Source organism: Chinchilla lanigera, unplaced genomic scaffold (genome assembly GCF_000276665.1).
Source record: "Chinchilla lanigera isolate Chin_1 unplaced genomic scaffold, ChiLan1.0 scaffold00004, whole genome shotgun sequence".
NCBI lineage: Eukaryota > Metazoa > Chordata > Mammalia > Rodentia > Chinchillidae > Chinchilla > Chinchilla lanigera.
The window spans coordinates 29,290,143-29,362,231 of record NW_004955405.1 but is presented as its reverse complement, the minus strand read 5'-3'; the positions used below and the strand labels follow the sequence as shown (position 1 = coordinate 29,362,231).

Below are 72,089 nucleotides of genomic sequence, written 5' to 3'. Positions count from 1 at the left end.
CAAAACTTCCATTTTAACAGTCATCTGCAACGTACTACATTGAAGACCAACTATAGCAAGTATGAAAAGTATACATGAAAAGCATACAGAATTCAGAGGTAAATAAGTTAAACAACAAAAGAAAGAACAGCCCTTTGTTTCTGAGCAATGTATTGAGACTTAACTCCTAAATTATAGCCCACTATTTGCTCGGTGGCTGCCTAATTAGCCTTGCATAATCAATACTGTGTGTGTGTATGTTTTGAGGGGGTGGGGCTTGTTTTTTTTGCCAAAGTTTTCAGCATTGCTTTTGGTGCTCCCTGTCCTTTTTCAACCAAAATTTGGATTAAAAAAAGGGTTGATGGTTCTTGGTAAAAGCCTTGGAGAAGGAAGGCTAAGAGTGTTGGACGTGTATAGCGCTGTTTGGTATTTTTGTGTTACGCCGGGAGGTCATTAAGGAAGTATGTATGCCAAGCCACACCACCAATTTCGAGATATTGGCTATAACAGAGATGTCAACATTCTAGTCACATCAGCAGGGTTTAACCTCGACTAACGTCTACTGACACATGGTTGCCTGCATTGTAAGCCATTTATATCTTTGCTTTAGGCAAAATTTATTCTGTCTCTATTGATATATAATTGTCAAGTGTTGGAATCTAAGCTTTGAAAAAAGAAAGAAAAAGAGAGAGGGGGAGAGAAACAGAAAGAGGAAGAGAGAGAATTGATTTTCACCGGACATATGTCTGCCTTTGAAGCTTTGTATTTCAGAAGCTGAAATAAGAGTCTCCAGTGGTTTTGATTATAATTGTTGCTATGCGGCCCTCACGTTCTTCAGGGCACTACACACATAACCACGTGTGCGCCTAGCTGAATGGCGCTGATTAGTGAATGACTATGACACAGAAAGGCCTAGCAGTCTTTCTGCCCCGCCACTTTCCAGGAGTGTAGGAACATCCCTGAACCAGACACACTCAGCCTTTGGATGAGCTAATATGAAATACTTTCACCACTCCACTTTCCACTCATGTGGATTTTTCCTGGCTCCAACTCAGTGACCTAATTCTCTAATTTTCCCCCTCCGAGAACATACTTTTTTCTTAAGTTCCCTTTTTTTTTTTTTTCCTGAAACCCACACCATTCGCTACCCTTTTCCTTCTGATTTTTTTATGCAGCCTGAATGGACCCCACCATTTGTAATTAGGCTGAATCCTTGTGGGAGGGAGAAGGGCTCTTCTCAGGAAGTAGCTAGAATAAAGCAAGATCTCTTCTTTTCAGAATAAGGAAGAGAAACCAGGCCTGCATAAGCTGATTAAATCTCTCTTTGCTTTTTCATCTATTGTAAAGGACCAAATTCTGATGAGGCCCTAGTCTCTGTGTCATTTTAGAGCCTTAATCGACCCATACCACACACGCACAGCTTGTTAGGCTGGCTACACTCTGTGATGTACTCTCTTGGGCCAAATGAAGAGCAGAAATATACATCACTTAAATGTTAAATTCGCAGCTGTCTATGTTTTTCCTATCTCTTTTCTGAGTGCCTGTACAAAACTGAAGTTTGCCTTGTGTTAGGTGACAAAAGATCTGTTTCATTCCTGTTAATGTCATCTTGAGCTAATTTTGCCATGTGTGAGTGGGTCCATTAGGTCCTCATAAATATTATTGCTATGAAAGAATTTTAATGTTTCCTGTGTTTTTTAATAGTCATTTTTTCCCCAATAATGGTAGCAATGACTCATGCTGCACTCCGTTCAGAATTCTCATTATGTTATCCCAATTAGTCTCCACAGTAACCTGAGAAGTAATTGTTGACATCTTCATTTTACAGATAAAACCTTGAAGCTTGGAGTTAAGTACTGTAACTCGTCCAAGGGAGCACAGCTAGTGTCAGAGCTCAGATCAAAACTCAGGACTTTTCAACTCCAAGCTTCTATTTTAACCACTGTACTAAACTGTTTATTAAAAATGCGCTATTTGTTTTTTTTTTTTTTTTTTTTTTGGTTTTTCTCTGGTACCGGGAACCGAACTCACGATCTTGCGCTTGCCAGGCAGGCGCTTTTGCCGCTGAGCTAAATCCCCAGCCCCTATTTGTTTTAAATCTGTTGAAGAAAGAAAAAGGAGAAAGATGAAATAAAAAGGGAAAGGAATGAGGCCATGTCCTACTCATGCATAGTAAGTGGATAATTTTGAGAAGAAAAGATGATGGCTGTTCGAAATTATTTAAACCTAGAGTAGAGCAGGGCAGAGAAAGACTTGATGTATAGTCACTTCAGTGTAGAAAGTGTGTTATCTGATTGCTCTGTGTACCCAGCAATAGGCACAGGTGACGCCTCGTTAGCCTATCTCTGACTTCTGATCCCCTTTATCCAGTGGTAGTGACTTGTGCTTTGAAGAAGATAATGACTCCTCCCATTTAGCACAAAAGCCATTTTTAGTCCTCTAACAAATTTTCTCTGTCCCTTTAATAAGTATAAAAAAAAGTTACATAAAAACAGAACAAAGCTTATTTCATTCATATTTTCACACCCTACCTCGGGGCACTAAGACCTTGGAATTTTATTCCCTTTCGTGTATTTTGGTGCATTTTTCAAATTTTAAGTGAAAATCTATACAATTATTATTAATGACTTATTTTAAAATCTTCACTGATTTTATTAGTTGATCAAAATTGATAGTAGCCATAAGTATTTTTTATTTGATTGTTTTTTTGACAGACACTCAGTTTAGACCACAGAACTGTAATTAAACAGTCTATTATTATCTCAACATAAAGGACACCAAGAAGAAATTGTTCTCCGACTTGCACCAGGTGATGATTTAAGTGCCTGAAGGAGAATTTCTTAGGTACTTCTTGCTTTATCATTGATAAAGCTCCTAATGTTGAAAGAGTTGAATTTCTGAAGGTACTATGGTTGGCTTGAACATAATTTCTAAGGGAAGCGTAGGTGAAATCATAGGTGACCATGGCCTCTGGTCAATGGACCCTCAGGTATCTATGGGAAATGTAATTTCACTTACCTTTGAAGTCTGTGTTGAGAAGTCTGCTCACTTTTGTGACCATGGCATTGAGATATTTTTGTAATTTCCCATAGCTTAAGGGCTTTTCATGGTGCATTAAGTATCTACCATGTTTAAATAGTATTATAGCCTATTAAACCTGTGACCCACAAAATAAGAAGCTCAATAGACACAAAAGACTGATTTTTAGGAGTATTTTTCTGTCAGGTTATTTCTTTGCAAAATAGAAAAAAAAATACGCCCTGTATGAAAATAACAGATATTCTGGTTCTTGGGATCCTTGACAAAAGGAATGTAAGAATACTCAACTGTCCCTACCTAATGTCCTCTGTTGTGTTTTTGTTTTTTGTAGCCAGTGTGTCTAGATATGTCTATGGCATAACTTAGTCAACACATTAAGAGTCATTGCCTTAGAATTCATGACTTCTTTCTTTCCATGACAAAGTTTGACAGTGCCTGTGTGTCAAATATCCAAAAGAAACCTCCTCACTGTAAGAAAAATATTGTTAACTGGAGGACTCTAATATTGCTCAGTTTTGGTCTTATGAAATGGCTCACCCAACACTTATATAGACTTCTTCTTACATTGGATAAATAAATAAAATAAAATAAAACAGATCATAGTAGTTAACTGCACTCACCAACCATTACTCAGAGATGGAAGGATTGCAGTTTTTATCTTCTGAAGTGAAGGTACTTTTTTTAAGTGGATCTTTGGAAAATTATCATGTAACTTTTAGACATGCATGGTATTTCAGATCTTAATGTTAATTTTTAAGTGCAGTATAACAAAAGTCACTTGAATCATCACATAATAATCTGTGCTTCTGTGCTTTAATACTCATAGTTCTAAGGACCAAATGCTTCAATAATCACTTTAACAAAGAATGAATTTATCAATTTCAACATTATTCAGATCCCAAAGTAATTCACTGTAGTAAATCTCATTTCTAAATACTTGATCTTATAAAGAAGATGGGGAAATAGAACTCTGGGAACTTTTCTTATAAAGATGATGAGTTCATAACCTTGGGACTTTAAAAGCAAGTAGAGATTCAATTTTTATGGAATTGCATACCAAGTATAACCAATCTACAGCAAGAAAGAAAATGCCCTAACTCCTCCCAATCCTCACTGCCCTCTGCAAAACCAGGTTGGCTCTAATGTGTGATCTCACTGTATGCGGTGTAGGAATATTTACGTATAATTTAAAGACAGAGGAGTATTTTCAAGTTACAAACCCAAATATCTGTAGTCTCCCAGGATAGAAGAGCATATAGGACATATTTCCTCCTCTTTTTAAAATTCTGCTCATTAGTATTATTGTTTCTAGTCTTTACAATACATATACTCATTTCTGTTTTGTTTTGTTTTGTTTTAAGACAGCGTCTCACTGTGGAATTCAGGCTGGCCTTGAACTCTCTAGGTAGCCCAGGCTGGCCTTGATCTCCTAGCAATCCTCTTGCCTCAGCCTCTCAAGTGCTGGATACAATACATATACTCATTTTTGCAAAATTTTTTTCTTCCATTACAATTTTATATTCATTTAACAAGCATTCAGGAAACTTATGTGTCTAGTGCTGTGTTGTGTAAAGGAGGATTAGAAATTAGAACATGGCTCAGCATTGGAGTTGCTCACACATTAGTTGAGGACATGAAAATAAAAACCAACATTATAAGGGTGAAGGTGTTCTAGTGTATAAGGTATTTCTGGATCTCAGACAAAGGGAGGCACCTTTTGAGCCCTTCCCATTCATTCTGTTATATACACACTCTATAGAGGCTTTCATCTTTTCCACTCTCCAGACTGTCCTTGGCAGAGTGCACAATAGCTCCCACACTGCCAAATCTGGGTCATGTCTCAGTCCTCTACTTGCTCAGTGTATTTGCAACATTTCACACAGTTGTTTTTCTCCTCCTTCCAGAGAGATTCTCTTCACTTTACTCCCAGGGTGTCTTCCTTACTTCACTTTCTGTCTCACTGGTCATTTTTTTACGTTTTCTTTGTTGGCTTTTCTTTACCTACCTAACCTCAAAATATCAACTCAGTCTCTGATCTCTCCTCTGCTTCCTAAGAGATTCTACCTCATCTCATGCCTTTAGAAATCATCAACGTGGACAATTCCCAAATATCTACCTCTGTCTATGGCACTGGCACTGGATTTCAAAGCATTTAGTCATCTGCCAACTTAACATTTCCACTGAGAGAGGTCTAATGGGCATTTCAAACATAACATGCTATATAAAAAAAAAAATCCTGGTAATTTCCATCCAGTCTGTTCTTCCTATGGTCTTCATTATCTTAGTAAGTGGGAACTCCATTCTTCTTAACTTGTCATTATCCTTGATTTTGTATTTCTTTTACACCCTACTTTGCAGTTGTGTCTTTAAAATATATTCAATATCTGACAGCTCTTAACTTTTCTACTCTATACCATTTGTCACCTGGATGACTGTGATAGTCTCTCTGACTGTGATAGTCTCTCTGCCTTTACTTTTACCTTCCTCTGTACTACATATGACTACCAGACTGAGTCCATGAAAATATAAGGCAGAACATATCCCTCTTACTCTCTACCTTTCAGTGGTTTCCAATCTCATTTAAAGAACATATCCAAAACCTTTCCAGAGCCTACAAAGTCCTAAGAAATCTTGTCCATGGCTATCACATTGGTTTCATACCCTATTCATTTACTACACTCCAAAAATAGGGCCTCTTTTCACTTCCTCCAATATATTAACAGTGCTCTACATGGGGCATTTTGCACTGGGTATTCCTCTGGCTGGGATACTTTCCTCACTTCCAATATCCATTAGTTTGAACTCACGCATTACCTGCATCTCTGCTTCCTTATCATCTCATCAAAGTTGTCTCTCTTGACTACTCGATTTGGAATACCCTCTCAAGCCCCTTTTTTTCTCAGCCTACCTCCACCTGGCATGTATGGTTTTGTCTGCTACATATTTGCTGTCTGTTTGGCTCCTTTAGAACTCACATTCTGTAATAGTAGAAAATGTCTCTTCCTTCAATACTGCATCTTTAGATCTTAGGACAGTATGAGGATCATACGCTTTCAGTCAATAATTTTAACTAATTAACTGGTGTGAACTCAGAAATAAAAGGGCAAAAGCTACCAAGCAGAAGAAACTAGAACCTACAATTAGACAAATTTGATCTATTTAAAACAGGAGTTGGCAAATCATGCAGCCTACAGGTCAAATCCAACCTGCTGACTGCTTTTTGTAAATAAAGTTTTGTTGAAACATAAGCATGCTCATTCACTTGTGTATTACCCATGACAGCTTTCTTCTATAAGAATAGAGTTCAATGACTGTGAAAGAGAACACACAGGCTGCAAGGCTAAAATATTTGTAATTTGATTTTTATATAAAAAATGCCCATCCTTGGTCTAGAGAGTAGAATACATGGTGAGTATGGTGAGAAGACGGAAAAGTAAGTTAAGGCAAACTGGAAGGGATTCATATGGGGTCAAGATTCTGGGAGATAGCTCAGTGGGACAGCACCTGCCTGGCAAGCACAAGGTACTGAGTTCATTCCCAGTACCAAAAAAAAAAATCAATCATATGGGGTCAAATTTGACAAATAGGCCAAGAGAGAATGAGACAACAGATGCTTTTTAAGCAAGGGGGTCCCTGAAAGGAAGGAACTCTGTCTAATATAAGTGTGCCTGAGAGGTTGTTATGATAGATATTTCAGCCAATTATCCTAGTGATGGCTGTTTCCAGGGCTTGGACCTTAATGTCACTACTATGTCCAGGGTTAGGTTTTTAAAACCTACTTTAAGTAAGAATCAAAAATGGTGAAAAGCCATTTGCTTCCTCCACCTAGATGTCAGTTTGGAAATGATTTATCTCTACAGAGAGTCTGGTACAGAGTGTTTCAGATGTCTAGTCTGGGGTGATCTCAACAGTCCCAGAAAGAGGATCTTTGCTTTAGGGTCATCCAGAAACTTGTGTTTCCTCAAATTTGTTGATCTTGCTTTAGGAAACTGCTAACATTTGAAACTCATTTGAATAATTTCTGTACAGGGTGATGAGCAAAATTATAAATTTTCAGTGATTTGACAGCTCATCAGATCTTTCCCAAGTTCTCTCTCTAGCCCACGTGGATCAGTTTTAGACTTCACTACTGGGTAAGGTCAAAAGATTGCTGATCCATCTTGCTTTCACCCAGATTGGATTTCACAATAAAGCTGCCTTTCTCCTGGTGTCTTTGGCTCACAGGACTTTGGTTCCAGCCAGACCATAAATAAGGGCAGGAATAATCTGGTCTGCTCTAGTGCAGCTGTGGCATTTGGGTTTCATTTAATAGATCCCAAAGTGCCTACTTTGGTTTGGGACTAGGCTTTGGCCTGAAGTTTTTGCTATCCTTCAAGTGTGTAGAAGCACAGTGAGCCAGGTTTCCATTTGTATATACTGAATCATTCGGCTAGAAGTTCATTACTCTTGCAACAGCTCATGTTATTTATTGGCTTCTGTCTTTAAAAAATTCAAAGTATGGGTTAACTGAAAAGTGATGTTATCATTTCAAGATGGAAGTGGAAACAGTTGATCCCAGGGCAAAAGAAACAGAACTTTGACTTCTACTGTGGCCTTTAGGGCCCAATCTTTCTCCTGACTTTTCAGCAGATTAGAGGGATTTTTAAATTTTTTTTTTGCTTTAATTTAATACTTCAATTTCTAAGGAGGAGCCAGCCCAAGCTTTTTAGGCATTATCTGCCTGGGACGTGATGAATTAATTGCAGGCTTCATTTTGTAGGAGTTGATATCGATGATGGGGTGCTAGCTCAGCCCTTTTGAAAGTAACAGACAGAAGTGGCTCCAATAATTACATTAAGACATGGATATACACTAGCCTTGGGGATTTGGAGCTGGGCTTAATCAAATCTGGATTTGACATTTCACAGCCCACATCAAGGATTTCTATAAAGGAAGAGCAGAGTGTTGCCAGCTCTTGCTCTACTTAGTGCCTCCTCCTGAGTGACTGAACAGGCCTTGTGCTAATCTTGTTGATGCTTTGGCTGCATTTCTGTCCTGCTGCACAGCACTCATGGCTTCTGTAAGCTATTGTTTCTTTCAGTTTGTGAAGGAGGGTTTATTTAGTACTTATGCGCCGGAGCCCAGGGAATAAGATCTGGGATAGATATGACGATGAACAGGACTGGATGCCAAGCTCCTGCATGCACATAATTTACACAGACCCTAGGCGCCTGCATCCATAACATCACAATAATCTGGGTCTGAAAGAAGTAAATTGTTTGTATTTATTCATTATCTCCCCATGCCAAGTAGAGGTAATATAAAGGAGACTAATAGATGGTTTCTGCCCTTGATGAGTAGAAAGTCAAGTGTAATGGGTTTCCCTCAGTGATCTAAGGAAGAACCATGGAGGCCTATTTAAAATCAGAAAAAAGAATTTGTATTTTTTTCATAGGCAGATATTTCTGAAGCAATTGTTTTTTTGGACCATATTTGGAGAAAATTTGACAAAAGTGGAGGTGATGTAAGCAAACAGTTGCTTCAATAGCAGCATCACTGCACCTGTCATAATGGATGCTTGAAGGTGGAAGAGCCCATTTCGATTTGGAAGGGCAGGCAAGGCAGCTGTGATGAAGATCTAGAACCTGTAGAATAATTAAGGGTTTAATTAGGTTGGAACCATATGTGTAGTGAATGAGGGAAAGAGAAAATTCCAGGCAGAGGGTAAAGCGAGCAAAGGATAGCAAGATGGAGAGAGTGTGGCTGTGTATGTGCCTTGTGAGTATGGAGGGTTAAAAGGGATGTTGGCGACAGTTCGTGGAAGATTTTGAAAAGGACTGTTAAGACTGCATTCAAGCTGGGCACAGTGGCACGTGCCTGTATTCCTAGCATTCTGGTAGGCTGAGGCAGTAGTTTCAAGCCCAACCTGTACAACTTAGTGGCTTAGTAAGACCTGACTAAAAATAAAAGGGGCAGGGGTGGAGATGTCTCAGTGTAAAGGCCCTGGGTTCAATCTCCAGTTCCAAGAAGAGAAATGGCATTTAGTTGGGGAAAAACTACTTTACATCAGGGGAATAATGTGATCAGATTTGCATTTTAGATAGGTTATTCAGGTGGCACTCTGGCACTGGATAGGAGCCAAATAAGATAGGAGGCAGGAAGCAGCTAGGGGTTTTTCAACTGGTATTACATGTGAAAATGATAGATTTGTTGTCAAGATATGTATGCATAAGTGTTCCTTGCATTTACGTTCCTTGTAGTAAAAGGGAGCTGAACCAGTAGCCATAGGAAGAGCAGGAAAGCAGAAGGAGCCAGGCTGCTAGGAAATTTTCTTGGAAATTCCACCCCCAGCAGTCCCTGGACACTGTCTTTGCCCTTGCTTTTCATCCCAGTGTCCATGTACTGGCTTCATCTTTCTGGTATATTTGTCTCATGCCTTCTTCCACCTCAGTATTTCATCTCGCTTAGGACCTCACCATCCTTGCATTCCTTATGGCCACAATTCTAATAACATTGTTTTCATTCTCATGCTATTGCTTCATTCTCTTAGTATTTTCTATTTTAAATTCCCAGGAGAAGTCACTGGCCTTTTCCATTACTTCATGCCTTACTTTATCAAAGGTTACTCATCAATCTATAGATTGGTTATCCATGGGAAAGGAGATATTCTCAGCTCAGTGGGAGAGGCCTACAGTGCATATGCTATGGATGCCCTAGGAATGGTATTTTACCATAGTAGGGAATGCACTTGGCAAGCCTGGGAAAGAGGACCAGTGTGGACATCCAGGTGATTCTGGTCTGAACTGTGGGGTTAATTTCTGGAAGAACTATTTTAATATAATTATGTGTCTTCTAAGATGATGAAACTGTTTCCACTTTGGGCAGCTAAGTAAGTGGAGATGACCTTTACCAGGAAATGATAAACAAGAAGAAAAGTTTATTGTGAAAGTGAGTTCAGTTGAATCTGAACTTCTGAAGTGTCTACAGAAGAAATTTTAAAGTGTTTACAGGCTCTGCAACCCGATATAAGGCAACAATGTTTTTGAACACATATATTTTTTTTTTTTTTTTTTTGGGTTTTCTCCGGTACCAGGAACCGAACTCACGACCTTGCACTTGCCAGGCAAGCGCTTTTGCCGCTGAGCTAAATCCCCAGCCCCTGAACACATATCTGACCTTAAATTCTTGCCCAGCTCTCTTATCCCAATAATTTCGATGAAACCATGTGAAATCTCTTCGACGTGCTCCAATAAACACCGTGTGGGGACCCATCACTGTACTAATCACTTTATAAAGTAACTATCCATTTACATGTTGTTCGCTTCCAAATAAGTAATCAATACACAGTAGAAGCCTAATAACTACTGACCAGTTGTATTCTGGCTGTAACTAGAAGCAGATCAGAGACATTGATTAAGGTGTAAGGAGTTCATTTGGGAGGCAAAGATGATACTACAGTGAGCAGGAAAATGAGCAGGGGAGGGAAGAGAGCCAAGAAAGAGGAGACAGCTGGAGCTGAGTCTTATTGAAGAACCAATATAAACAGTTCAGAGTTAGCCTACCCAATGCATATTGCATTCTAACTCCATCAGTCACTGGTTGGGTGACTTCTAGGGTGTGTGTGGGGGTGCTTCAGCCTGACTCACAGGTCAGTCAGGCAGCATAGGGGCTATAAAAAGACCTCAGATGAATGAGTGTAGGTTCTGACAGAGGTCACAAAGGTATCCACTAGGTGGCAAGGACAAGGGATATGACCAACCATCAACATTATCTCCTATAATCTCAATGAATGAATGAGAATGAAGTGTAATGACAAGGAATATACTTGGTATCAATTGAGAACCAATAATATATAATTATTATGTAATAATAATGATGTAATTATTAGGTAATAATGATGGATAATTAACAGGTCATACTAACAACATCTAAATCCCTCTACACCAGACGAAGAACCTGCTTCTTAAGATACATGAACAGAAAAATACAAAGTACGACATTGAATTCTCATAAAATTACCATATAAGTTTACACAAATTTCTTTAGATTTATATAACCTTAAAGACACAATAAGGAGACCCTAATACAATCTGTTAGGTAATTCATCATCATTTCACCTCTCCTCTATTTCAGTGGCAGTCATCTTTTCCAGTTCTCATCACTTTCTTAAAAACAACCAAACAGATCCATAAAGTACATGTTCCTAAAGCCCTTTCCTTTTTCTTTCATTTATTTATTTATTTTAAAAAGAAAAAAACCCACAAAATTTCAGAACAAGATGATAGAAGGGCAAAAATGCTTAATACACTGCGTATTGTTATCTTCAACTCAGAATACAAGATACAGGAATTTGATTGTCCGAACAATATTGGCACAAACCTCTCTTTTCGATGAACTAAGAGAAATTAGTAGTATAACTATTTAACTATCTTATAGATAGATATATACACATTTTTTTGCTTTTCCCCTTCTTTCTTTTCCCCTTTCCTCCACCCCAGTTATTCTTTCCTTTTGAACAGTTTCTTGTCATTTTACAATAGCTATTGTGCATGTTGAATCTTCTTTACTCCACCAGCTTCTCACACTAGGGAGACACTATGATGCTTATGAATGTGCATCTGGTTTATTTCACTTATGAACATGATCTCTAGTTGCACCCATATATCCATAAAAGTCCCCAGTTTATCCTGCTTTATGGCTGAGTAGTACTCCATTGCATAAAAGACCACATTTTCTTTATCCAGTCTTATGTTAATGAGCATTTGGGTTGTTTCCAAGATATAACTATTACAAATTGTGCTGCTATAAACATGGGTGGACATATATGGCTATGGTATGTTTTTAATTCTTCCAGAAAGATAACCAGAAGGGGAATAGCTGGGTCAAATGGGGCCTCTAATCCTAGTTTTTTAGGACTCTCCACATTGATTTCCACAGAGGTTGCACCAGTCTACACTCCCACCAACAGTGGAGGAGAGTTTCTTTTTCCCCACAACCCCCAAGCATTTGCTATTGGTTGATTTCTTGATACTAGCCATTCTTTCCAGGGTAAGATGGAATTTCAGCATTGTTTTAATTTGCATCTTGCAAATGACCAGTGATATTGAACATTTTTCATATAGTTATTTGATGTTTATATTTCTTCATCTGAGAAATATGGATTCATCTCAGATGCCTATTTTTGGATTGGGTCTTCAAATTTGGGAGGTCTGTTTTTTTTGAGTTCTTTAAATGTTCTCAATAGTAATCCTTTGTCTGAGGAACAGCTGGCAAACATTTTTTCCCACATAGCGGGTTGTCTCTTCACTCTGTTGGTGATTTCTCTTGCTGCACAAAAGCTTTTTAATGAGATCCCAGTAGCTGGTTCTTTATGCAATGAGATTTTGTACAACGAGATTTTCTTTATGCAATGAGATTCCTGTGCAATGAGATTTTATTCATACAGTATTTGCCTACACTGGTGTCTTCAAGAGTATCATGTCATCTGAAAATAATGATAATTTAACTTCTTCCTTTCCTATAGTTATTCCTTTCATTTCTTTCTCTTATCTAATTGCACTGGCTAAAGTTTCCAGGACTATGTTGAATAAGAGTAGAAAGAGTTGACACCCTTGTCTTGCTCCTGATTTTGGAGAGAAAGCTTTTCAGTTTTTTTCCTTTTAGTACGAGGAGATGGCTTTTATCAGATTGAACTAAAGAACATTTATTCCAATTTTCTGTAGGTTTTTTTTTTAAATCATGATAGGTGCTGGACTTTGTCAAAAGCTTTTCCTGCATCTATTGAGATGATATTATTTTTGTCTTTGTCTCTGTTAGTATGGTGTATTACATTTATTGATTTACATATATGGAACCATCCCTGCTTTCCTGGGATGAATGCCACTTGGTCAACTGTATAATCATCTTGATGATTTGCTGCATTCTGTTTGCTAGTACCTTACTGAGGATTTTTGCATCTGTGTTCATTAGGGAGATTGGTCTATAGTCCTCTTTCTTAGTTGGGTCCTTCTCCAGTTTTGGTATCAGGGTAATACTTGCTTCCAGGAATGAATTTGGGAGTATTGCTTCCCTTTCAGTTTCATTAAAGAGTTTGAGAAGTAGTGGTGTTAGGTCTTGTCTAAATTTCTTACAGAAGGTGCGGGGAATGTAGCTCTGTGGCACAGCACTTGCCTAGCAAGTGCGAGTTCATGAGTTTGATTCCCAGTACCAAAAATATAGAAAATAAAAATTTCTTGGAGGATTCAGCAGTGAATCTGTCAGGGCCTGGGCTTTTCTTTACTGGTAGGTTTTTAACTACATTTTGATTTCATTGATTCATATTGATTTATTTGGGACTTTTATATCTTCTTGATACAGCTTTTGTAATTCATATATCTAGGAATCCCTCCATTTCTTCTACATTTTCTATCTTATTAGAATAAAAATTTTAAAAGTAGGTGTAGATAATCTTCTGGATTTGTGCAAGGTCCATTGTGATTTGACCCTTTTCATTCCAAATTGTGTGGATCTGAATCTTCTCTTTCCTTTTCTCTTCAATTCATTGATTCTTTGTATTGTTTCCTTAGTCTTCAATGCATTATTTTCTGCTCTGGTCTTTATAATTTCTTCCCTCTTCTGAGCTTTTGGTTTAGCCTGCTCTTTTCTTGAGGTTCACTATTAAGTTGTTTATTTGCACTTGCTCTATTTTCCTCATATGGGTATTCACTGCTATAAATTTCCCTCTTAGGGTTGTTTCCATTGTGTCCCATAAGTTCCAGTATGTTGTATTTAATTTTAGAAATTGTCTAATTTCTTCTTTAATTTCATCTGTGACCCACTGGTTGTTCAGGAGGTTGCTATTTAATTTCCAGGTATTTATGAAGTTCTTGTGGTTTTTTTGGCCATTGATTTCCAATTTCATTGCACTATGGTCTGCTAATATACATGGATAATTTCAATTCCTTTGCATTTAATTAAGAGTGTTCTATGACATAGTAGGTGGTCTATTTTGGAGAATGTCCCATGTGTAACTGAGAAGAATATGTATTCTAATGTTGTGAGGTGGAACACTCCATAGACATCTACTAAGTCCATTTGTTCAAAAAAGTTTGGTTCATTTCTAATACTTCATTGTTGATTTTTTGTCTAGTTGATCTCTCTTTTCATGACAGTTACATATTGAGAATGGAATTTTTATTTTCCTGGGTACCTGTTTAAATCTGCCTTATGGACTCCATTTCTTTCCTATGCTGAGCATTTATGGCTTCAATAATTTTCTTAAGCACTTCTATTTTTCTGGTCTTTACCTGCTCTAAAGTTGTTAAGTATGGTTTTCATTCTTGACAATATCTCTGCAGTTATCTGACAACTTATTTCTGATTTAATTTTTTCTAGAGCCTCATTCAACTGCTTTGCTGTTACCACTTCAGAATGGCCAGGTGGGTGGCTTTTGGATAGTCCCACTTCATTGCCCCATTGGTTTGCCTTTGGTGAACTGCATGTCTGGGGTTGCATCTTGTTTAAGTGTCTTCTCATTTTCTTTCTTTTTTTTAGTTTAAATTCGGGGGGTGATGCTTGTAAATTGCTTATGGTGGGCTCCTTTATTGCTAGTATTTAGAACACTTAGGAAATGACTAATTCTCTGAGGTAACTTCCATGTGTAATGCATTTTTGAGCTCTGAGTCTGTTGCAAGGTCCTACATCTTCAATTTGTTGGGAGTGAGAAGCTGCTGCTTGTTTGGCCCAGCCCGTTTCTCTAGCACTATGCAACTGTATTTTCTAATACTCCGAGTCAATCTCAGTCTTGGAATACCAGAAAAATAGCTATTTAGAACAATTATAATACTTTTATCTAAAGTGGTTCAATCAACAATAACAGTAGTATCAATCACAGTCTAAAAACTGACAAACTGAGGTAACCATTAATTTGCCATCTTTAGTCATATGAATTAGATTTTTTGGTTATCCAACAAAATCCAGAACAGGCCATAAATTATATACTTATTACTATAAGTATATAAGTCCTTAATATGTCAACTTTACCCTCAGGGGTTAAAATTTTAAAGGGGTTAGGAAAAAAATAAGTAGAAGAGAAAGAGATTAGAAGTAAAGCTGGAGGACAAAGGGAAATATCACTAACTTTGGGAAACTGGTGCAGAAGACTGGAGGGAAAGACAAAAGAAGAGATAAAAAGAAGAACAGAACACAGTAACATCCACAAAGAGGCTAGAAACCACATTCATACTCATATAAAAATAAAAGCAAATAATGAAGTAGAAAAAACCAAAAACTAAACCATAACAACAACAACAACAAAGCAAATGAGAGAGAGAGAGAGAGAGAGAGAGAGAGAGAGAGAGAGAGAAGTCCACTTCTTGGTTTGTCTTTGTTATCACTGGTGGACAAAGTGTGGAGACAGAGTCCAGCTCTGTGCTGATCTATCCCAGCAAGCCAGTTGTAGCTTTTTGGTTGGGTAGTGGATAATCTCACTCAGCCTACAAATGTCAGCACACCTTCCACAGGCCTGAGCCCAGCTGGGAGCTGTTAGATGAAGCCAGCAGCCACTCTGAGTTATGAGCTCAGCCGGCCCCTCTCCATGATGGCTCCCAGCCAGTTGCTTTCTCATACAGCACGACTGAGCCCTCAGCACTCAATGCCAGTGAGCACAGTCCTTCACATCCACTTCTTCCCTCCACAACTGCATCTCTCTGTGGAGGCCTCTGGGGTCACCAGCAGTCACTGTGTGCCCATAAATTTGAACTGCTCCTCTCCTGCAGTGAGTCTCATCTCAGGGAGAAAGCGCCATTGGCTCCCTCCTTCTTCACTGAAGTTTCTCTTTTCACTCTCTCTGTGTGCATCAGTTCACATTTTAAATACTCCCTGGGTCCAGGGGATCCACTCCCCTCCTTCTTTTCTTCCCCATGTTGGATATTCCAGTGCCTAGATGGCAATACTCAGAATGGCTCTTTTTCTGCTGCTTACCATTCTGCCATCTTGGTATCTCCATCTCCTTTTTCAAGAAGTATGGATGATATCAAATCTGGGTAAGGACATGACAAAAAAAAAAAACTGTAGACTACTATCTTTGATGAACATAGATGCAAAAATTCTTAATAAAATATTGACAAATCAAATCCAACAAAACATCAGAAAGATCATATATGATGATTAGATTTATCTCATTCCAGGGGTGCAAGAATGATTTAACATATACCAAACAATAACTATAATATACCACATAAATAGAAGCAAGAATAGAAATCAGATGATCATCTCAACTGATGCAGAGAAAGCCTTCAACAAAATTCAGCATCCCTTCATGATAAAAGTCCTGGAGAAACTAGGTTTGGAAGGGGCACTCCTTAATGTAGTAAACCCTCAGCCAGGATCACTCTGACAGGAAAATGGAAAACATTTCCTCTAAAGTCAGGGAAGAAGCAAGAATTTGAGTTTCAACACTTTCATTCAGTGTAATACTTGAAATCTGAGCTACAACAGTTAGGTGCATGAAAGAAATAAAAGGGGAACAAGGAGACAGAGTAGAAATCAACTTACCCTTATTTGCAGAAAATATGGTCCAATACTTAGAAGACTAGAAGACTTTTGGAGCTGATAAATTCAGCAAACTAACAAGATGAAAAGCCAACATTAACAAATCAATAGCTTTTTTATATAACAATAATGAGCTAATAAAGAAAGAAATCATGAAAAAAAATTCTATTCACAATAGCTTGGAAATAACCTTAAGAATCAGCCTAAACAAGGAGGTGAAAGATCCCCACAATTAAAATTACAAAATACAGAAGAAAGAAGTTGAAGAAGACACTGATAGGTAGAAATATCCCCCATGTCATGGGTTGATAGAATTAATATTATTTAAAAAGACAAGATTATCAAAAGTAATCTACAGATTTAGTGCAATGCCTATCAAAATTTCAATGACATTCTTCATAGATCTAGAAAAATATTCTAAAATTCTTATGGAAAAACAAAAGACCCAGAATATCAAAGCAATCCTAAGCAAAAAGAGAAAGGCTAGAGGCATCACAACACCTGATTTCAAATTACGCTACAATGCCAGCGTAACAGTGAAACAGAAGAGAGGACACAGAAACAATCCCATGCAACTATAGCCATTTGATTCTGGACAAAGGAGCCAAAAGCATATATCATGGAAAAGACAGTCTCTCTAACAAAGGGTGTTAGATATCCACTTGCAGGAGACTGAAGTTAGATTTCCATCTGTCACCCCTGTGCAAAACCAATTTAAAATGGATCAAAGACCTAGATATAAGAATTGAAACTCTGAGACTATTTAGAAGACAACACAGGCAAAATACTTGAAGTCACAGGCACAGGCAGAGACTTCCTGAATAGGGTTCTAATAGCAAGAATCAATAAATGGGACTGCTTCAAATTTAAAAGTTTCTGAATATCAAGGAAACAACTAACAGAGTGAAGAGAGCCTACAGAATGGGAGAAAAATCTTTGCCAGCTACTCTTCCAAAGTAGGATTAGTATCTAAAATATATAAAGAACTCAGTGCCAGAATCTAAGAAAGATGACATGAAAGTACAAGGGTGAATATCGCATGTGTGAAAACACCACACTGAAACTTAATATTTTATAAAAGCAATAGGCAGCATAGACATGTATTTTTTTACAGTGAAGTACAGATACTCCAAGAGACACCTTAACGATGATACTGGTTTTGCAGGAAATCATCATTCTTTGTGGAGAGGAACTGGTGGTCGTGCTGGAAACTTCATCTCAGCTCCTTGGAAGAGGGAATTTTTTTCCAGTTCCTTGGTGGACAGAGTCCTCTAGTAATTATTATTATAATTAGATCTTTGAATGCCTGATTAAATAAATCATTTAGAGTGGAGCATAACTGACATTTAATTTCTTTTACTTTAATCAGTCCTTCCAAATTATGTGGTATGCTACACTACCTGATAGTGCTCTTCTCCTTACAAAATATTAGTGCATCTTTCTTTTCAAATTCATTGCCCTGCAAAATGGAAGATAAAGTCATACTTTCCCTAACACTCTATGTTCAAGATTAAATATCTGTCTTCTTAAGATTGATTGTTTTGGTAACCAAAGTTCATAACGGGCAGAATAAGTGAGGAGTTTTGTGTGTTAGCCCACAAGTTCTTTCCACAGGTCATTAGCCATGTCACCAAGACACTAGATTAGCCTTGAAATCAAGTTCAAAAGCCTTCAGTTCTACAAACATCCAAAAGTCATGAAGAATTCCCATTAGCTCACTGATAGTACTCCTTGTAAACAGTTAACTTACCATCCTTGCCACAACCCTGGGCTGAGAGAATGTAAGGAACTGCCTGCAGCAAATATACACCAGGAGCTCCAGCCACACACACATGTTCCCAGAAAAACAAGCAAAAGTAGGGCTGGCAGAGGCAGCAAACAGAGATGTCTACCAGCTCCCAGGGATTCCTTGGCTCCTTTCTGATTTCTCTGAGGGTAGTACAGATTTGCAATCATTGGAAGGAATTAGCTATGAAGGTTTTTGCCAGTTAGCAGGGAGACCAAGCATGCCCCTCTTGGTAGCTCCACAAGAAACTGGTTGCCCTGTGGTTTGGGATATTTTCCTCTGGGATGGGAGGCCTTGTCTTTCCACAGCTGGAATGGAAGCAGAAGGTACCATATCTGATCATCTGGAAACAGCATGCATTTTTCTCCTGCGCCACCTCCGACAAGCTGACAAGCTGCAAGGGAGGCCCGTTCCCTGTGATATGTTATCAGTTTGGGTGAATAAATACAAGTTCTTCCATCATAGTGTGTCTTTACTTGAATCTCCTAAGACTGAGTCTTTTTTTTTTTTGGTTTTTCTCCGGTACCGGGAACCGAACTCACGACCTTGCGCTTGCCAGGCAGGCGCTTTGCCGCTGAGCTAAATCCCCAGCCCCGACTGAGTCTTGATTATTCTTTTTCATCCTCACAGGGACCTCTTTTCATCCTCTCCATCAATTTAGTAGCCCTTCCATGCCCTTTTCTGCTCTGCTCTGTGTCTTTGGAGAATTAAGGTGAAAGGGCAAATTGCTGTAATGGGTAACCTCAAGATCCCAGGAATTTGCAAGTCCATAAGTCAAGTACAGGCTCTGCCACTGGATTGCTCTGTGACACAATCCATTTCCTCATCAGTGAAATCAGAAGAATAATAGTATAGTTTTATTGGGTTGTTACGTAAGAATTCAGTAAGTTGACATGTGTAGGTATTAGAACACAACTTGGCTCATATAAACAATTGTATGGTAATTGGGAAACAAACATACCTAGATGGATGTTTCTCTTCTTTACATGAATGTTGGAAAAATTATAATTAATGCAATTGGGTAGAAATGTAAATCTAGAATTTTTCTAAGGTGCAACTGTTCCTGTCTTCCAGGCTAACATGATAATCATACCTTAAAGTAGTAGCTGATCTAACAAGGTTGACTTTACATACACCATATAAAAGACCACACTCTGGATCATACTGAAAGCTGAATTCATTGTTTATCTTTTATTCAATGGCTCATCATCCAGGAAGCATGTTAGGCAGTGAGACCTCAAGAACAAACTAAAGTCTTTACCACTGGAAACTTACAGCCTTGTTCACAGTTATGTATAGTTACCTATGATCATTGTCATAGTGCATTTATTAGCATTTATTATGTGCTATGCAAACAGTCCCAAAGTGTCAATGGCAAAACAATAAAAGTTTCTTATTCACATTGCATTAGTTATATTAGCTGGAGCTACAGGATCAATTGAGGCTGGTGAATTCTTTTCCAAGTTTATTCACTGATTACTGGCAGGGCTCCATTCTTTGATGGCTGTTGGAGTGAGGCTTCCATTCCTCAAGTGGACTTCTCCACAGACTGCTTAAGTGACCTCAGATGAGGACAGTTGGTTTTCACTAGAGATAGCAATCTGAGAGATGGATAAGAGGAACTCCTAGACAGAAGCTACCGTCTTTTGTAGCTTAATCTCTGAAGGACCTACTGTCATTTCTGCCATATGCTATCGATTCCATAAACACATGCAGGTACCAGGCAAGAGATAGATACACGAGGTTCTGAATTCTAGAAGACAGGAACCACTGGAGGAACCACACAATGAATATATGTCAGCGTTTGCAGTGAGTTGGAAGAGATGAATAGTGAAGAACTTTGTTCTCTGCTATTTTATTTTAGGACCCAAGTTTATTTCATCTGCAGGCTTTACTAGAGCTCTGGACTTTCCCCACCTGGTCGTCTGTATGTTACCAAAAGGTCAGGAGCAAGGAAGGGCACAAGTATGAGGAATTTCTTAGTAGTTTGAAGGAGTCAGACCTACCAATTATATGTATTACTTTGACCCACATTCCACTGACCAGAAATCACCAAATTGCAGAGGAGGATAGGAAATGTGGAATGTCTGTAGCCCTGCATTAAAGGAAGTGGGATTTGGCCAATGCATAACAAACACTCTGCCACTCCCCTTATTTGAAAATACTGTAAATTCAAACAATTTAATTTATTTTTTTCAAAATGCAGTCTGTTCAATTTTAATACAACAGGAAAAATATGATTGCTTTCCATTATGTGACAAAGCCACTGACTGATTGCATATTTTCACCTTTTCAATGCATTGTAAATGTAGCCCTTGTTAGGGGCCAGTAAGCAGGTGGTGGAGAGCGATTCCTGACCCATTAAGTTTGCTGCTTTTTCAGGAATACTATTAGGATGCTGACAGAAACAAGTCTTGCCTTGTTTTCTAAGTGGGTAAAGAAGAAAGTCTTTGTTCCCAGGCAAGTGAAAATACAAATCACAAGACTGAAATTATGAATGCAAAACAATATATTAAAATGTGGCTTGTGTGTAGTATTTGCATGCATTTTAATATGCATCTGTCATTCTCTTTACTAAATTCACTAGGCTCTGAAAATGTTAAACAATGGAGTACAATTAATGATTAGTGGAATTGTTTGAGAATATATTTTTATCTATGTTCCTATTGCCAAATCTCTTGCCCTTTAAGGGCTTTGCGATACCAAATCAGGTCATTTTATTGGTCAATTTCAAATTACCATGGTCTTAGAACAATTCACAAAGCCATTTTTCATAAGCTGATGTGATAACATGCAAATGACTTTACATGATGAAAACCATTTCTAGGACAGAAAAATCCAATCCAAATTTGAAAGCTGAGAAAGACTTCAGAGATTCTTTGGATAGGTAATCTCATCTCACCTATTCATTCTGAAATCTGGTCATATTTATTTCCAAAGAACCCATGAGAAACATAAGTCCATTTTTTAAAAGCCAATTTACCAAGCTTTCTGCTCCAGTTATCTTTGCAGCTAAAGTTTTTAGGATTGTTTTTGTCCATTTCTGAGTTTGCTTACATTGCTTTCAATTTGAAAAAAAAAAAAAAAAGAAAGAAAGGAAAAGAAAAATAGGAAATCATTTGTAGGGCAGTAGCAACAATGAAGGAGATCTCCATTATACTTAGAACCCTCGCTGTCTAACTACGGAAGTTCCAAAACCAGAGGAGAAGAATATATTTCACGAGCACCCAGCTCCAAGCCATAAACTTGAAATACACCAAACTCTTTGTTGTTAATTGGCACTTACCTCACCTGGAGGCCTTTGCCAAGAAGAGCACAGGGGTTTAATAGGGAAAGAAGAAAGGAAAGAGCCTGCAGCTCTGGAAAAGTCTCCCAGCCACATGTGATTTTTAGCTGGGGGCCTTGCACTCCCATATGCTGCAGCGACAAAGCGGCCTATGTGCTTTGCAGACCTCCGCTGTTTGTTTGAGGGGGAACGCTCAGACTGGGGCCTGAGTGATAACTGCTTGGCGTAATTATGAAGACAGCTTGAAAACTATGCTCCTCTTTGTTTCGACCTCCAGATGATGGCTGTCTGACCGCTGTTTGTGCCAGTTTTATTTCAAAGCGCTTTTCTTCCCATATTTCAAAGGTCAGTGTGTTTACTGGTGGCCAAAAAGAGCCTGTGTGTAAGAGAAAGAAACACATGTGGTTGAGTGGCAGGGGGACCAACAGCAGAGGCGGGGAACTGGATGTGGAATCCTCCACTGGCTTCTAGATATGTCTGAAAACCAATGCAGAGGACTTGACCTCTCCTTGTTCATTACTACTCAAAGCGGAGGAAGTAACTTGTATCAATGGTCTTTTCTTTTCTTTTTATTTTCTGAAAAAAAGTATAATTCTAGAAGTCCAGTTGAGGAAGAAGAAATGTAGGTACGTCCAGTTAAGAAACATTATCAAACCCTCAGCAAGGAAAAAGTCCACTTTACCTCCTTGAAATGGAAATACTTCTGCCCTCCAAGAAAGCAGGTTTGAAAGTCTGGCCATCCTTGGAAACCTTGAGATTGTTTCCGGTCAAGGAATGTCAGTGCTGGGAAATGGTAGCAAATGCAAACTCCTTTTTCGGGCCTCTTACTTGGCTTTCTGGCACCATTACTTAGAAAAACAATGTTGACGAGGCTGTTACCTACCCATATATAAAACATTAGTGCTTCTCCTATGAATATTTGAAAACAGCATCAGATTTCAGTGACACAAACTCAATACCTCTTTCAAGTGCTCGTCATGATTCCTTTTCTCCTAATCTGTGTTTGTCCATCTTCCCTGGGTTTTCTGTAGGGCAGGCTCTTTGGAGAAGGAGGTGAATGAGCTATTGAAAGGATAGATAGCTTGTATTCCAAAACAAAGTTTGCAAGGTTCAAATCTTGGTACTTGTACTTTTAAATGTGTGACCCTGGCCAGCCTACTTAACTAATCTGTGCCTCAGATTTCTTGTCCTGAATACAAATGACTCACATCATGACACTGTGAGGATTAAGTGGATAAACTTGTGTGGAATATGGGGACCAATAGCTGGTACTTTGTGGGCATTCGATTGTTAGCTATTTGTGAAAAACACTTACCATCCTGAAATGAATTCTGCACTGGGGGAAACTCTGCACTACCACAGCTTTTCTTGAATCCACTTATATCTTGCAAATCCCAAGGGAACAGTGCCTGTGTTGTCAAGGTGAGGGTGGAGCAGGGGAAGAGAACGTAAAACAAAGAGAACTGAAATGTCTTCAACTTAGCCTCCCACTTACTGGGAATTTCTAGGTTTCTACAAAATAAAGACATTTTCCGCCTTGAGTTTGTACAAAATAAACATAATACTCATTGACCAGGAGAAGGTATGGCAATTCCTGGTTGGAATTCAAGAAGGAAAGGAAAGAGAACACAGGATAAGAGAACTAATACTTATATACTGGAGATGGAACCCAAGGCTTTCACACTGAGCAATATCCCCAGCTCATTTTTCATTTTTTCTAGGCAAAATCTGCTTAAATCACCAATTTGCCTAGGGCAGGCTTGAATTTGTGATCCTCCTGCCTCAGCCTTCCAGAGTGCTGGGATCACAGGCATGTACCCCATGCCCAGCTGAACTAAGGTATATTGAAGATCATTTTCATTGTATTTAATCTATTAGTTAAATACTATCACCTCCATTTTACAATTAGAACAAAACAAGAAATAGGGAGGTTAAGGGAATCTTCCTTGGTCAGTTCACAGTGTGGCTGGTTTTCAATCCACATCTATTTGGTTTCAGGAACTCTACTTTTACCTCCTTCCTCCATCTCCTTAGAACAACCACAGCAAGACTGGTGTTCTGAAGGGCAACCAAAGACATGGGCTGACCCAGACTCTAGATGATTCATTACTATAGGAGAGTCTCAGCAAAGACTCCAGTATTACTTCTGAGCCATTCCCATGTTCAAGTGAAATATTCCGGGAGGTCTTTCTTTTGGACCCTGTAATTTTAGGCATCTCAGAGTGGGAACTTTCAGAAAAATTATTTCCATCTCCTGCTCAAATGAGAGCAGGTATTTCACTGCCACTTCAAAGGTGTCTTCCAGCTCTACTTTTAAAGTGCTATACATTATCCTAGGCAATGGATGCAGGTTACTTAACTCTTGGTGTCATTTGTTTTTTTCTGTGCTGGGATTGAACCGAGGGATTTCACACTGAGCTACATACTCAGTCCATTGTTATTTTGAGACACGGTCTTGCTAAGTTTTTAAAGTGCTTAGCATGGGCTTGAACTTGTGATCCTCTTGCTTCAGCCTCCCAGAGTGCTGGGATTACAGGTATGAGGCACTGTGCTTGGCTTTGATTCCTCAACATGGGAATAATAACAGTATATCCATATTTATGGGGCTGTTATACAGATTAAGTGAATACTTTTAGAATATCATTGAATTATTAGCTTTTATTATCTTTGTGATATTGTTTTAAATATGATGCTATCAACTAGGAGATCATTTATGCATCTAGATTTTGCAACTCTCTCAAGATCTTGCTTTGCTGTGTGTGAAAGATTGTTGCTGTCTGTGACTTCTCCTGTCTCCTCTTTCCATAGGTTGGGCCACCTCTGTACCGTCTGTTCAACCACTAGAGCGGCCCAGATTGGACAAGAGTCTAGAAGCATGCAGATATGCATGAAGATGTTATGCAGACAGAAGCAGCAGAAGCAGTGATAAAGGCATGGTCTCATGACTCAGTTTGGAAGTTCCAGATTGAAGAACTGTTGAGGTCAGCAGCAGACTGATTGAGTCAAGGTGAGTCCTCCTGTTCAGCTTCCAGACACAAAAACATTAACATTGGCTCCCTTCAGTGCTAGTCAGTGTGAGCTTTGGATTGCTGTCCAAAAGCTGAGGTTCAACTGCAGGCTATTGCTGCTGATAGATTTGTGTCCCGGTGGATTATTAATATGGGCAAGCACGTGAGGACATGAGAACATAAAATTCCCCTAGAGAGTATTCTCATGTGAATGAAGTTCTCTTCTGTCAATGTGAGGATAGTTATTTCAGGTGAATTATGAATCAGTGTTACCTCTAGTCTTATAAACCTTTCTTTTCTTTGCGCAAAAGTCCACAGTGGGCTACTTCCCAGGATTTTATAATTCAGCAGGTATATTAAATGTACTGCTTGACATGCTTTGAGGTTCAACTCACTTGTCACCTGGGCAGCCTGCAGGCTTGACAGACTTCTAATGTTTACTTTACTTTTAAGTAAGTGGGACTGAGACCGCCAGGACACAAATACCTCCTCTTTATCTTCCTCCCATGGTCTAATGGAGATGCTTCTCACAGACCCAGTCGGAGTCTGTTTTCCTGATCTCTAGTTGCGTAACTTCTTCATGCATCTATGGAAAACACAGGCACATGGACCTCTTCTTGGCCACGACCTTGACATCCCTCCTTCCTTTACTACCTCAGAGAAAACATGGCCCATGTTGATGAGAATCACATAAGGAAGCCCAAGTTACTTTACAAACACCTATTCATCTTGTTGAACTCTACCAGGTTTTCTAAACCTGTTTGTTTATGTGTAGACATATGGTGTGAGTAACTCAGGATCATTTACCAAAAAGTAAATATATCCAAATTTCTTTTGAAAAAAATGCCAGGACCTCATTCTCAGCTCTGATACCGAAGCTGCGATTTTCCTATCTTAGAGTTGAGGTGCTAAAGCTAACTGGGTATATGGATTTCACTTTCAATAAAATCAGTAGATGGTAAAATCCAAATTAAAACAGAGCCTTGGAAATCAGGCTGCCTTTTTCTATTAGCATTGACAAATGCTGTTTCATTTTCCAAATCAAATAGCTTAGACACTGAAATTCTATTTGCAGAAAATGCAGATATTATTAAAAATGCAGATGGTTATCAGGAGCTGGTATGTTTTCTTGTGGGTGCCAGGATGATTTAAGGACAGGTGCACACACCACATTAGCACTTTAACAGAAGAAAACAAAGAACAAGAAGACATGAAAGGCTCCAAAGCATTTAGGAAAAATGACAACCCCTCTTGAGACTCAACAGTAGCATCTTTGTGAGAAAAGCTGTGCGTATATGGTAACGCATCTTTTTTACAACTAAGCTTACTGCTTTTTCATATTTCTCTTCTGGCTGCGGTTCTCCCCAAAGTAACAACAAAAACAATAAACATAAGAATGACAAGAGAAACTTTGGCTTGGTTCTTTTTACTCCCTAGCTAAAAAGAAGGGCTTTTTAAACTAGAGTCCATAAAACTCAATAGGTAAGTTTCTAATGGCTTGTTTGGGTTTTGTTTTTTTTTTTTGTAGTACATTTATTGAAGAGTGCAGGGCAGCAGCAGGAATAGGTGGAGGGGTGAAACAGGAGGGGGGATGGGTTTTTTTGAAATTGAGTTCTTAACATTCATAAATATACAAAATATTTATGACACACCCCTTCAGAGAAGCTGAATGGCCACTAAAACAACAACCAGAAGGAACACAAGACATCTTCTCAGTCCATCTTTATTGTCATTTTGTTTCAGCTGGGCTTCTGATCAGGACTAATGAGTAAGACTGTTTAAAGTTGTATTTTCTGGTTAGAGTCGATGTGGATCCTCCCATTACTTTGAGTACTGTGAAGAGATGAAATCATTCCAACATCCTCATGTCCGCTTTAACGCAAACTCATTACCTTCCCTCTAAAATTTTTTGTCCATCACAATTTTCAAGATTTCTGTTATGACTTGGTCATTCTTTTAGGATTCCTCATTTCAGATCTAATTTGTCTAGGAATTTTCCCTGACCTTTATCTCTCCTGATGGAATTGGTTGGCAATCTTCTTAGATTATCTTCAGAAGTTTCTTAGAACAACTCTTACTTTTCTTTGTTGAAAAGCAGCCTAATCTATTATTTGTGGTTTTACCAGAAGATGAACATTCAAAAGATGTGAGGAACTTTTAAAATATACTGAAACTTAGAGTGCAGACCCAGAAATGTCCATGTTAATGCTCTGGGACAAAGCCTGGACACATGTATTTTGAAACGTCTCTTTAAGGTACAGCCAGTGCTGACCATGACTTTTCTATCCCATATTACTTAACTGTTCTTTTACTATCAAAGCCTTTTAGCTCCTAATCTTGTATCCATTCTTTCTACTCTTTGCTTTATCCTGTTATTTTCCCTTCCCCCAGATTAATCTCTATCTTTAAATCTTCTCTCAACTTCTTTTGACTAGGAAACTGCTTTACCTTCAATTGGGGTGGCATTTAAATTGCTCTTTGGGCCATTAAGGGGCTCCCCCAAAGCCCCATTGGAAACTCTGACTTGGGGAATATGAAGAGGTCATGTTCTTGGGCACTTCTGCCCTAGTTTAGCAAGCAGGACCCTCAAAGATAAAGTGTAATGATGCTTAAAGTGAAATAAATCAATTAGTAGCATAGAGAGATCTAGAATTCTAAACCCCTTCTCCTTGACCTCTTTTCTGAGTTCAGAATGATGCCTATCCCAGAGTTGTAAAAATGGACACCACCATTCATGCTAAGCCTTTGCTGTTTTCTGTCCACATGTTAGCTCTGCTCTGCAGTTGTGGCTTTCTTCTACTTGAAGCATCTTCAGAAGGTTTATCTGTGTCTTCTGGAAAACCAGATGTGACTGAGAGATTTGGCCTGTCCAATTTGTCATGACTTGTTGACAGCAGCCCTGGGTACTGCAGGGCCAATAACGCTAGGGCTTTGATGTCCTGTCTGTCAACATAATAACACTGTGCTTAAGCTCAGTGTTCTGCTTTACCCCCCAAATCTGTCTATAGGCCCTTATTTAAACACTTAACTGAGGGACCTGTTCTATGGTTTACCAGATAGCAGTTTAGTTGTGATTCAACTAAAGACAAATGGTCTACCTGCCTTAAACTATCATCCCTACCTTCCCTGTGTATTACCTGAAGTTCTCAGTTTCGGTTACTCTTCCTGGTAACAAGGAAATCTCTAGTGTGTTAAACATATATCATATCTCAAAATTATAACATTAAATTTCCAGCATTTGTTAATACCTTAAAACAAATTTTATTTTTTACAATTGTCACCCAAGAATGACAAAATCCTGAGGGAATGAGAAATGAGAATATTATGGGTAAAACTTGATTGAAGAGGGTTGGTGTAAGAAAGAGCAGAGTAAAAACTGGGAGCTTGGGGGCCGCTTTCAGGGAGGAGTTGGACAGTGACAGGAAAGAGTGAAGTGCAGAGTACCAAAGAGTCCATCTGTGCTGCCCAGTTCCCAGTTCTGCCAGATTCAACATTTTCCCCCAGAATCCTTCTTGTTCAGCCCACTTTATTTATTGATTTTAGGAGGCTTTGGCCAATGTCCAAAAATTTTTGGGAGGAAGAACAGCATCAACTATAACTAACATAATTACTGCACATCTACTACGTAGTGTGCATTGTCGAAAGCATTTAAACTCCATATGCTTATTTTCCACCCTTGCAGATAAATTTCATTATTATTCCTGTTCTATATATGAGGTAACAGAGGCCCCAAGTCTAAAAAAAATTCCCTAAGATCATCCTACAAGTAAATGAAGGGAATAAGTTTCCAGTCTATACAATCTGTCTCTAAAACCTGTCTCCCTAACTGTGTAATCTACTGTCCCTTAATGTCACAGCATTTGTAACTGAGTAGTGGAGTGAATGAACCCTCAAATGGAGGTAATCTGGTCACAGACCAGTCCACTACAATATCTCTGGGTCTGGAATGGATTTTTTTTAAGAATACCAGACTTCTATAGTCATCCAGATTCTAGAGGTGCAGCAAAAATTATTAGTTCCAGATCTTGAAGGTGTAGCAGTGTGTTGTCTCAGTAACAATTCTGTATTCACTTAATATAAAATGCCAATCTGACAATGGCAGTTGAGTATAAACTTCACAGAATGTTGGGTAAATTCCCTGCTCAGCTGTTACTGTCCCATCCTGAAAAGGAGAATTCAGACAAAATTACCTTTTGCATCTGTAAAAGGTCAGCCAAAACAAAAATGGCTGAATATTTCTCCTTTGACTACATGATCAAGCCCTGCCAGAGTCCAGCAAACATCAAAGACAAGGCAGAGATCTTGGATTTAGGAATCACTGTCCCCACCTTTCAATGATTTTGTGAGGGTCTCTAAAGGAGTTTTTAAATGTCCAACAAATCCTCCCAGATTTCAGGAGATTAGCAAATGATAGACATCGTATTAATGTAAAAATACTTTATAACTTGAAGAAAGGTTTATTCAGCTCCTCCCCATACCCCAACTATGGACCTAATTCTAGTAACATGATATATTTGGGGGCTATGGAGAACAATAAAATATCTTTCAGGCTGGTTCTATTGGACCTCAGCTTCCTGATGATTCTCTAGGAGCTGAGAGGGTAGAAACAAAATTGCCTAAGGAAGGGGATGGGAGGGGCCATGGGAACGAAGGAGGGGAGGTTCACACCATGTGTGAGCTACAGGGGCTCCATCTTTGAAGTTTCTTCCTTCTAGTAATTAGCTATTCTCACACATCAACTAAATTATTTCTCCCTAACACGCCATAAATGAATGTGAAACAGTTCAATCGAACAAACAGAAAGATATTCATTTTTTTTTCCAGCAAAGTTTCTCTTCTGTTATTCTCCAGTTTTTATGAGGGAATTGTCTCACCTGCTCCCTTAATAGATTTGACATAGCTTTCATTTCCATGGAAGCCTTAAAGGTACAGTAATACATTGCAGCAGGGATGCCCAGTTTTTTGGTCAAGAGAAGGTGCTTTTCCTTCTTTCTGAAGATTTCAGATCAAAGATGCGGGTGGGAAGCTGGCCACAAATTGTTCCCTTCCTCTCCTGGGAAGCTATCAATCCCCAGAGCAGTCTGAAGCAGCCTTTATGATCCACCCACACAACTGGTTGAGAACTCTCCTTCAAGACTTGTTGCATTTGATGAGAAATGGAAAGTCTTTTTTTTAAAAAAGCAGTTACTTGCTGTTTCACTTTCCGGAAGATGTTCTGAGCGCCAGCAGCCTCATTTGCCATCAGAGGCAGCCCCAAGGATAAAAGTCATATGGGTCAGCCTCTGGAAATTCTTTCTTCTTAGCTTCACGCTATCCCTGTGTGTACTCAGGATCAAGTTTTATGCAAATGTCATTGTTGCCCTAGGTAGTTTCTAGGCCTGCCATCCTGATTAGATGGAATATTCAGCCAGGTTTTTACCCCTTGGAGTGCTCCCTTCCTGTAAGGTAAAAACTTCTTTGGTAATAAACCCATTCATATTTCTTTAGCTTTCAGGGTACAAACTAAGTTTCAAGAGCAGGCTTCTGCTCTGGGCTGGAGAATGTGTGACGTGGAGATGGAAATAGTGATCTGTCTTGGGTGGCTATGCTAGGATGCTCCCTATGGATGTCTTAGGGAGGACCTGGGGGCATTAAGACTCAATCCACAGAATTGTAGCTTTGAGAGTTGGAAGAAATTTCAAAGGCTCATTTGCTCCAATACAGACTTGGATACAATCTTGGCAGAAGCAAACCCCTCTTACTGATGACACAGCAGGGATTCCAGTCGTACTAAGATTATGTGGTCACCTGGTGATAGTAGAGGACAGGAAATGGCCTTACCTACCCGCTGCCCCTGCTGCTTTGTAAATCCTTAAAGAAAGCAGGATGACAACATACAAAGGCTTTCTCATGAGCATGAGGTAGTCACAGGGGAGAAAAAGTGAAACACTTAATAATGCAACATAGGAAGCCCTGGGATACCAAGATCTTCTGATATTGTACCTAATTTCACTCCTTTAGGAATCTAACCCCAACAGTCCAAGAAATGCCCTGTAATGCTTAGCATTCAGCGCTTACAAAATGATGGCATGGGTATCTCCAGAGAAAAGCATGCACGTCTTGTCTACTTTGGTCAACTTTATTGCACAGATTGTCCTCTGTTAACATCTCTTCCCTTGCTCCTCCCATTTGCCTCATGACTTATCACCTTGACTCAGTTATTTTGCAATTGCTTGGATCTTTCTTCCATAGCTGAATGTTTCCTAGAAAGGTCAGATAGGTAACACTCCTCAAGTCAATGAGATTCCCAGGCCTCACCTCCCAAACACTGCAGTCTATAGCACACAATGGTAGGTCGTAAAGAATTTTTCTGGTTATAGTTATTATAACTATTTTCTGGTTATAGTTATTATTATTATAGTTATAAGCTCCATAGCCGTATGCAAACTGACTCAACTATGACTAAATACAGCATTTAGGAAGGTGATGACAAAAAAGGAGAAGGAGAAAAAGAAAGAATCAGGTAATGGGGTTAGTTTGTGGAGCCCGTATTTAGTGTAAGTTTTTGCCATCACCACATATGAATCAGAACTCTCAGTAAATAGTTGAAATGCAGCTTCTCCATTTGCCATAGGAATTTTGAATTACCTCAGCGAAAGCAATAATATTCTGCAGTTGTATAAAATATCCACTCCTACACAGACAAATGTGGGAAGGGGGTCCAGCAGAAGCTAAGAAGAGATGCCCATATTTTACAGAACTAAATGGATGTAGGGAATAAGACAAATAGGCTCAAGCACAGACATGTTTTCTTAACCTCAGTAGCTAACATCCCCCCAATTGTTTTGTACAAGGGAAAAGTTCATTTTACATAAATATTATCATCTAACATTATGGTGAATTTATATTGTTCAATACAATTGTGAATTTGTGTTATATATTTGTATTTTCTGTATGTTGCTGTGTAACTGATTACTCCAAGATTCCACTGCTTAAAACAATAGACAGTCATTTTTCTCATGGTTTCTGAGGTTCCCAAATCTGGATGTCCTGTACTGAGGTTGCTGTGGCTTGGGATTTCCTAGGAGGCTACCGTCAAATGTCAAATGTCAGTCAGGAGGACGAGATATGCCCCTTGAAGATGTATAAGCACCTGGAGAATCTGCTTCCAGAAGGCTCACACGTGGTTAATGGAGTCCGCAGTTCTCGCTGGTGTTGTCTGGGGAAGGTTTGTCTCTGGTTAAGAGGGCCTCTCCACACAGCTGCTGGGGGGCCCCAACACAGCGTAATTTCGATCTTCAAAAGTGATTGGTTCAGGTAACAGAAAGAGAAAAGGAGAGACAGAGCAGAAGCTACAGGTTTTTTGTTTTGTTTTGTTTTGGTTTTTTTTTTGAGAGGGAGGTAATCTTTTAAACTGAGATAAGATGTACATAAAATTTATGATTAAAAGCACTATTAAGTGTACATTCACTGGCATTAAGCACACTCACACTGTTGTGCAATGTCACTTTGATTCGTTTCCAGACCTTTAATCATCCCCGATAGAAAGTTCTGTATCCGTTCAACAATAGCTGTCCATCCATTTGACTCCTGATCCCTGATAATTTCTATTTCCCACCTTTATGAATTTGCCTATGCTAACACTTTGCATGGAGAGGCACCGATAGTCATTTCATATCTGGCTTGTTTCCCGCAGCATAATGATTCAAGTTTTGTCCATGTTATGATATGTATCAGAACATCATTCTTATTTAAGGTTAAACAACATTCCATTACAGGTATTTACCTTGTGTTGCTTATCGGCTCACCTGTCGATGGACACTTAGGTTGTTTTCACTTCCACAGCAGTCTTTTTATAACCTAGTATAAAAGTAATGTCACCTTCTGCTGTAAACTATTCACTGAAAGCAAATCTCTAAATCCAGCCACATCCAAGGAACAGGGAAGGAAAGGAGCAAAATAATCTGTAGACATATGTAATGCTAAAGCAGGAACAGATAACTAACTATAGTAATTACACACATTTCTTTCCACAGTTTGGACTCTGTCATTATCCCTAAATCTAGTAATGATTTTTATAAAATTCCAAGTTTTCAACTCTTTCTAGGGAACTGTACCTGGAATAGTTCTAACTAGAGTATAGCGCTAACCATGGAAAACTCAGAAAAACATCATGCTTTATAAAGATTGTCCTAACAAGGCTTATTTTGGTACAATAACATTATAAATACAAATGTAATTTCTGTGCTGCCCTTAGATGGAGGTTACCAGCAGGAAGAGAGAAAGTAGGCCAGTTTCAGTTCTCTTGTATATAAGCAGAGAGTATTCCAGTGTAGTGGTGACTGGCATAGGTGCCTAGAGCATATTCAGACCTATTCCTCTGTAGTCTCCCTTTACACAAAGTTGCTAGGAGGCCTATGACAAAAATAACCGCAGAGAAAGAATGACCCTTCAAACTATTATCCTTTTTATTAATTCTACAACCATTTTTTTCTTTTAAGACTAGCATCACCCACCTGAGCTCTTTTGTCTTTTTAATTTATCATGCTAGTTCAATTTTCTATTTTGTGATGAATGTAAGGAATTTGGAAGTGGTTTGTAAAGACGAAAGCAGGGCAGGATTTTTTTTTATAAAAAGCAATTACCTCATGCCAGTTACACCAGGAAATAGTGAAGGCGCCATTCCTGGGCCTCTCTCCCCATTTTTCTTCATTACTGTAATGGCGGCCGCTCTCATTACCTGACACATTTCTCTTCATTACCAGCTGTGGTGATGGGGTGATGATGAGCGCTATTTATAACCAGCACCCTGTGAAGGGTCCAGTGGATGAGTAACAATTATTCAAACAGATATGTAGAGGCAAAAATGTGAAAAAGGCAAGGGGTTAGTTAAAGTGAGGCAACTGTGTCACAGGAAGGCAAGGAGGTGATTTCCTTTGAAGAGTGAAAAAGGCCTCACATCCTACACTGCCAGACTGGAACAGTCCAAGTACTCAACTATGTTCTCAGAAGAACTGGACAGAAAACAGACTTGTTTAAGTCATGAAATGTTTAAACAATCAAATGTGCGTGTATATATGTATGTACCCACACACATCCTGTTGGTTCTGGTTTTTTGGAGAACTCTGACTAATATAGACAGATAAATATACACACAGAAATGGAGACACAGAGATGAGTAGGAGAGAGATGGAGAGAGCAAAGAATCTGTGACCTGTTGTAGTCAGGGTTTACAAGGGAATATATTTACAAGGAACACATAATTTATAGGATTATTTTATAATATTTACTCAAAGAGTCAAATGCAAAAGAGTGCAGGAGATCTGTCTGCACATTAGAGACCCAAAGAATCCAGCTTAGGGCCTGGATCCCATAGCAATGTCCTGCACGAGTCCAGCTGAAGACCTAGAGCCCAGGGTGGTGTCCTCCACGAGTTCAGCTGGAGGCCTAGGGCCCACAACAAAGTCTCATGCAAGCCTATATCAAGGATTTGTATGGGGAAGGCCCAGAGGTCAGTGTTGGAAGCTAGAAAGTCTGTGTCAGCAAGATGAAGAATTTGTGCCAGCGGGCTGAGGGGACTGCACTGGAGCCAGGAAGTGACATCCAAGGTAAGGACAAGAGTTTCTGTCAAGGGAAGCACAGCCATCCTTAGGGGCAGCAAGAACCTGAGCTCCTCCAACAATGAGAACAGCTGAGTTCCAACTAGGAAAGCCAGCTCAACAAGCTTCTCCAGGAGAACCAACAGTACACCATCTTCCCCTCCAGTTTCCTTTTATGTTTTTGGCAACAATCCTCAGGGGGGCCCTTCACACCTAGCACCACGCTGACTCAGTTCAGCTGGGCATTACAAACTGACAGTTAGTTAATCCACCACAAAGAGAATTTTAAGGGATTGGCTTGTTCAGAAACTTGGAGAGTCCCGAATCTAGTGGGTGAGTCTGGAGGAGGCTGGAGACTTGGGGAAGAGCTGCAGTTCCAGACCAAAGGCAGCCCACTGACAGAATTCCTTCTTACTTGGAAGAGGTCAGAATTTATCCTCGTCAGAACTTCAACTGATCCAGTGTGTCTTAACCACATTATGGAAGTTAAGCTGCTTTACTAAAAGTCTACCAAATTCAAATGTTAACCTCATATGAAAAGGACCTTCACAAGATCATCCATAATAATGTTTGAGCAAAGATCTGGGAACTGTAGGTTAGCCAAATTGACACCGGAAATTAGCCACCATTTTATTTAGCTGTCTATCTAGCTGTCAAGCTCTTTCTTCCCATCTCTCAATCTAGACTAACAAGGCCCAAAGACCTTGTGACCTGTGAAGTTGCTAGGCTGAGTTTCTGCCTAGTGACGAGTCTCTGAACTGGGCTATTAAGATGTTTTAAAAGTGTGGCCCGTAGTGGTAGAACTCAGCAGCTCTAGCCAGGAATGGAGTCCTGCCTCCCACCTAACATCCTTCCAGACACTTGAATTAAGGACAGGAGAGAGCTATAAATGGGTTTGGAGAAGATAGGATTGGGAGGAAGGGGAATTATTAATTAAAGGATGCTTTTTAATATAACTATCTAATTGTTGCTTTGGTCTGACTTTGTAACTAACAATGGCTGGGACAGTTGTTCCACAGCTCCCTTGCCCAACACAAAAAGGTGTTGAAATAGGCTGCAGAAGTTCCAAGAGGGACAAGTAGAAGCAAGTCAGCTTCCCAGAGATAGACTCATGGATAGGATTCTAGTTAACCCCTGCTGGCCTGGAGCATTTGGAGGAAAAAAAGTCCTGGGAAAAGATTTTCACTGGAAGGTCTCTGTCACTTGCCAAACTCTGATGGTGTATGCAGCCTGTTAAGAATGACAGAGGCTGTATTCCAGTACAGCAGGCTTTCAGTATGAAATAGAGGGATAAAACGGGTACAGTATGAAAGCAGCAGGTGAGAATGGATGTATCACACAGGGAAAAGATGTTAGAGGAACATTGCGATATATTAATTCTCTCCGGGTCCCTCAGATTCAGCAGCTTTCGTGAAAGCAAAGATATGCTCTTGAATTAGGCCCAAGCTTCTAACAAGTGCCATAGCACCATCTGCTTAGTACCAAAAGGCATAGGGGGTGGGAAAGACAAACCTGCGTGCTATCAGATGATATTTTCTTCCGTAATCTCAGTTTCCTCAGGAACTCTCGCAAGCTGTCCTGTGTGGACAAGCTTGGGGACTCTGATGTCTCCCAAGCGATGCTTCTGCAGGCCTGGGCCACCCCAAAGACTCAATGGCATTTGCTCAGTGGCCTTTGGGATAGCTTGTACTTTACTAAGGCCTGCAGAAAAGCAACAGAAGCAGCTCCTTGGATCCTGGAAAATTCTTCCTCTTGCTCAGGTCTGGAGAGGTTTGGAAGTTTCTGACTATGGGCAAATGTGTCAGTCCTGTCTGCAACAAATTATTTACCATCAAGAGAAGGTGTGCTCTTGTATATTCATTGTTACCTATTTGTAATTTCAAAATGATAAGGATGAATAAAAGGTAAATATTTTGTGGGAGTGTGAATCCCTCGTCTCTGAGAAAGACAGCTCATGAGTTTCCTTAAGTAATAAGAAAGCTGCTTAAGCACCTTGCTATTTCCCAAAATGAATTTCCTGAACCCCTGAGCAGGAAGTGTGTTATGATGATCTGCACTATCCAGAGCCAGCTATCTTGAAGTTAACATGACTTTGCCCTAACTTGACACCAGACATCCACTGGTGAGCTGATTTCACCGGGCCTCTTCCCAGTGTCCCTGCGTAACCTTCCCACGCTCATGAATTCAGCTATCACTAGTAGACTACTGATTTCCATAGCTATACACACCATAAATAGAAAAACTCATACTCTCTACTAAGCCTCAGCCTGGACTTCTCAACCTGAAAGTAAAACGGAAACCTCAAACAATATGCACAAGATAGAACTCAACATCTTAGCCTTAACTTGCTTTTCTCTTTAGTTTTCTAGCTTTATTACTGGTAACACACTTTAACAGCTACCAGAAATGCTCGCCTTTTAGTTTTCCAAGTCTGCCACACTCGCACACATGCCATCTATGACCAAATTGGGTAATTTTATATTCAAATGTATGTCTTTCCTTTCACCCCTACTCTTATCCATAATACAAGTTCCCAGAATCATCCTGATTTGCTTATCGCCGACCCCTCTGGCTCCTTCCTGAATCACTGTGTGGACACGGCAACTTGATTATCTAAAATGCTTAAAGTCTTTTAAAACTCCTCATCATTTCGAGAACTAAACATGACACTAATTATCCAAACGCTCTGTGGGTTCCATCTCTATGGTTACCTCCCAATAGCTCTCTCTTTCCCTCCATGCCCTTCGAATACCCTTTTAATTCCCCACCTGTGCTTCTAGCCCCATCCTCTGCGGGTCCTGCAGTGAGAAGCATTCATGCTACCCTTCTTCACAGGCTAATTACATCTGACTCATCTTCTAATGCACATCTACAGCATTATCTTTTCCAGAAAACCTCTCGCAAACTCCCAGAATCGCACAAGTACCGTTCCTCTCTGTTACGCCCCATAGCACTCTATAAATATCTCTCTTGTTATCTCTTCTGTCCATTTTTCCTACTAGATTGCAAGAACTTTTTTTTCATATTTGCCCTCAATGTGCCGAGAGTACAACCACAACGGATTACTTTGCATTTAGTTTGCATGTTTTTATATTTTGGGGCCCCTTTCACAAAATAGTAATTCTATCAACAAACTTCTTCAAATTGCTAAGGCACTACACAGTATCTTCAAAAATTTGAGTTCTTGAGTATATCTTCTTGAAGGCCACAGATCTTTTCTATAAACCAAAACCCCCTGCTTCTACAAAACCATGGACCTTCTGAAAAAGTAACTTGTGGATTCCCTGTCTCTTTCTAAGGTGCCTGTGTCCAGTATGCCTGACACGTGCACTGCCTTCTTAGCTTCAGTTATGAGGCTCCACAGACAACTGTCAGGACACTGAGGAACCCAGATCAAGCTAGCAAAACAGCATGTCAACCTAGGTTAGAGACCCATCATCAGCATTGTGGAACACAGGGAAGTCTCAACAGAATATGTAAGACTCAGGAAAGGACCCACTGCCAGCTTGTTCAGTTGAGAGTGAGTTCCTGGCATTTCTCTATTTTGATTAAATATTTTTGTTCACCTACTGAATACATCACAAAACTGAATTAAGGGCTAAGATATCAATTTGCATCCATGAGGCTTAGAATATAGTAGTTAAGTCAGAGAACATAAAGATGTAAATTTAATGGAAGCATGATATGTGCAGACCGTGTTATGTTTCTGCTTTAAAATTCTTTCTATGCTAGATAAATAAAATAGCATAAAATTCTCCTGTCTCCCCTTGTTACATTAGGATCAAACTCCTTATGACATAATGTCTTTGAAAGGCAATGTGACATCACAAATAAGAATATGTGTCCTAGCACCAAACTGGGGCGAGATCCTAGCTCAGTCTGCTAAATACATCAACTCTCTATCTTTCAATCCTCATCTGAAAAATGAGAATAATAAATCCTTACTTCACAGGATACAGTGACAATGAAAGTAAAGGCATGACAAGAACTTGGGTGAGAGCTTGTACATGGTGAGTATTCAATAGAAGTACTGCTAATTGAGACATGTCCATTTTTCCATCTGCATTTATTAATCTACTACAGATACTGAATTTCCCCTATTGCCTCATTTTTCTGTTGCTTTACATTTGCTGTCAGGGGTGTTTTGGTGCCTTCTTCTGGGTGATTCTTACTCTTCCCCATGGGGTCCTCTCTGGTACTGCTGAAGTCATGCTTCCTGCTCATGCTGTCTGTCCTGAATTTATTGCATATGAGTCTCCCTCTCTAAAGCTTTCAGTGAGAGGCAGTGGAGTCATTATTGCTGCTATATCTCAATGTATATTCAGTAACTGGCATTAACTAAATGCTCAAAAATATCTATAGAATGAGATACAAACTGAATGCATCTCAAATACCTATGAAAATGAAAATAGAGCCAGGTGTGGTGGCACAGTCTTATAATCCTAGTATTCTGGGAGGCTGAGCCAGGAAGATCAAAAGTTCCAGACTTGCCTTGGAAAATTAACTTAGCAAGACCTCATCTCAAAATAGAAAAATAGACTAAAATAGAATAAAAAAGAGGCTGAGGATGTCACTTAGTGTGAAGGCCCTAGGCTCAATAATCAGTATTTTAAAAAAAAGAAAGAATAAGAATAAAAAGAAAAGGAAAGGTGAAAGAGAACTGTATCTATGTAATGACAAAATGAGAACAGACTTAATCCAAATAAGCACTGTTATCTTCCATGCCTAGAGTATGTAGCTTTGACTACTCACAATAATTACACATATGCCCTCAAAGGTGAATTTAATTTTGTGGCAAAACTTAAAAGGAAACCATAGTCAAGTTTTTGTTAAAGACGGGCAAACTGACTAACATCAATTTCTCAAGATGTTTTATTAGTGTGTGCCTGTGAAACACAATAAATGCATTCATCATGGTGAACTAGCATATATACATATTAATGTGAATTTCAATCAGGAATAGATATGGCTGGATAAATAGACAACTATATCCTTATAACGGAAGATTATTCAGTGATTTTTTAAAAAATGAGCTCTCAAGCTATGAAAAGACTTGAAGGAAACTTAAGTACATACTGCGAAGTGAAAGAAGCCATTGTAAAAGGCCGTATCCCAATCGGATGGCATTCTGGAAAGGGCAATACTGTAGGGTCAGTAAAACAATCAGTGGTTGCCAGAGGTTAGGAGAATAAATGAGGAAGAAATGAAGGGTGACACATAGGGGGTTTTTAGGATAGTAAAACTGTTCTGTGTGATGCTATAATGGTGAGTGTATGAGGCTCTGGATTCATCAGAGCTTAAAACTACAACACAGAGGGTGAACGCTAATGCGAACTATGAGCTTTAGTTAATAATAACATATTGCTATTGGCTCATCATTTGTAACAAATGCACTCCACCAATGCAGATGTTAATATCGGGGGAAACAGGGCTGTGGAACGAGGGCTAGACCAGAACTGTATACTTTCTGCCCTTTTTTCTGTAAACCTAAATCTACTCTAAAATATATTATGAATTTAAAGAATAGATACAATTACCAATAATCTGATTTTTTTATGTGATTCTCAGGCAGTCTCACACAGCAATGTCAGGTGAAAACTTTGTTTTCAACAGTGCCAACATCACTAGCATACTAACAATAGGTCACGTTTGTTGAGCACTTAAGTGGCCAGCCACTTCTCAAAATGCCTCATATGTATTAACTCTTCTAATTCTTTCTTAGGATAACTCCGTGGAAAGGGGCTACTATGCATAATGCCCTGCCCAGAGGTAATTCATTCTATTTTTAGTTACTAATAATATTACAAAGTTCTTCTGCATCTGAAATGCCCTAATTGTGTTTTACAAAGCTCACGTGATTTGCTCTCACCTCAGATCACCATTTTTTGAAAAGTTACTTTTTCAGCTTAATCATCTCAAATTCCTTCATTATTCACCTGATATGGCTTGCTTCCTGTTTATTATCTTTTTCCCTCACTGAGGCCATTCTGATTCCTCAATATGTTCCTTTTACAGTGAGCACTCAGATTTATGCTGGGTAATATTTCTCCACATTATGTTCCTGCAAAAGAGAGAGGGGATGTTTATTTCTAGAAAACATGTCAAAAGTTTGAGCCTGAAATTAGCTCTATACAATAAGACATCAGAAAGTAGTTATATAAATAGCAAAACTGAAGCCACCTCCATATTTGTTTTCAATTGGTTTAGAAATAGAACCTTTCAGAAAGAGAAAAAGAAATAAAGAAAGAATTTTATGAAGAATGCCTCATGCACCGTACGTTAAAGCAGGGGCCCCAACAGTGGGTAACCTATTAGGAAACAGGCTGCATAGAGTGAAGAGAGCAGCTACTGGGCCACAGGAAAAAAACAAAGCTTCCTCTGCATTTACAGGGCTCAGCATGGATTGCATGACCACCTGAGCTCCACCTCCTCTCAGATCAGCAGCAGTGCATTAGATTCTCATAGGAGCTTGAACCCTACTGTGAACTGTGCCTGAAGAACTTAGATAGTGCACCTCTCATGAGAACCTAATGCCTGATTATCTGAGGTGGAGCTGAGGCAGTGATGCTAGTGTTGGGGAATGTAATTATTATGTATTGGAAACATATACTAATAAAAAGAAGAAACTAAAACAAAACCTCTCTCTTATCTGTGGAAAAATTGTCTTTCACAAGACCAGTCCCTGGTGCCAAAAGGTTTGAGACTGCTGCCTGAAAGGGACTTGCCATCATTATCTCTAAGAAATTCTTGCTACGTTTTAGTCATTGTAATAGTAATAGGCTTCAAACTAAATCCAAAGCTTCAGAATGAACTTATGAGCTCTGAATATGGGTATAAATATTATTTTTTATCCTAGCTACCCAATGATAGTGCTTCTCAGATGGTAGCTCATAGACCAAACCTTTTTAAAAAGTAGATTTCTGGGTCTCACTTTAGAGAGATATCTGGGACAATTACAGAAAACAATAAATTTGTGTGTGTGTGTGTGTGTGTGTGGTATGTGATTCTGAAACATACTTGAACTTAGAAATCTTTAGTCTTTTCATATAGTCCAAAATTATATTAGAATTTTTAAAAATGTTAATATATTGTCATCTTGTTAAGTAATATCTGCCTTTTTCCTGTAAATTCAATTAAACCAGGTTTCTCTCAATCCATACTGGACCTATGGGCTTTTGTTGCTGTGAATCTAATCTCAAATCCTTATGTCCTTTTACATATTATCTGCTAATTTTGGGCACTATTTCTGCACTTCTCATTTCATTATAAATTCAAAATCTACCATAATAAGACTTTAGATAATCTATATGTACAAAGTTAATCATTAAATCCTATACCTAAAAAGTTTTCATCAAAATTTCTGACTCAAAATAATTGCCTTTTCTCCATTATAACCCATTTCTTCTAGTCTATGCTCTTTGAAAACTACAAATTAGATCATATCATGCTCCAAATTAAAATCTATGAATTCCCTTGGACTCACGATGGGCTTGGATACTACCCTGACTTGGTCTCTCACACTTCTGCCTCTTCTACCTCTTCCACAACATGCTGGGCTCATCCCCACTTCCAGGTCTTTGTAGGCTTGCTGGTTTCTTGGCCTAGAATGCTTTCCCATCAGATGCCCTCATGCTTGCTTTTATCTTAATGGTCAGGTCTCTAGTTAAATGTCAGCACCTCAGAAAGGCAAACCTTCCCACTTGAGATAATATGTGGGCTTTATTTTTATTTGACATCTGTAATTATCTTCATTTGTTTAGTTGTTAAGTTTCATGATAGCAAGATATTGTCTTGTTTATGACTGCGTTCTCAACACCTACAAGAGTGCCTGGATTATAGAAGGTGCATGATAGACATGTTGGAATGAATGAACAAATTCAAAAACCTTTTCGTTTATTTGTTCCCATTAACTAGCCTCCTTCACCTATAGTTTTTCATTTATCTACCATTTCTCCTCATGTATCTGTATTATCCACCAGGCACAGCATCAAGGACTTTAGCAAATTTCATTCTTGATGCTGATGTTTGTGTGTCACATAGCTGTGATATTCTTCCTAATATACTTGTGTCACTCCAAGAAAGAAAGCAGGTTGACAGATGGTTTCTTAGTGAACCCACACTGGTTCCTCTCGATGATCTTTGAACTTTCTAATTCAGAATCTCTCAGGAGTTTATACCAGGTATCCTAGTTTTTAGTCTCTTGACTTCTCCTGCCTCAAACATCTTTCTGAAAATCATAGTTTGTCTATCACCCCTCTCCTTCTGTTCCTTGCAGACTTACTGATTCTTAAGCCCCTGCACAGGGTCCTGTGCTCACATGCATTTGGTCTTTAGTGTGATAGAGGTAGGAAAGCATACGTTTGAGAGTCAATGTCTGGGCTCCATATGATGCTTCTCAAACTGCAATGTGCATAAGAATCACCTTATTAATGTATAGATTCTGATTCTATAGGCCTGTGTTTCCATATCTCTAACAGGCTTCCAGGCAATCACAGTGCTGCTAGGCAGTGGAGCACACATTCTCTGAAAAGGTCTAACCATATGGTCTGGGCTTAAATCCCAGCCCTTAATGGGCAATCTCTGGGCCTCAGTTTTTCTGACTGAAAATTATAGAGAACAACACCTTCAAGGTTTTTGTGAGAATAAACTTAGGGAGTCTGTATCAGGCACTTAGAGGTATTTAAGGTATTGCATATGATCATCCACGTTTGCCATGAATACTACAACCCTGGACTGCAATTCATGTAGACTTGAGCACTTCCAAATTGCCACATGCTTCCTCCCCATCTGCTCACCATCTAGGGCTTCTCTTCCCTCTTTCAAACTGAACTTGCATTTTTCATATCTTCCACCTTAATGTATTTGGCTGATAAAGATGAAAGCGCATAGGAATAGAGGCACTATACTTGCTTTTGCCCTCCATTAACCATGTGTCCTCTACTCCAAGCAGGTAGTTTGTTTCTCATGCTTTTCTTCTTGTCCCAAATATACTTTGAAATATCTTATTTAATGTCCTCGGCATTTTGGCAAACTTCAGTTTATTCTGACACTATTCAGTGTCAGGAGTCTGTTTAACAACAACAGAAACATTTTGCATTAGTAATCAGGAAGAGCTAAGTGATTCATTCCCATCCGTGTGGTCTCAATGAACAAAAGCTTCTCACATGCAAGCTCCTGCTTCTCAGCTGAGGAGGCTCAGATGATAACAAGAGAGCTTCAATTACCATTGATGTGGACAGGTACGACTGGTTGTGCAGTCTATTATCAGTCTTCCAAGTACTCTCCACACCCTTCTTTAGAGACAACTGAGAAAATTGGGATGGTGATGAACGAGATAATTGCTAGCGTGCAAATTACATCAATTTTTGCAAAGTTATTGCCAAATCTCAGTTTATTTGGGTAAAGAACAGCTCAGAGTTGTCATGTCACTAACATGCCTGATAAATCATGTGCTTGGTTACGTATTGTAAAAATTACAGCCATAAGTCTGCACTTCTCATGAGAAAGCAATCATTACATTAAAAGATAAATTAGAGATGATCTACACTCAGGCCAAGAGCTTAGTACAGCAGCACCTGGGGCAAACCATGCTGTGTGAACTTATATAACAAGGACAACTTTTATTTGCATTCAAATAAAAAAGATTATGAAATTTTCCCACGCTTTACTTAATCTTCTCCATAGAATGCCAAGTAAGCCTACAGATATACTTCTTGCTTTTTACCGCATATGGCGTGATGGTCAATTGCTTAGGCTCTTAAAAATCATATTACCTGGTTGTATTATTTGGGTCTTCCAGGAAACGTGCCAAGACAGTGTCAAACATGCAAGGATTTGGGGTTGGGCGGAGGATGACTGTGCTGGAGAAAATGGCGGTGGAAACTGGGAAAGCAGAAGGAGCCATCCTCAGTGACTCATGCCTGATCCCAAGGAAGGAGAGAAGCTTGGGTTGAAGAATCCTGGACTACAAGGAAGGAAAATGGAGGTTTGGTAAGGATCTGGAGTCCTTACGGCAAGTTAGCTGTCATAAAACCCCGTATGATTCAGGAATGGACCTGTCTGTCACTGCCTTCCAGCACTAGGTTTCAGTGCCTTTGATCAATAATGCATTTTCAGCTGGAAGGCCCGGAGGCGCAATCTCATGGGTGTCTCCTGGTTCAAAGGCTCTCTTCACCATAACTTGCTTTTACAAGGGACCCTGCTTCTTTTAAGCTTCAGCTCTTTCTCTTTTGTAAAATGATAATAACAATAGTACCTACTCTATAGTGTGGATTGAAATTATAAACATAGCACAGTTTTTCTTTAAGGTACTTGGGCTCTAACTGTAACAGCTTCCTCCAAGTTCATCCTATCAACTGGCCCACAAAGTCTTGGGCTGAAATTCATAGGTGTCTATGCTAAAGTTCAGTGCTTCCTAATCCTATTCATCAGGAAGAGCTTGACATAGTTTTACCTTTTGATTGTTTGAATTCATGCTTCTGTTTTTAAAATAAAACAAACTTATAAAGAATGAAAGTATAATAGGCTGAGAACAAAATAAACAGAATCCCAGGGTCATAGGGGACTATACCAGAAGATCCAAAATTTCTATCACTGAAGTGCTAGGGGGAGAGGAGGAAGAGTTTCAGGCAAAAAAAGAAAAACATATAACAGATGAAAATACACAACATTTGGCAAAGAAACATCATCTATAGACTCAAGATGCTGAGTTAATCCCAAACACAATAAACTCAAAGAAATCTACACCAAAGTACATCATTGTCAAACTTGTATTAGAGACAAAGAAAAAAGTCTTGAAAGAAGTGAGAGAGAAGGGGCTGGGGATTTAGCTCAGCGGCAAAGCGCCTGCCTGGCAAGCGCAAGGTCGTGAGTTCGGTTCCCGGTACCGGAGAAAAACCAAAAAAAAAAAAAAAAAAAAAAAAAAAAAAAAGAAGTGAGAGAGAAGGGATACCTTATCTGTAGGAGAAAAACAGCTTCAACACTAGATTTCTCATCAAAATTCAGGACAGTTGGGTGTGGTGGCACACGCCTGTAATCCCAGTACTTGGGAGGCTGAGGCAGGAGGATCATTGCGAGTTTGAGACCAGCCTGGCTACAAAGTGAGCTCAAGGCTAGCCTGAACTGCATAGCAAGACCCTGTCTTAAAAAGACAAAATTCAGGACAGAAGGAAATTATAAAACATTTTTCAAGTGCTAAGAAAACTGTTAATACAGAATCCTGAATATAGTGCAAGTATCTTGTAAGAAGGAAAGAAAATCAAGAAATTCTCAAATGAAGAAAAACCAAGAATGTGTCCTCAGATAGCCTTTCCTGAAAGAATTGCTACAGGAAATTTCCTAACAGGAAATGGTAAAAGATGACTGTTGGAATGTTAGGAAGGAAACATGCAAAAATTTTTGCATATAACTTTTGAATGAAGCAAAAGTATAGTGAAATGCAATAGACTTTGCTTACCTTGAGTTTTCTAAATTATGTTTGTTGGTTGAAGCAAAACTTGTAACATTGTCCTATGTGATTCTAACTGTACGGTGAAGAGATATTTATGATAGTTATTTCTTAAACAGGTAATAAATAATGAACAGTTCAGAAAGGGAGGAATAAAACTTCTCTTATTCCTAGATGGCATGATTTCTCTGTGTAGAAAGTCCTATGCAACACAAAGACCAAATTAAAACCAAAAGAAAAGGACCATCCTGAAAACAAATAAATTTAGTAAGATTACAGAATACCAAAAATCAGTGTGTTTATACACTAGCAATTAAAAGAGGAACATCAAAATTAAAAGTACAATACTGTTTATAATCAATCAAAATGATGCAGTTAATTGTCCAGGATTTATGTGTTAAGAATTACAACAGTGCTGAAGATATCAAAGAGGACCTAATTAAGAGGGGAGACATTGTATTTACATGTTTAAAGATTCAGCGTACTAATATCAAATTGATATATGGGCTCAGTGACATTCCTATCAGGATCCTTGCAAGAGTTCTGTAGATATAGACAGGATTATTGATGCAATTTATGTGTAAAGGCAAAGAAACTAAAGAGCTAAACTGATTTTGAAAAACAACATTGGCAAAATCATCCACTTGATTTTAAACTCTCATAAAGTAATAATAATTATGAATGCATGATATTGGCAAAGGAACAAGCACATACATGATTGGAACCAACTGGAGAAAGCAGAAATAGACCTACACAGATATGCCTCATAGCTCCCCACAAAGGCACAGAAACAAAGTCAATTACATAAAAGAAAGAGGATTCTCAATAAATGATGCTGGAGCAACTGCACATTCACAGGCAGGAATTCAACCTCCATCCGACCCTCATGCCTACTGCAAAAATTAATTCAAAGTGCACAGTACACTTGAACAAACCAAAGTTAAAACTTTTAAAACAACACGTAGAAAAAAATCTCCAGGATCTGCGACTAGGCAAAGAATTTTTAGATGTAATTCCAAAAGCAAATTCCATAAAAGAAAAAAAAAAACCTGAATAAATCATATTTAATTGGGTCTAATCAGAGTGCAGTCTTTTGCTCTCTGAAAAACCCTGCTAGGAGGACAAAAAAACAAGTTACGGGAAGAAAATAGCTGTGCCGGGCATGGTGGCACTTGCCTGTAATCCCAGCACTCAGTAGGCTGAGGAAAGAGGATTGTTTCGAGTTCGAGACCAGCCTGGGCTACAAAGTGAGCTCATGGCCAGCCTGACCCTGTCTCAAAAAGACAAACAAAATGAAGAAAATAGTGGCAAACCACATAGCCAACAGTGCACTTGAATCTGGAATATGTAAGAAACTTCCAAAACTTAATAGTAATAGTGAATAGTTAACATTTCAATTAGCAAAATGAGCAAAAACTAGAAAGAGAGATTTCACTAAGATATCAAATGGCAATTAAACATATGAGAAGGTCATCAACATGATTAGCTTTCAGACAAAATTAGGACCTTTTAAAATATGAGATATCTCCTCACACTTATTTCCTTATATGCTATATATAAACTACTGACAATACGGAAACAAAAATATGGAACAGTTCAGGCCCCGTACTGAGTATATGTTATTTGCCAGATATTTGTACGCATATCTTCTCATTTTACTCTAACAAGCCACTGGGACAGTAATGTGGAAGACAGACAATCCATATCTTCTGGTAACTGGGTGTGGTGGCACACACTTGTAATCCCAGAACTCAGGAGGCTGAGACAGGAGGATTGCTGTGAGTTTAAGGCCAGCCTGAGCTAGAACATGAGTTCAAGGGTAGACTGAACTGCATAGCAAGACCTTGTCTCAAAAAGAAAAAAGAAAATCTGGTTAAATGGTGAAATGACTGGTTCATTGACTATTGAATGAGTGGATGTAGGGACAGATGTAATATGTAAATGATGGAACAAAATAAAGCATTTTAAGACATAGGATATTTAGAGATATAGGGATGAAGGAGCTTACTTTCAGTGAATTCTGATCATAATACCAATTTAAAGGTATAGGACCATCACCTTGTGGTTTTGCTCTATATAAGTTCCTAGAAAAGACAGAGTCTTGGGTAACTCACTCAGGCCCCCCTTCTGTCCCTCTCTTGGACAGAAGCTTTCTTTCCCTCAGTAAATATACTCTGCTCTGAAAAAGAAAAAAAAAAGATATAGGACCAGGACAGAAAGATGCAGGAAATTCAAAGGAAATTGTGAAAACTAATCATACTTGTAAATTAAGCAAGAACTCTTCAAGTAGTATGCATTTTTGGGAATAGAAGATGATTTCTAGGATTCAATGCATGATAATTTTATTAGAAATGTCGTGCTAATTGTTGCAGGATTTGATCATTTGCAGGGCTGTGCACCTTTGATCCCTCAGACAGCTGGCTGACCATGCCTAGGAAACCAGCTATTCATTTTCCGGGGGGCAGGGAATCCATGCTCAGCTCCCTAATGGGGCAGCATGTCTGCTGGCAGAAACATTCGCCTGTCTTTGACCCTTAGCAGGGATTGAAGCTCCGGCCTCTGAGCATTCTGTTCCCTAGCTTTTCACCAGAAGTCCTCACACTTGACCTTTGGCCTCAGTGTGACATCTGACCCCCAACTCCCAACTTGGCTTTGATTGCTCTGCACAATCTGCAGTCCCCCAGGGTCGAGAAAAGCTCCTCCACTGGCTCCCACCAGCTGTTGCCTCCTTTGTTCTCTCTCTTCCTCCTGGTCCTGGGCAAACAAAATCTATATCCACTAACAATGGGAGGGCCGCTCCACACTGCCCTTCTGCCATCTTTGATGGATGGCTGATAATTATTATTATTATGAGAACCTATTTTTCAAAATGCTAACCATGCTTGTACATTCCTCATGCCATTTAGCATTCAAGAATCCCGTGAGGAGGATGTTACTTACCCCCACTCCTGGAGATAGAAAACGGACATCAGCAAAATCTAAATTCACTTGCTCAAGTTTACACTGCCAGAAGGTGCAGGTTCTTTTCACTCCACATCTACTTTTTGTACTTTCTGTTTATTAAACATCCTCCATAGGACATCTCAGTACTGGTTTGGGTACTGACTGTATTCACTGTGAAATGGCTTTGTTTGCTTTAATGTTTAGAGATATTGTATTTTTTTCATTACATCAGAAAATGCCTGTGCAGACTCAAACCCTTTTACTCCTACCTCTTATCTAACCATAGCTGCTACAGCCAGCATCCCTGAAGCTTTGAACAGCAGCTCTAGCAGGTGCAAGCGAGCAGGAGTTCCCTTCCACTGTCTGACACTTAGCTTAAGACATTTGTAGAACTAATGTCACTCACACTTTCACAATCTAAAAGTCCCTGGAGCAAGCACCCATAAATTCACCCTTGATTGGTGTAGAGTGAGAGCCAATGAATAACACGCTTCCCCTTGCCTCATCTTCTGACAGCTCTCAAGTACATCTGCTGGGTTCCTCAAAAGATCCTGCGATCACAAGCTTCAGTTGTCTACAGTCAACTAGAAAAGGCTTCCTTTCTTTTTTTTTTTTTCTTTTTGAGACAGGGTCTTGCTATGCAGTTCAGTCTGGCCTTGAGCTCACTTTGTAATCCAGGCTGGCCTCAAACTCGAAGTGATCCTCCTGCCTCAGCCTCCTGAGTGCTGGGATTACAGATGTACACCACCACTCCAGGCTCAGGCTTCCTTTCACTCATTTGTCCGATCCCTGTTTCTCTTCTTTTGTTCCGTACTCCTATTTGCTGCGATTACATTTCCAAGGTAACCACAGTACCTGCCCCCTTCCCCTTAGGGGATAACTTTCAAGACCCTCAGTGGATGCCTAAAACTGTGAATAGTACCAAACCCTGTGTGTACATACCCATGACAAAGTTTCCTTATGCATTGCTCATAGTAAGAGATTAACAGCAATAACTAACAAAACAATGATGTCAATATATTATCATAAAAGCTATTTAAAACTTTTGAATTGCTTATATCAGGTATTATCCATTTAATATTTTCAGAGCACAGTTGACTTAGGGTAACAGAAACTGTGGATAAGGGAAGGATACTGAACCTACACAAGATGGTCTTTGGGCTTTCCTCCTACAAACACCTAGTAAGGTAAGTCTCTTCTAATCAGTGAGTGCAAAGTAACAAGTGCTCTCCTTTATCTGGAAATCAGTTTTGCACTTCACCTGTCTGTATGATTGTGCTCAAGGATTCATCAAGTTTGTCTGATTTTTCATCAATTTATTAGACTTGACAGTGTATTTTTTATTACAATGCAAGAAGAAACCCCTGTGGAATGTATTACCAGGATATTTGTGGGGAGGTTATTTGTTTTGCATTCATCAGAGAACTTTAATTAGCTGTGAAGTAAGATAGTTCAGGTTGTTTCACAAGTTTCATGACTGGTTGATAATTGTTCTTATGTAAATTGCAATGAAAACTGTTGGTTGGAGGGGGGTGTTGTTTTGTTTGTTTATTTCTGTACTGGGGATTGAACCCAGGACCCTCACACTAAGTTATATTCCCAGCCCTTTTCTAAATTTTTAAATTTTGATACAGGGTTTTGCTAAGTCACTAAGTTGCCCATGCTGAGCTTGAATTTGGCAATCTTTCCTGCCTCAGCTTCCCAGAGTGCTGGGCTTATTAGCATGTGCTTAAAAAAAATTTCTCTTCTAAACTAACAAATTCCCAGCTAATTGCTCACATTTCTGGACTTCTTTTCTGACTGTATAACACTACTTTTGATAAGATGTGTAATGTCTATATGTAAGTCGTTTATACCCTCTACTCTTGTAGGACCTACTCCTGGGCTATTTCTGCTCATTTTCTTGCTGGAGCTACAACTGCCTGGAATGGGAAAGAAGGTAAATGGGGACATGCAACTTCTTAGTGACTCTAGATTCAGTCACCCCTTACTTTGCATTTACCCTCTATCTCCTCACACCATATCAGATCTTAAACATGTGGTGGGCAGAGGTGGAACAATAAAATCATTTCTACCCAGCAATGCCTTCAGAATACCTGTGGATCAAAAAGTAAAACCAGAGGCGTGAAGCCAGCAGAAAGAATGAAATAAAAAATTTAATGCTTTCCTTTCATTTTGTATGTATCCTTAAGAGGCCCAGAATTAAATTGCTTTTTATGAAATCTTCTTAGTAAGTAAATTTGTCTAAGAGCAGATAAGCTTAGCAACTGTCACATATTTTAGAGAGTCAAATATTAAAGGTAATTAGGATCTGGGGATTTCAAGAATTTTATGGTTGTGGTTTATTCTGAATGTCAAACAATAGGAATGTAGGAATACAAATTACATATAGCTTATACACTGTGGCTGATTTTTAAAAATTTTTATCTTCCTTATATCTTAAAAAGCAGGCATCTAAGCTGTATAAATTAATATAATCAACACAGAGATGCATTTATTTGACCGAGCCATGAGATTAGTCACATGAAAAGTAGTTGCATCTTAGAAAGGATCCCATTTAGCTGCTTTCCTGTCTTTTGTGTCTGGTACAAAAACTTGGTATCAGTGTTCATGTGGGAGCTAGGTTAGGGCACACAAGATTCTAATAAAGCTTTTTCTGAATTATCCAATGTGAAAAATAAGTCAGAAAAATGGAAAGATACAGACATACACACATGTGTGCATATACATTTTTTTTTTTTTTTTTTGGTTTTTCTCCGGTACCGGGAACCGAACTCACGACCTTGCGCTTGCCAGGCAGGCGCTTTTGCCGCTGAGCTAAATCCCCAGCCCCAAGCATATACATTTTTATAAAAGGAGATCAATATGATTCCACGGTAACCAAATCTTTTTTTTTCTAATCTTTACCAAAACCATTTGTTTACTGTGAAACTACATGACACTTTTCAGAGATGCTATAAGTTCCTTCCCACACTTTGTTCCGATCCCCATTGCAGCATTATGACATTTTATATACTTTGATGCTTCTCATTTACCTTCCTAAATAGATCATAATACCACAGAGAACAGAGGCCTGCTCAACCAACTCAGCATGAAAATAAAACATGACGGGCAGGCAACAAAGGGTATTTTATTACATGAATTAATAAACGACTAAAATTTACTTGTTCTTTGAATGATACTAGTGGGAGTCAAGCTTTCGTTTTGGCCTGAAGACACCGTTTGGCTCGGCACTGGGAGGGCTGAGGTTCTGCCTATATCATGGTCCTCCTTTTATGTTATGTATAAACTATTAGTGTAATGTAAAAGTAGAAGTACAGAAGTGTTCATAAAATACACAGCACGCTATAAAAGACCAGAGCCCAAGCCGTTCCTGGGCCCTCAACATACACTTTTCTGTGATTGATTTTATTCTATCCTTACACCCCAACCTTTTGAGGCAAGAATGTCTTACACTTCTAGATGTGGAAATGAAGATTCAGAAACCTCAACTAATTTTTTCAGAGAGACAAAAACCAGATAAAGAATCCAGGATTTTGGAGTCTAAGCTCTAGGCTTTTCTTCCTGGAGCTCAGCTTTTTTCTTCTTTGGAAAGAATTTGTTAAGACAAATATTCAAAAGGGAATGAGATCTAAACCAAGCAGTTGGCACGGCATCAATTCAACACGAAACAACCTGTTGATGAGCACAGCAGTTCGCTCTTTATTTGATTATTTTGTCATCTTGTACACACAGGCACACTCTGCTTAAAAATGAAAAATGTCTTTCATAAGACAGTTGTTAATTCTGCCCCTGGCATGTTTTGTTCACTACGGTGGTGCTGTTATTTTTCTTTTAAATTTTCAGCTTCTTGTTTCAAATGCAAAAATGACCCAAGCTCCTTTGCATTTTCATTCTGTAATTCATTCTCGGATTTAATCCTCATGTTTTATTTAAAATTTTTTTAGTTTGTGCTTTTAAAACGCACTTACAATCAAGTGCGGGTTTCAAGATGCAGGGATCAATATTTTCACCCTGAAAAACATACCTTTAATTTTATAGAAGTCAATGCATTATTATGATGTGCTGCATAGAAATTCATCTTATAGGCAACTTTTTAAAAACATAGCTCTTTCTTTTTATTTTACAAAATGCAGCACCTGTTCACACAGAGGGAAGAAGAGCAAAGACATGAAAAAAAAAAAAAAAAAAAAAAAAAAGAGCAAAGACATGAAAATTCATTTTGTAACACCATAAGTTCTTTGATCAGCCATCTCTTTTCTCCCCTTCTCTCTACCACTACTTTTCTAAGGTGCTAAATGAGGAATTATAATTCCGGAAGGTGACAGAATGAGCTGAACTCCACAGATGCTAAGGCAGCCAGTTTACTACTATATTTCAAAGGCAAAACTCCCACACTGATGCCTGAGGAGATTTATTTTTATTTGGGTAACAGACAACTTGAGATGAATAGAATGATAGCTACACAAGTGCCACTCAGAACTACCATGTAAGTAGCTTGCACAGGCAGATGTACGGATAAACAAAGGAACGTGTCAACCGACATTTAAATCTCATTAGAGCATTAATGTCATCTTCTTGTGTATGAGGCAAAATAATTTATATAAGTGTGTATAGAAGAATAGAGAAATAAATCTCCAAATACAAATTTTCAATTCATCCAACAATCTAAAACCCAAACATAAATGCTAATGTATCTGATTCTTCTTGCAGCATTTCACCCAGTTCCTTTATTTGAGCAGCTAGACAACTCTAATGACCTGCTCATCTCATCAGACCATGGTGGGGCTGACCTCATTCAGCACAGCCAATTATTCATAATTGGGTTTTGTGAACTGTGCCAGTATTAGGTGCTTTCTATTGAAAATGTCTTCTACGTGATTCCCTAAGAGTCCCATCCATTCAGCTTTTCATTTCTCCCAGTAATGTGGTCACGCTCAGAGCTTCAGAATCTTTACAGTCTGGAGGAGGATGGAATATTACCATTATCCTGTCTAAGACCATGTCTCCACTCGGGATAGGGAACTTACTGTTCTGAGAGTCTGAGCGGCAGGGGTCAAATGGCCTCTTCAGCTAAGGAATAGTGTTTGTGCATTTAAATGAGACCCAAGAGCTGAGAGAGACAGAGCGAGAGAGTGAGAGGGAGACAGACAGACAGACAGAGACAGAGACAGAGCTAGGGAAAGAGTATTTGTTACATCCACAACCATTAAAAGGCTACAGTCTTCAATACATTGTAAAAAGAACATCTATATATTAATATGTAAAAGATAATACCCAGTATGAGTACTAATGAAGATTATTAATTTAAAGACAATTTTCAGAAGAAATATAATTGGTCAATAAAGCTATGAAGAGATGATCAACTTCACCAATAAGCAAGATGAAGTAAATGAATTAAAGTAGGAAGATAAGAGTTTCACCTATCAAATTAACAGATAAATATTTTTACCACTATATGTACATACAGTGATACACACACTCATAATTTTTGCTGATTTGATAGCTGGATAATTGGCTATGTATCCAGTTTGGACAAGAGTGTGAGAAAATAAACACCTACTTGAGGGAAAATTAAGGTCCCTTTTGCTAAGTAATTTGTAATCTATATTACAATCTAAAGTAAGCATACTCCTTGACCCATGTCTAGGAATCTACTTTGTCAGAATACCAGCAAGGGTACATACAAATGTGCACACACATTTACAGGGTACTTGATAATTTGTAGTGGAGAATTAAAGCACATGTAAGAACATTTCAATACACTGTGGTGCATTTGTACAATGACCAAGCAGTCACTTGCAAAAGGAAATGTGATCTGAGAGGAAAAATAAGAGTCTAGAATATAGTATTAAGTAAAAAAAGCCAGGAGGAGCATATGATCTTGCTCAAAAACATTCCATTCTTGTCAATGTTTGGTGCACATACATCAGCATGCTTAGCAGTCGGGCATGACAGTCACCACTTCTTAATGGGAATCTCTTTGGAATTAGTATCGGCAGGGAAGAAAATAACTCTCACATATTGTTTTATATTTTTTAAACGATTCAACAATGGTGGAGCTTTGATTTTTTTCTATTTTTCTGACAATTTAAAATACAAACAAGTAAATAAGTACCATCAGTTGCCAGGCAAAAAAAATTAAGACTAGGGTCTCACTTGAGGCTTCAGATGGGGCTGGGAATGCACTTGTAGCTGAGACTCACAGGCCTGGCTCCCTCAGTGTGTGTTGTCCCTCACGGCCAAGTCCAGGCCCTTCCTTCACCTGGGACCCAGGGACCCACAGACCTCTGTGTACCGAATTCAAGGGTTCTGTGAACTTGTATGGGAAAATGTGTCTGTTTTGTGTTATTAACATCTAATGGAAATTTAGCACTTTCTTAAATCGAGACTATGGGAAACAACTGTCAGAATTGTTAGCAGTCCCTGTGACACTGGCACCAATAGAAATCGCGGGTATTTTCATTTCTCATTATAGTTGTGGCAGACATCTCAAAATATTGTTTGTAAACGTCTCTGCTCTCAGAAGAATGGTTGTCTGAGGGCCTCTCTTAGCTCTCATGTTTTAACACAGCAACAAAGAAGTCCATCTATTACTGTATCACAACTTTAAAATTTTTAAGTATTTAAACGTATCAGCATAATTGTCTTCTTTTTTAATCTTTCCTTTAAAAAAATAGTGCATTTAAGCATCATTCAAAGCAGGAATTCATAGAATTCACTAGGCAACCCTAAAGGGCCATGGTACAAACATAAAAAGGTCTGTGAGTCTCACTGGGCTTTTGGAGAAAGGCAGATGTAGGAGCGCAGTGAACATGGTGCTTCGTCGCGATTTATAGGTTTGCAGCCTACTTTTCAGGTCTTGCCTGAAGATGTCCTTGAAATGTTTTGAAGACTTCTATGTATTTTGTTCCAGACAATTCTCCAGGTGCTTAGAACCTGGTTTTCAATGAACAGACAAGATTCCTCCTCATGTGGAGCTTAAATTTAGAGGGACAGGTGGCTGCACAGGATATGGAAAGTAAATAAGAGAGTAAATAAATAATTTCATTTAGAAGTAGATCCTCTAAAGAAGACAAATGACTGTGCACAGATTTTTGCACCCTAAATGCATCAGGAAGGCATTGGATGCCTTAAGCAAGGTAGAAAATTGATTACATGAGGACAAGAGAAAATGGAGCTTTGGAAGATGGAAAAAGAGAAATGGAAATAGAGAAAAGTGGGAAAATGGCTTCTGGTGCACTGCTGATCAATACTTTCGTTATTTCACTTTAAAAGTAGGCTCTTCTAGGGGCTCTAAACTCCCACCAAATCCCTACTATATCCTGCATATATAAGTACATGGTAAGTAAACAATTCCATTGAAACATGCATCAGACTAATTATTTGACATGAAATGAAAAGTCAATTGTACTGTTGGATATACGCTTAGGTTGACGAAAGTCCTGTAGATTAGAAGCACATTTTCTTTGCAGATACAAAGAAAACAAAGTCAGATCCTATGCAAAGAATATGGTGACAGAGCATTCCAAGCCATCAAAAAATAGGAAGGATGTTATTTCCAGAAGATTAAGGAACAATTGTCTCTGTATAGAGAAACATTTTCAACAAGAGACATGCATGACCACACTTGCTACATAGAAGCTGATACTCAGTTCCTAGCAATGCTGAGGAGCTTCTCAGCTCAATGACAGACATGTAGCTCTCAGCAGCAGCAGCTGTGTGATCATTGTTAGGCCTGGCAGCCTCAGAAGCTTTGGCAAAGAGCCTTGTGTTACAATATTGCTGGAAGTACCTACCAGGGATATGACACAGCACAATTATGTGGATGTTTCTGTTATTGCTGTTGAGTTACTATAGCTACCATTTTTGGAGCTCCTATCCTGTGCCCCGTGTGTTACTGAGAACTTTATGTGCATGAAGCTACTTTAATCCTCAGAAAATATTACCAATTAAGTACTCTGGTATGATGAGTTGAAAGAATTCAGTATCTAGCCCAGCACTGTCCAATAGAACACTCTACAATGGTGGAAAGGTGCTACATCTGTACTGTTCAATATGGTAACTATTTATTCATGTTAGTTATTGAGCTCTTAACAGGTGCAAGGTGTATTAGTCACTTTCACATTGCTAGGACAAAATACCTGACACCTTCTACTTAAAGGACAAGAGGTTTATTTTGACTCACGATTTCAGTGGGTTCAGTCCAGGGATGGCTGGCTCTAAGGCAGAAATGTCATGGCAGAAAGGCATAGCAAGGAAAGGTGCTTAACTCATGACAGCCAGGAAGCAGAGAGAAGAAAATCCAAAGGAGATATATGCACCAAAAGCACACTCCTAGTAACCAATCTCCCCCATTTGAGCCCTACTTCATAACATCATATTCAGCTATGAACTCATCAATAAATTAATCCCCTGGTGAATATAGAACCGCCATGTTCCACCTCCAAAAAGCCCTAGCACTGAACACTTGAGTCCTTTAAGGGACATTTTAGATCTAAAACACTACACAAAGGCAAATGAAGAACTGAATTTTTACTTACCTTTAGTTTATATAAATGTAAATTTAGATAGTGACATGTGGCTAAGCTATGGGGTAGTACAAGCCTACACCATGTTCACAAGGCCAGCAAACACCAGAAGTCAGTTTCTGGAGTGGATTGACAACTGGTGTTCAACTTATAACCCCCAGCTGAACTGAGTAAGTGTGGTGCTGGGTATGGGAGGCCCACCTGAGGACTGTTGCCAGCAGCATAAGAGGCAGAACTGGAGAAGGAGGAGGAGGCTGTTGGGAGCAGAGGAAATGCTGTTAAAAGTGGAGAGAGACTGTCAGGAGCTGGTAGAAGCTGTAAGGAGCCGTTGGTTGTTTTGGAGGAGTTCATCATGCTGGCTTTCCTGATGAACTTGGCTGTTTTCATCCTGTGAGGAGCCCAGGACCTCGTTGGCACTGAGAATGGCTTTGATTCACTTTGGGGGAGCTCTGGTCCTCACTTTGAGCATCGCTTCCTGGCTCCTGAGGGGAAGATGGTGCACTGCCCGTTTCCTGAAAAGCTTGCTGCGTTGGCTTCCCTGATAGGAACTCAGCCGTCTTGATCATTGGAGGTGCTCAGGACCTCACTGTTACTGAGGATGGCTGTGGTACCTTTCGGGGAAGCTCTGGTTCTTCTGAGCGTCACTTCCTGGCTCTAGTGCAGATTCCTTAGCCTGCTAGCACAGATCCTTCATCCTTCTGGCACAGACTTCTGAGAATCCACCACTGACCTTTGGGCCTTTGCAGCAGATCCGTGAAACAGGCCTCCATGAGACATTGTTGTGAGCTTTGGGCCTCCAGTTGGATTCATGGGAGGCATTGTTATGAGCTCTAAGTATTCGGCTGGACTCATGCAGGACATTATCATGGGATCCAGGCCCTCAGCTGGATTCCTTGGTCTTAGTGTGTGGACAGATTTCCTGCACTCTTTTGTATATCATTCTTTGGGTGGCTATTATAAATAATCTTATAAAATATGTGTCCTGTATTATATTGTTCCCCTTGCAAAAATATCCCCCAAACCAACAGAGATTCTATCCCATGACTACCCACCTCCAATCATGCTCTTAGTATCATGGTTTTATCATTAGGGCTTTTTGTTTAATGCTACTTCCTTGTCTATGAGCCCAGAAGAAGACTCAGTGCTGGTGCCCTGAGCAATTGGCCACTGCTGATTCTTTTTGTGTGGGCAGTACCATCCACTATGGATATCTTTTGTTGGACTCACTGGTTAAGCTAATCAAAAGAAAGAAGAAAAATTAATAGAAAAACAATAGGTGCTAGATATAGTGTATGTGTCACTCCAGAATGACTCTTTGTTGTGTCTACTTTGTTCTGATCTCAGGAAGCAAAGGAGCTATGCTTCAGTGGAATTCCTTGCTCCTTGGCTTCTGAGTGGGTCCAACCAATGCAAGGGTGTGGCTGGAACTTAAAGAACAAAAAGAAAAGAGCTTCAAGTCTTTATTCTCTCAGCTCTCTTCTTGCCAGGCCACTGCTTAGCTGCAGTGACACGATTTTGGCTCAGAACACAGCCCCTCGTGAGTGGTGCCTTCCTCAGCTGCAGGTCTCTTCAGGTTCCAGTAATTGTTACCTCTCCTTTTCCTTCCTCCAGGACTGGAAACAGCTTCCCAGTCCTGCCAGCCCCTGGGGTACTTCCCTGACTCTTGTTGGTTTCCTTTAACCTGTCCACACTTTTGTAAGTTATTCATTTACTAAGCTCTCTCTTGCCATCCTTTCTGAATGCACCATTTGTTTCTTTCTAGTGACTCAAAAATGTTATTTGATGAATTTCAAGAATAAGCATTAGTAGCTCATTTATGGATTAAAATAAATGAATGATATGGTACTTCATGCAGTGATTATTGCATATTTTAGCCACAAAGATGCACCATATTGAAAATCATTTACATGAAAATTTGCCAAGAAGAAATGTCTGGGGACCTGGACTTGACTGTCATATTAAAGGATCCAAGGAGAACATATAGAAAAGGATGTTTATTATAGTATTAGTTTCTACATAAAAATGGAGGGAGATAGATCTTTTGCAAATTGGAAGGGGACCAAAAGATGGAGGGAAAGGGGAAGGGGAGAGAGAAATCATTAAGATGTGCTGTCTCCGTATACCAACTTCCCATGGTGAATGCAGTCGTTATATCCTGCAAGCATACACTAATAAAATGGAAACATGAAAAAATAACTAGAGTTGGGCTTGGCAGTATGCCTGAAATGCCAGTTACTTGCGAGGCTGGGGTAGGAGGATTTCCAGTTGGAGGCCAGCCTGGGCAATTTAGGAGACCTTGTCTCAAAATACAAAGGGCTGCAGGTGTAGCTCAGTGGTAGATTACTTACCTAGCAAGGAACTGGGATTCAACCACCAGCACTGAAAAAGATATATATGTGTGTATGATCAAAAGAAGGCTATTGATATTTGTGCTATGGCTTAGGTCTACAGTGTACCCCAAATACCTCATGTGTCCAGGGGTGGGGCTTGTGGTGGGTGATTGAATTATGGGGACCCTAGAGCGGATGTGCTGTTAGGAGGTGGGCCCTGGCTGGAGGTGGGTCACTGGGGGCGTGGTCTGGAAGGGTGTGTCTTCCTCCGCAGCTCCTCCTTTCTTTCTATTTCCTGCTCACCATGAAGGAAGCATCTCTCCTCCACCCAGGCTCTTCCACCAAGATACTTCTGGCCAGCTGATGAGCGACAGTAACTGTGAGCCCAAATAAACTTATTCTGTTAGACTGTGGGTGTCAGGTATTGTGTCCTAGCTGCGAGAAAGTGATGAAATGAGGAAGGTATCTATGATGCACTTTTGAGTAGATTTTAAAATTAATGTACATTAAACTGTACATATAATATATTCTGATATTTCTAAGAACAAATACTAATTCATTTATCAAAAAAATGTACATTGAGTACCTATTATGTATTGTGATGCTGTTCTAGGCTCTAGGAATTCAGCAGGAGTGAAATAGATGTAATATTCCTGGTCTCACAGAGCTTTTAACCCATTAGGAGAGGTGAACAATAAATAAAATTAGCCAAAATATATAGTATTTCAGATGTAAGAAATAAAGAGAAGCAATAAAGAATGTCAGACAGTGAGTACAGTGTGGAAAAGCCTGAGAGGGCCTCAGGGAAAAGGTGATAGTGCAACAAATTTCTGAAAAAAGGGAGGGAACAAGCCATGAACATATCGGGGGTATAGAGAGCCCTCCCGGTCCTCGTCATGGCCCAGGAGGTTTATATAATTTTATGGAAAAGTTATTGGAATTCTAAGGAGTTAATTTTAATCTACCACTTCCAGCATAACCCACAGAGTAAATAAAGACACAATAATCTACCCAAAATGGTGGGAAGTCAAGGGTGTCCTGAGTCTGACTACAGTGATGGCTATCCAGAACAGAGGCTTTTACCCAAGACTGAACCTAGATTTTATTCATTTGTGAAGAAGGGAGTGGCTGGAGGATGAGTGACTGTGAGAATGGCAGGAAGTACGTGAGTGCCATGAGCTGGGCTAAGTAGGAGGCCTGAAATCACCTCTGCAATATTCAGAAAGAAGGATATGTAGAAAAAGTAGTCTGCATAACACAACTGAGGTAGTATCCAAAGTTTTTGGGTTGGTGTTTCAGCTCTGATGTGTAATCTCTGAAGCCCCAGGGAATCATAGCCTCTATGTCAAGGCTCTATCCCAGCTGACGGCAGGGAGCATTGGCTCACACATCCTGCCTCAACCTGGCTCACTTGTGGGAACAATGGGGGGGTCCAGGGAAACACACCTGCTGTGTTCAAAGACTACCATCAGCACCTCGGCTAGGTAGAGGGTAATGGCAAGTGCAAAGACCCTGAGGCTGAACCATGATGAACAGCAAGAGAGGAAAGTCTTTAAGAGTAGTTACTCTCAGGGAATGAGGACAATTTCCCTTTTGAAAAGATATTCAGTTTTAATTTTGTGTACTCTATTGCTTGAATCATTTTTTGTTGTTTTTTGGTTTTTTTGTTTGTTTGTTTTGAGACAGGGTCTTGCTTTGTAGTGCAGGGTGGCCTTGAGCTCACTATGTAGCCCTATTTGGTCTTGAACTCACAGTGATCCTCCTGCCTCAGCCACCTAAGTGCTGGGATTACAGGTGTGCTCTACCAAACCCGGTTTACTTGAACCTTAAAGCAGGAGTATGCATACACTTTTAAAACGTTTAAACTAATTTACTTTCTAAAAGAATCAGAAAGAGATGTGATACTGGTCTAGCATACCCCAAGAAACGAAACACGACTTTTCAAAAGCACCAACATTTTCACAGGAAATGACTCAAGAAATGTTTTATCAAAATTGCATATTGATATTGCAGGATTATTCTGAGTGTTAGAAATAATCACAGTGGCCTCTGTGAAATGTCAGTTCCAATTTCAAAGTCTGCTATAACTATGACAGCCCCACACCAAGTACTTACATCACATGTCTTGTTGGATACTATAGCCTCTGACAGCAATTTACATTTATTTCTACTGAGTTGAGGGAATTTGTATATGAGAATATTATGAGATGTCACCATTGTGATTCATTGTCCTTCAACAAACTATCAGCCTTAATAGAAGCTAAGGATCCCCCAAAGCGAGGTGTTAGAAGAAATTGGCCAAAACAACTTGTTAGATTCCTCATTCAGCATATAATTGCATATTCAGCAGAAGTCCCTGTAGGCTTCCAGGGAGAGGGCATCCGCAAATCCTGCATAAGATTGTGCAGGGATTTCCTTCTGTGTTCCCTTTGCCCATTTTTTACTAGAAAAGTCTTTTTAAGAACCACAGTACCCCTCCCTTTCCTTCCTCCTCATCATCTCTTTTTTGCTCCTTTCCTTCATAGCTTATGTGCATATGCATGCTTCATTTTTCCTCTGCAGCATATGCTGTTTCTTTATCTCCTCTACAAATTCTAGCTGGCCTCTACCTCATTACTGGTATCTTGTCTTCTTTTGTTTTCTTTTCCTGTGTATTCCTTTTTAAAGTTTGTGGGCTGGGGATATAGCTCAGCAGCACAAGCACCTGCCTGGCAAGTGTAAGGTCCTGAGTTTGATTCCAGGTACCCCCCAAAAATAAATACATAAATAAAGTTTGTGTTCAATATTCATAATGTATGCTGAGATACATTTTAATAGACTTGAGACACTTTTACTTTCTTCAGAAAGAAAACAAAATATGAGGGAAAATTGTAAATACAGAAATGCTAAAATGTTTTTCACTTAAAAAATAAAACAGAACTCGGAATCCTTGCCCAAGTGGATTTCTATTACTATAATTCAGGTCAGTCTCAGATGAAGGTGTGTCCAGCCTATGGCCCACAGGCTACACGAGGCCCTAGGCAGCTAGTAGTGCAACCCCACGAGATTTTTTTAACATTTTGTGATTATTAACATTTTGTTTCTTTTGATGTTTTTGAGACTGGTCTCAAATTCACAGTCCTTCTGCCTCAGCCTCCGAGTGTTGGGGTTACAGGGATGTGTCACTATGCTTGGCTTTTATAGGAACTTTTCATGACTCGATTACATGGTGCTTGAGTATAGGCAGCATAAATAGCAATGAAACACCTTGTAGGGGAGGAAATAGTGCGACGCGTTCTCCACCTCCTGTGCCTCCCACACAGTCAGTTATATTGAAACACATGTGTATCAGATGTTACATGTGCTTGTGTGACTTGGCCAGTAAAATACAGCAATTACCCATAACAGAATTTCAACTCACCTAACACATGTGTGCGCCTGTGAAGACTGGCACTTATTGTTATTAAGCAAACGTGAGAGTTACCTTATTCTTATTTAGTTACTAAATGCATATATTTTATACATGGCTGTAGCATATAAATTTCTCTTCACTCATCGCAGCCCAAGTAAACCAAAAGATAGGATATCCACGGCCAAGACAGTAGGTAAGTCAGTGAGGTATTGTTTTAGTCACTAACAGTAAGGCATGACTTAAAAAGGAATTTAAGAAGGAGATGATAAATTTGAGGCATCTGTGATACGAGTCTGCATTCCTGTGGCTGTGGCAGACATTTCCAATCAATCACAGACTTCTTCCTCCACCCACCGTGATAGTAGTTTCAGAATCCCTCTCCACACAGCACTCTGGGGCATTGCTGGGGTTCACTGACAATGACAGTTGCTATGGTTTTGATCTGAAATGCCCCCCAAAGACCCTCATGTTGATGGCTTGCTTCCCAGTCCTGGACACTATTGGGAGATGGTGGAACATTTGGTTATGGGGCCTGGTTGAAGTTAAGTCATTGGGGTAACTGCCTTGAACTCTCTTTCAAGTAGATATGGGGATCCTGGCTCCTTCCTTCTTGCGTTTGTTTCCTAGCTGCTGTGATGTGAACAGATCTCCACTACATGCTCCTTCCACAATGAACTGCACTACTACAGGCCCAAAGCCACAAGGCCAAGTGACCATGGACTGAAATTTCTGAAAGCATGAGACAAAATAAAGCTTTCCTAATTTCAGGTTGATTATCTCAGGCATTTTGTTATAGTGATGAAAAGCTAACTATCACAGACAGAAATTATTCTCCTCCCTCGGTAGCAACTCTTCTACAGTCAGCTATCATTGAGCCTTGATTGTGCCACTTCTGCAGAACTACAAGGTTAAAAACAGAAAGAATAAACTCCCTTACTCTAAAGAATGTTCCCAGAGCCATAACTTGGATGAGTTGGTTAGAAGTTTGCCCCTATGCATCAAATTTTAAAGGATAAAATATTTGCAATTTGTGAAGGTTCTATAGCTCGGCCACTACCCCACCACCATTGGCTCCAAGCTGTTGTTCAGGGAGTTCTCTGGTCAGATATAGAACCTTCAAAATTTGGTAAGGATTGGAAGAGTCCAGGACCAAAAGCAAATGCAGGTAGCAGGTCATGTGCCCTGGGTTCTTTCTCTCCTTCTGTCTCTTCTCTCCTACCCACAGCCTGCTTTTCTGTACTTACTTCTATCAATAACAGACTGCATTTTGTGTTTTTTGCCCCAGAGTTCAAATATTGCTAAATGTCACTTGATCTTTTCATACCAGATAATGAAACCTGTTTCACTACATGGATTGGAAAAGTGCAAGAGCTAAATCACAGTTTGAATCCATGAGTCAGAAACCTTAAAAATACGAGTCTTACTAACCTAGAGATTCCATTTCTACAGCTAAAAAGAATAAGTATTTAATCATATGCATAAAAATTTTTATCAGAACATTGTTTATAACATTGAAAACAAAAAAGAATCTGAATCTCCAACAACAAGGAATCAGTCATATAAGAGCAAAGTATCCATGCAAAGTCCTGTGCAAAAGTTTTCAATGAATTTCCTCTATTCATAATATGTGATAAGCTTCAAAGTGAAATGACAAACATTACAAATGCTATCAACTGTTTTTTAAAACATCATATATGAAACAACCAGTATTATCTTTAAATAACACCAAAACATTACAGGTAGTTAGCTCCCAGGTAGGCTTAAGGATTGTTATCTTTTTATTCTTTTTGCTTGTCAGTAGGTAGGTAGGTTTTATGTGTCCCAAAATGAATCTATAGGTATTTTAAATATCAAAAATGCAACAAAAGTCTTTCTTTGTTGGTGTTGGCGTTAACCTCTTTTTCTTTAGTGATTGTGTTAAGTAGGGAAAATTTGGAGAAGACTGGAAGTGTGTAACAGTACAGTAGGAATGCACTCATTTTACCAACTGAGGGTTTACAGTTCTTACTACAGTTATTTTGGAAGACAGAAGAGCCCTGGACTTTTAACAAAAACAGAAGTTAATCTAGGATAATAGAGGGCTGTTTGTTTCCACTTTACTCACCCCAGGCTTAATTTGTGGGGAGGGCTGTCTTTTGTGTACCCTTATTCCTACTAAATGCAGCGTAAGTTCTGCTCAACACAACATGCACTGAACAGGTGGCTGTGAGGGACAAGAGGATTCTACACAGGAAAATGTGTTTCAGACATTATAACGTCCGTACCAACACACAGTGATATTAGAGGAGTGTCTTATGACCCAGATTCTTTACTGGTTGCATTCTTTGTGTTTCTTGGTGGGTGTTTTGTTTGTTTGTTTGTTTCAGAGGCTAGGTCTTGCTATCTTTTCCAGGTTGACCTTGAACTTCTGGGGTTTAGACATCCTCCTTCTTTAACATCCCAGTTACCTGGCTGGGCCATCACACCCAGATGATTGAATTTTTGCAGTGGTCCTTTTGCAACTAGGGTGGCACAATAATTCATGGCAGTTGTACTTTGCAGCTTACATCTGAGCGAGACCAGCACGAACACTTCAGTTTCGCCTTTCTCACAATTTGTTTTCTGTGCCTCCTCATGAACTTAAATGAGCTTCTTGAACAGCTGACTTCCTTTGCATTGTATAAAGGACCAGAAATTTATTTCTTTTGGGTAAAAACATCACTGAGTGAAAACAGTTCCAAATAAAAGACAGCACCCTAAAAAATGTCAAAAGATCAGTAAGTTTGGAGCAGTAGTTTCCAACAGATGCTCCTATAGCAGCATTCCCATGGTGACATCATGACTTCCAAGGATAAGGACAATGTTTGCTCTCATAGGTTCCTTTCTTTTTTTTTTTTTTTTTTTTTTGCAGTACCAGGGATCAAACTCACAACCTCACGCTTGCCAGGCAGGCACTTAGGCCACTGAGCTATATCCCCAACCCCTTAGGTTTCTTTCTTCATTTAAAAAAACTGAGTCAGTGTTTTTAGACTGCACTGATATAAAAATGAGTATAATCTAGCTTAGGTTCCACATGTGCATTCATTATTTATCTTATTATTCTCTTCTGATTTTAAGATTAAAATCAAACTATTTTCATAGTCCATTAAAAATAAAATAGACCACGGACACTGGGCTTACTAGACAAATCAATGAGAGCAACCCTTGAGAATTTATTGAAAATGCAAATTCTGGGGTTCTACCCCATACTTAATGAACCAGAATCTGAGCAGTGTTTTGACAAGCCTTCCAAGTGAATCCAAGACACACTCAAGTTTGAGAACAACTGGTTTACACAGTTCGAAACTAGACAGGTGTTATTTCCTTGGCAAAAGATTAAAATTCTCCTCATTGGCCCCATTTCTTTACTGATAGGGTAGGCAAATGACCTTTATGGTCACAGGTCTTTCAGTAGAAAGTCATCCTTTTGACTATTTTTTAAGCTTGGTTTTGTCACAGAGAAGATGTTTAAAGCTTAAAAAGTAACATTCTATAACTGATCCACTCACTCAAACTTTAAATAACTTTATAGTAGTGAATTTTATCTTTGAAATGAAAACACGATATATATTTTAGTTACAATGTACATCTTCATATAAAACACAAGATACATGTTTCAAAAATCACTGCACTATGTAAAATTGCATGATAAACACTGCAAGCTTAGGAAAGTAGGGCACACTGCTGTCAGCAGCACATACAAAAACAGATAGGAACCTAATAAAACCCGCAACAGTTTTTTTCCCACCTTCAGTTGTTAATAAATGCACAAGTACTACAGTAAACATGGCATTTTAGCTTGAAAATATGAAACTTGACCATGGAAGTGGGCCTCAGAAGGATTATAGCTTTTCGTTACTGTGAATGGGAAAGGGGAATTATCTGAAACTCCACAGCTGTTACACTAGGGATGGGTGAATGTGGCTCCTGACACACAAGGTGAAATAACAGAGCTGGTTTATGTCTGAGCTGTGTGCATTTCTGCCCTCCTTTGCAGCTTGGTTCATCTAAGTGCAGGTTTCTGCATTCATCTAGCGTTTCTCTCTTGTGAAATCATGCATAAGCAAATGCAGAATTTGCATGATGCCCAAATTGTTCCCTAATGGAACAAAAATGTTTTCTCAAACAAGCATAGCAGAACCGATTCTGTGTGCATAATGTTACAGTTCTATATCTAAACTCTGTACACAAGCATTACTTCTACATCTGAACATTGATCTGTGTACATTCTATGAGTCCAATGTCACTGTTTTAGATACAACACTGAGCATGGGTGGATGAGAAAGATACGGTATATGTGTTTATGCTAATAGAGGAGAAACCCTATTAGAAGTAATAGTGCCTTACTTAAATATCATCCTAGGAAATTAACTTGTGAATCAATCTAAAACATTTTAATTATGAGTTTTATCAGCGTCTATATTTGTTAATTATAAGGAGTGAGGGGCAACTAGACTGGCCTTTTTCTCTTCAATCTTCCACATTGGAAAAAAAAAAAATGGGGATGAAATCACATTTTTACTTTTACTTTAAAACTGAGACTCGAGCTTTGTGGATACAAAAAAGTAAATGTTTCTTGACTCTCCTATTGTGACGTTAATCACTATAGTTTTAACCTTTCCCCCAATAGTTGTGATAAGGAATCAAATACAAGCAGGCCTTCTTTTTCATGGTTTTAATATGCATGCATTTCAGTTACCATGGTTTAGTTAAATAACATCAGTCCCTCAACAGCATGGATCAAGTTTTAGTTGCCATGGTATATTAACTGTGAGTAATTGCACAAAGCCCAAGTTTCATTGCTAGCTCTGCAGTCCACAAATCGCTATGTAAATAACAGCTGCACATCATGATCAGTGACTAATGGTGCCGCATCTTTCAACGTGTGTCAGGGAGTGGTCACTGACATCTGTTATCCACTTGTGCCGAGGCAGCAAAGCATGCAGTTGAGTAGCTTTCTTGTTCCCCCATGATAAAGCCACATGATATTCTACCAAAAGAGATATTTGACAGAGGCAACTGGGCAACAAAGGTGAAAGTGCACCAAAGAAAAAAATATGTGGTAGGCATAAATACACTCTGACTGTAGTGTAAAGGGAGTTATAGAAGAAGTAGCCAAGCATGGGGAGGTTGGCACTGCTGGCATTGTAAACTCTCTGGATATGCACGCAAAGGACAGAAGTGAAAGTAACTCATCCACATAAATGAGGAGATGCTGGTGACAAGATAGATGCAGATGTTCTAGAGGAAGAGACACCAGCAAAATTTTCCCAGTAAAGGAACTCTCAGAGCTATTTCCAAACAGTGAAGACAAAGGACAAAATGTTGGGTGAATCCCAAGTATTCGATAATTAGAAGAAGCATAGGAATGATACTTCCTCCAAACTATAAATCATATGATGAGAATATGACAAATACAGTTCAAATTGCTCTGGATAAGTTTTACATGGAAATAATACTTTAGTTCTCAATGTTTATAATGTTTCTTTTTTTTTTCTCCGGAACCGGGAACCGAACTCACGACCTTGCGCTTGCCAGGCAGGCGCTTTGCCGCTGAGCTAAATCCCCAGCCCCTATAATGTTTCATAGTACACTAAATAAATATCAGTTTTACCACTTTTTTTACTTTTTTTTTTGTACCAGGAATCGAACTCAGAACCTTATGCTTGCCGGGCAGGCGCTTATGCCACTGAGCTATATCTCTGGCCCCGTTTTACCACTTTTTTCTTATATATTTGTAGCCTATAATAAGGTAGTTACATTAACAGCAACAGTCACTATAATGTTTGTATTTTGACAAGATCTCAGAACTATTTAAATTTTTCATTGATTGTTAAAACAGCTTTGCACATTTCAGCTTGTGCTATGGTTTGGATGAGTTTCCCCCAAAGACCCCTGTGTTAAAAAGTCTTGATCCCCAGTCCATGGTACTTTTGGAAGGTAGTAGGATCTTTAAGAGGCAGGGCCTGGAGGGAGAAAGTTAGGTCACTGGGAATGTAACCTTGAAGGACACAGATGTCATAAAGTGAGCATCTTTCTTTGTCGTGTGACCCCACCATGCTGTACTGCCTCCTCAAGGACACAAAAGTAATGGGCCAACTGATTATGGACTGATGGACTCTAAACCTGGGAGCCAAAATGAACCATTCTCCCTTATAAATTATTGTCTCAGGTGGTTTGTCACAGTGCCAGAGAGCTGACTAACATACACAGTTACTTTTACTATTTCACCTGAGTGTGTAAAGTGAGGACTGCTTGTACAACCTGTAAAAATGTGAACTTTCAGTTATCTCTGGACAGCCAATAGTAATGATAAACATGATACAATGTTAACTTTTTAGAAAGCTAAGATAATTTTCTGCTGCCTAATGCCAACAGTTGTTCCCAAGTCCCTAGTCTTATACATTACCCATGTAAATGAAGTCTGAGGTACCTGTTAAAGATGAATCATGACCCCTTATTCATTTCTCAAAGGCAGTACAGTATTTTGGAGGCACAGAGAACAGGCAGTAGGGCAGAAGCATGAACAGAGCTGTTTAGTTGCTGGAAACAATTTCAGTCCACTGGCTGCTTGAGGTCCTGGAATCAAGTTGACTGATGTTAACTGAATTTTTAGATAAAAGTATTTTGGCAATATGTTGTACAATTTTTAGATAGCTTTTACTACCTCTGAAGAATAACATATGGTACACATACAATAGATATTTTTACATCTCCTTAGGAACCATGCCATAATTACAAATGGGAGGAGCAGAAATCTACAAAGCTTATAGTTTTGAAACAGTAATCCTTTGTGTGGATATTTTGTAAGTCACAATAAATCTACCTTGGGCTGAGATTATTTCAAGAAGAAAAGACTACCAATGGATGCTTTCAGCATTACTGTTTTTAACAATTAGTTCTTCAGCCTATATGTATAATTTAGAGACCTAGCAGTTTCCTTTTATTAGATGACCAACCTCATCTCCTTTAATCAGCTGGTACAAGGAGGATTTTCAGATAGGTTATTCATCAGATTTACGCACAGCTGCCATCCACTGTATTTCTAATTGAAGGCTTGGTGCTGGCTTTTACGAGGAAGTCAAGTTCAATTGGAAAATAATAAACCTTTGGAGTCCAAGCTCTGTTCCTCCCACAAACCCTCTACTGTTAGGATGTGATTCAACTCGTTTTACTACACTGAGATTGTGAGAATTTCTCTTTTTTAATGTTGTTTACTGCAACCGAATGTTTGTGTTCTCTGATTGTGCTTACATTTACACAACAAATAAATAATCTGGAGAAAAGATGAATATTTTGTTAATAAATCAGTTGTTTACTCTGTACAAAGCTCAAAACTCAGTTTGATCCTCCTCCTTTTCCCTCTTGCAAACTGACAATTTTTACTGAAATGATTGAATTACCACATGTTTTGACATTATGTAGGCATGCCTTCAGCTAGCATTCGGCCACATGTTATAAGAAACCTAAAACTCAGACAAATTATTCAAAAATTTTGAGGCTACCACATTTTTATAATGTGAATGATTGATTGAAATTTGTTGGGATTCCAGAAAAACTAAAGCTCTTTCAATGGAAGCAAGGCATGATTTGAATATTTATAAGATAACTGGAAATTCCACAATATGTTTGCTTTAGCAGAGGCAATTAAATACAAAATAACAAAAATAGGGTCCTTCAACAAGCATGCGAAAAGAGTAGAGTGAGAAAATATAGAAGTGGAGTCTACTAAATTTCACTGCGATTTGTTTATGCCTGTGTGATACCTTCGTCAGAGATGATTACCTGAATTTTCTGAGTGTTCCATGTATAAAATGCACTTGCATGTTATGCTTCCACTTTTCATATTCAGGGATCTAATTATGATTTGAAGAACCAGAAGACAATTATGACTATACCTCTATGAAACAGAATATAGAGGCTGGTTCCTCTCCCACAGCACTGCATGCTAATGCCTGTACTCAGCCTGCCTCTCCTGCATGGGGCCATTTGGATATCAACTGAAATGTTTAGTGGCAAACTGGAATTTGAGCACTGCTGTGGACCAAAATAAGTGGTTGCTTCCTTTCGCTTGACAGATGTAGAGCACTGTTTCCCTGGGCCTGGAAAGGAAATGACATTCTCTTCAGTACGCATGATGTGCCGAATACTTACTATGCCACACACATTTGCCACATTATTTTGTTTAAGATCTTTACTGCAACCTTACGCCATATGTCTGATGTACTCATTTCAAAGATGAAGAAACTAAAATTTAAAGATAAATAAATCTCTGAAGCAGAATGTTGTATGGAAAACATAAGAGAGAGAGGATATTAACAGTATAAAGCCATTTATATCCTTTCTTCAAAGCATGCCAAAAATGGTACATATTGCCTAGACTTAAATACATATGTACTAAATATTTAAGCATATGAAGCAGGAAAGGCAAATACCAAATTAGGAAATTTTTTGCTGGTGAAGAAAAATGAGATCAAACATAAGTACACATAGGCTTCCTCCCTATTTGTATTTTCTGTCTTTGAGCTAAGAATTGAGTGTACGGGTAATTATAATGGCATTCTCTGCACATGGTATGCGGTTGAAGTATTTTGTAGAGGTGAAACATTAAAGTTAGTTGTGGTGAGTCACACAGCTATTAAAGATCAGGCGCTACTGATTGGACTCCAAACCTACCTCTACTCAATGCTGAATTCTCTCTGCTTCTTCTTATAATTTGTACCAGCTGGATAGGGCTTCAGCCTTCTTGTGGAAACAGCGTATCCAGGAAAGAAAGTGCTGATTGGTCATCGCTCCATGACTGTGTATCACGGATGTGGGTGATGGGGAGAAGAATCAGGAAAAGCCAAGGAGACAGGATGTAAAGGACCAATGCTACTTAAAGCAGGATCAGTGTGAGTCTTTGGTAGGAAAATGGATGTACCTTGAGACCACAATACTAAGTGAAATGCATCAGATACCAAAGGTTAAGTAATGCATGGTTTCCCTTATCTGAGAAACCCAAAATATAAATAAGTTAGAACAAAATAAAATAGAGATGATAGAAAAAGGGAGATAGTCTATGTTAGAGATGGGAAAGGGGTATGAGGATTAGGAGAGATGAGAGAGAAGGGGAAGGGAAAGGAAAATAGAATCACGACGCACTAATACACTTGTAATAGTTAACTGATTGTGTAAATCTGAGCAGGAAACATTCAGCTAAATGGGATCTGCACAGTTCTGGGTGTGGCTAAGGGGATTTACTC

At 39.1% G+C, this 72,089-nt stretch overlaps 3 long non-coding RNA genes across 3 annotated transcripts; 1 reads left to right on the top strand and 2 right to left on the bottom strand.

Annotated features, from left to right (window-relative positions):
• Positions 1 to 26,321: 26,321 nt before the first annotated feature.
• On the bottom strand, positions 26,322 to 39,358 carry LOC102021415. The gene is made up of 3 exons (XR_259408.1): positions 39,262 to 39,358; positions 32,373 to 32,446; positions 26,322 to 26,440 (listed from the first exon to the last, which is right to left on the bottom strand). It is a non-coding gene; the product is annotated as an uncharacterized LOC102021415 (long non-coding RNA).
• Positions 38,064 to 50,866, top strand: LOC102021621. The gene is made up of 4 exons (XR_259409.2): positions 38,064 to 38,195; positions 43,985 to 44,175; positions 49,662 to 49,761; positions 50,446 to 50,866. It is a non-coding gene; the product is annotated as an uncharacterized LOC102021621 (long non-coding RNA).
• A 14,176-nt stretch (positions 50,867 to 65,042) lies between these two features.
• On the bottom strand, positions 65,043 to 71,942 carry LOC106149406. Its single transcript, XR_001235567.1, has 3 exons — positions 71,521 to 71,942; positions 69,278 to 69,423; positions 65,043 to 65,561 (listed from the first exon to the last, which is right to left on the bottom strand). It is a non-coding gene; the product is annotated as an uncharacterized LOC106149406 (long non-coding RNA).
• Positions 71,943 to 72,089: the final 147 nt, after the last annotated feature.